The sequence below is a fragment of the Nicotiana tabacum genome, chromosome 6, assembly GCF_000715075.1.
Source record: "Nicotiana tabacum cultivar K326 chromosome 6, ASM71507v2, whole genome shotgun sequence".
Lineage (NCBI taxonomy): Eukaryota > Viridiplantae > Streptophyta > Magnoliopsida > Solanales > Solanaceae > Nicotiana > Nicotiana tabacum.
Genome location: NC_134085.1, coordinates 129,457,913 through 129,530,001, shown reverse-complemented (window position 1 = coordinate 129,530,001; position 72,089 = coordinate 129,457,913). Strand labels below are relative to the sequence as shown.

Sequence of the window (72,089 nt, the reverse complement as noted above, 5' to 3'; positions counted from 1 at the left end):
AGCCAACCAGACTAAGGTGGCCTCACGCCATTCATTTAATAGTTCCAAGATCGTGATCATGGCGCCATTCGACTTTTCAATCGCATATTGGAACCGGAGGCTCGATTTTCCCACTTCTACTAGTATTAGGGCTTCGGCACCATAGACCAATGAAAATGGAGTGGCCCCCATACTAGACTTCGAGGTCGTATGGTATGTCCACAGGAATTCGAGCAAGATTTTCTTCCATTTTCCTTTGGCATTGGTCAACCTATTTTTCAGATTTTGGAGTATGGTCTTGTTCGTAGATTCTGCATGTCCATTTCCACTCGGGTGGTAATGTGTTGATAGTATCTTCCTAATCTTGTGTTCTTCGAAGAACATATTTACCTTGCTATCGATGAATTGTTTACATTATTGTTTAACCAAAAATATATCTTTCGGTCAAAAACTAATTTTAGAAGAAAACAGACTTCTGATAACCAAGTTTTGCTTCACTTTCTCAACGGTATCAAAGGGAAATAACAAAAATAAATAAGGAAGTAATAGATTGCAGAATCAAAGCAGAGAATTTAGAGAAAGCAGAAAAGTAAAGTGCATATTTTAATATTATCTCAGATGTGTCTTTACAAATAAAATTATGTGCTCTTATGTAGGAATGTACAATAGTAACAGTTTTTCCCCATAATTTGTGCTAATTATGGACATTAATAATTGATTTCCCTCTATTTTCGATTCTCATAACCGATGCATTAATAATATTTATTCATAAATGTCTTACATCTGTCATGATTCCCCTTCCTTATTTCTTTCTAGTCCATGTATCTTTCCTTCTTTATATTATTTATTCATTCTTTGCCAGCTATTATGCCCGGTACTGTCTCGTGGGTGTTTCTTTTCGTGCCTTTTCTTACTCTATCAAATAAGACCGCCACGGTTGCTATATTATTGCTCTTACGTGTTATGCCATGTCACCAGTCTAACATTCCACGTGTAGCTCTTTTTCACCACCAATGCAGATAGTCCTCCCACCTTGAATATTCTCTACTGAATATTCGGGGAAGTGGAAAGTTTTTATGGCAGAAATTCTCTGCCAACATTTTCGAATACAATCATATCCTTTTCTGAACCGATGTGACGTTCATCACTTTTAATGATCATGCCACGTGACTTTTACCAACTAGTCCTTCAGTTCTTCAGTGTCTTTTAAGGTTTTCCTGCAACCACATCAGTCATAAAGTGACGGTTCCATTATGATGCTTCATAATAACCTCAATAGTCGTGTCTTCCTATAAATATTTCACCTTTTTTCCGATTTTCTAAAGCCTTTCCTTCCTCGTCTTCTTGTCTTGCTTCTTTTGCATCTTTTTCTTGTGTTTCTCTTAGTTAATCATGGCCTCCCCTGATCCTCGCAAAGTTATCATTGTTGATGAGTTTGGTTCTTCCAATGTACCTACTAAAAGTAGAAGAGGTGGTACATTGCGTAGCCTTGATTCTATTATAACCGTGGTTCCCCCTCTCAAAGTAGTGCTGCTAATCCATCTTCTTCTAGACCTAGGGATTGTGTAACCCTAAGATCTTCTTCTAAAGACAAGAATTCAACTGAAGCTCTACGTGAACCCACTGTTGATGAAATTGTTCCTCAAGAGCTATCCCTTGTGACCGATAATGAATCCATGAAGAGTCAAGTCTCTTCCATGGCTGCTTCCCTTGATCGTGTTGATCGTTACCTAACTTTGATTACCACTGGTCTTCTTGTTCTGGTTCGAAGAGAATGTAATTGGAAACCCGACTTCCCAATTTTAGTCCTTGGTTCTAACCAAAGAATAACTTCACATCAAACTGGCTATTCCTTCATTTATACATATCCTTTACCCTAAGTTTTAAACCTCATATGACCCGGTAATCATTGAGTTCTATCGTTACTTCAATGCGTATGTAGGACAGACCGGTCCTATTGTTTGGAGAGTTGTTGCATGCCTCCGTTATTTGTCAAACTTGGCTTCTATGCCTTTTACTTTTTGTCACCTACTCCATCTTTACTCTCCCAACTATTTCGTGAAGGAGTTTTTTCTCTTGTGGCTAAAGGTAAGAGAGTATTGGTTAGCCCTGAGGATGATAGAGATCAAGGCTAGTATGCTCGCTTCGTTGCTGCTCACACTAGTAGTTTGCTGGGTGACAAAACATGTCTTTTCCAGAAAAGTGGAATTTTGCACGTAAGTATTTGTATCTCACCTTTTTCCTTTCTCAAAAATTGATTCTCATGTATTCTCACCCCTGGTTTTTCAGCAACTGTGGAAGTTTTTGAGGAAATCCCCAACTTCCATGCTTGGGTAGGAAAGTTGCTATTTGTTGCCCCTATGGAGAGAAGATCTTGGAAGTATCTTTCCCAGAGATTTGGGGGGAAAGTTAAAACACACAGTACTTTTTCCCATTTAATCTTCTTCTTTTTCTCTTTTGCTAAGTTAAGAGTTTCTCACCGTGACTTTTTTTTTCTTTTGTTAGGATTTGCTATTCGTGGTGTTAGTCCCGCTTCTATTTCATCTGTGAGACTTATGGTGAGTCTTGATCAAGAAAGGATTCTGAGCTCTTCAACAAAAAGAAAAGTAGACAGAGCCTGTAACTCTAAAGGTGAAGAAGAACAATAAGAGGGCTCCTTAGTGCGCAGGTCTCGGGCAAGGAGGCGCGTTATTTCAAATGAAAACGACACCCCTCCTCCAAGTTCAGTTCATGTGACTGAGCCTGAAGATGCTACTTTAGTGAGTTTTGATGAAGAGATGAATGCTCCTCCTCGTGACTGTACTGATTAGCTATTTTCCCATGGTTTTGGTAGTGAAGATTTTGGTCCCGTTTCTAAAGAATTACCCCTTGCTCCTCTTCCAACGTTAGTCCCCATTCGTTCTCAATCTACCATTCCTGTTGCTGCTGTTACTGCTCCTCCCGTGGCTGCTTTCACTTCCTTAATTGTCCCTATTGTTACTACTTCTCATGCTGAAGTTGGTACTTCTAGTAGCAATAGGGTGATGAAAAAGGTTACTATAGAAATTCCTGAAGATGGTAATCTGTTGAAAAAATCTGGTCAAGCCGATGTATGGTTGAAACCTCTACTCGACCCAATTTAGAAGTCAAAGTTGGAAAGCCACAGCTCCTTGACATGGATGAATGATATTGTTCATTCATCTTTGAAGGTTCAAGCCTTAGCTTTTTCTTTTCTTTTCCTCGTGGTTATTTACTTTTGTTTGACAATCGCTTCTTTCTTTTATTTTGTAGATCAACTTGATAGGCACGAAGCTCATGAAGAGAATTGTTCACACTGAGCAACTAGTCAATGATTATCATACTGAAGCGGATAACTGGAAGGAACAATACGAGGGTCTTCAATTGGAGAAAGAAGTTTTAGCTGAAGAGAAGTGTGCTTTGGAACAGTAAGCAAGGATGATGGCGGCGAAATTGGCAGTTGAAAAAGCCTCTTCAAGTCAAGTTGGCAAAGACAAAGACATTCTTGAGTCTTCATTTGCAGAGAAAATTTCTAAAGCTACCGAGGAGATAAGGGGTTTGAAAGAACTCCTTAATCAGAAGGAGACTTATATCGGGGAGCTAGTTCAAACACTCACTGAGGTTCAAGAAGACCTCTGTGTCTCTTCTGATAAGATCCATTTCTTGGAGTGTTCCCTCGCCCCTTTGAAGGTTTTTTATGATTCTTCTTTGGTTGAGAATAAGAGTTGAAGGTTGAAATTGACCAGTGGCAGAAAGATTACGAAGCCCTTGAAGATAAATCGACGCTTGATATAAGTTGGGCTTTTTTGAATACCCGCCTCGAGACTTTGATGGAGGCTAGCCAGGAAGGTTTTGATCTCAATGTTGAGATTGTTAAAGCTAAAGAGGCAATCGACAAAACTCAGCAAAGTCAAGATTTTCATTCACCTGAGGTCGGTGTTCTCGAAGGTGATGGGCTTACTCCTGGTGAAGTTGTTTTTCAAGTTTCTTCTACTCAAGTTGAATCATCTCCCACTGCTGATGATGCCATATTGGATTCTTCCTCTCCTGCTACTAATAATGCCACAATGGATTATGCCTCTTCTTTTCAGAACTTAGTGTGTGTTTTGAATTTTTGATAGGAAGTTTACTTTTTGGAATGGTTGGTTAGTTTTTACCCCTGGTTCGTTTTGGGGTTTGTTTATCAAACAAACGTTTTGGTTTTAACTAAGTATATACTTAGTTTTAGCCAAGTTTAATATGTGAACTTTCGTTTAATTTGAGTTTTTGTTTAAACTCTTTAACTTGCATTTAAAAATGCTTTAATAATTTGTGATTTTGGCATAGACACGAATTTTATAAAAGAGGAACCTTTTATAAACGACACTAATGAAGAAGACGTCTCAACTTCATATTGGTGTAAGTATATGAGAAAAGTAGGAAAATACACATTTTGAAGAAGTTTCATGAATAATTTGAGGAAGTTTCATGTCTTGAACTTTCAAATTACATACTCCCTCTGTTCCAGTTTATGTGAACCTATTTCCTTTTTAGTCCATTCCAAAAAGAATGACCCCTTTCTAAATTTGGTAACAATTTAGCTTAAACTTACAATTCTATCCTTAATGAGAAGCTTTTATAACTACACAAATACTCAGGGGCCCTTTTGACTTGTTTAGGACCACAAATTCCAAAAGTCTTCATTTTTTCTTAAACTTCGTGCCCAGTCAAACAGGTTCACATAAATTGGAACGGAGGGAATAGCACTTTACAAGTATCCAATTAACTTTTTGTACGATATCTACAACTCTTTCATAACTATTTTTCTTTATAATAGAGTTCGTAAAATTTTAGGGTATATCTTGCAACCCATGACTAATCATTTCCCTTAACCTAAGTACTCGCAGGATCTTGTAATTTATGTCTGTGATTTTACACTTTATCAAAGCTTATTACAAAGGTTTTTGAATCATACTTGTTTTTTGGCTCTTGATTGGCTCTTGACTTTTGATTTTTGGGTTGATCCAGGCTTGAATTCTGACTTTTAGTCTTCTTTAGTCTTCTATGACTTTCAGTCTTCTTTGCCTTCTATATATAGTCCCCCAAGTATTAGAGCTTTGAAGTATGAAATCTCGAGCACTTAATTATTCCTTCTATTTGGTCCATTTCCTGAAAAGGAAGATACATACAGGACTCGGAGGTATATTTTTAGATGATGACTACTAAACCCATTTTATTTCCATCAAAAAGGTTGTAACCCAAATCGGGAATAATTTTGTATCCCGTGTGTCTTTCAGGTCTAATATCATTATTTGGTATAGGCTAGCTTTGTGTCTATCATCTAAAATGGATAGTATAATTAAAAAGGAATAAAATTAAACCATACACGAATGATACCTGAACGAGGGTTCTTCCTTTGCTTAGAAGTAATGCTTCTTTAAATGAACAGCATTCCAATTGGATGGGAGTACTTTGTCTTCCATTGTTTCTAACTCATATGCACCCTTTCCAACAATGCCACGAATCCTGTAGGGTCTTTCCCAATTTGGACTTCAACTTTCCTGCATTGGCCTCTTTTGTCGATTGAATTTTTTTTTTGAGGACGAAGTCCCCAACCTTAAAGTATCTAAGATGAGATTTCCTATTGTAAGATCGCTCAACAATTTGTTTCTGCGTTGCCATCCTTATTAGCGTCACTTCTCTCCTTCTTCAAGCAAATCTAGATTTATTCACATCTCTTCCTCATTTGATTCTTCAGTCACTTGGGTATATCTTGTACTTGGTTCACCTATTTCAACTAGAATTAAGGCTTCAGCACCATACACAAGTGACAATGGAGTCTCTCTCGTACCTGTTTTTGATGTCGTTTGATAAGCCCATAGAACTCCTAGTAACACTTCTGGTCACTTACATTTTGACTCCTCTAATCTTTTCGTCAAGGTATTAATAATAAATTTGTTTGTTGATTCAGCTTGTCCATTAGCCACATGATGGTAAGGTGTTGAAGTTATCCTTTTAATCTGCCAACTATGAAAGAATTCTGTAATTTTCGCACCTATGAATTGCGGGCCATTATCACATACGATTTCTTTTGAAACTCTGAACCGGCATATGATGTTTCGCCAAATAAAGTCCCTGACTTCTTTCTCCCGCACCTTTTTGAAGGCACCTGCTTCTACCCACTTGGGAAAGTATTTTGTTAATACTAATAAAAACCATACCTTTCCTTTGGCTTGTGGTAGTGGACCTACGATATCCATCCCCCATTTCATAAAATTTCATGGTGAAATAACCGGATGTAATAGCTCTGTTGGGTGACGCATGTTGTTGCCATATCATTGGCAGTTGTCACACTTGGCCACAAAACTTTCTGCATTTTCTTCCATTTTTGGCTAATAATACCCTACTCTAATTAGAGTTTTTACCCAGGATCTACCTCCTGCATGATTTCCATAGTGTCCCTCATGTACTTATCTCATCATATAATATGTTTTAGAAGGTCCGAGACATCTTGCTAAAGGCCCTTTGAACATCTTTCGATACAGGTTGCCACAAACCAAACAATAACGGGCAGCTTTTCGTCGAAGTTACTGAGCCTTTTTCTTATCTTCAGGTAAAATCATGTGCTACAAGAAATTAACGGACTCGTTTCTCCAATCCCAAGTTAAATTATTGAAATTTACCTCATTTTTATCCTGATCGACTGTCGAATGAAATAAATGTATTACGGTAGCATTTTCTTCATTTGTTACTTCTACAATGGATGCGAGATTAGCCAACGTGCCTGCTTCCACATTTTCCTCCCTAGGTATTTGCACAATCTTCTAAGATTGGAATTGTCTGATTAATTCTCGTGCCTTTTCCAAATATTGTTGCATCCTCGCCTCTCTAGCTATATAAGTCCCCTGCATTTGATTAACTACAAGTTGCGAGTCACTTTTGATTATAATCTATTCTATTCCGAGTTCTCATGCCAATTTCGGACCTACAATTACAGCTTCATATTTTGCTTCATTTTTAGTGATGGGATGACACTTTATTGCATGCCTTACGATTTCTCCTGAAGGTGGGATTACAACGATGCCTAAACCCGCACTTTTAGCATTCGAGGAGCCATCAGTAAATAGGGTCCAAGTACCTGAATTAGATCTGGTGAATACCTGTAATTCCTTTTTGGCTTTAGGAACTATCCCTGGACTGAAGTCTTCCAAAAAATTTGCTAAAACCTGTGATTTTATTTTATCGCATTTCTAGGTTGGTACATGATATCATATTCATTGAGTTATATAGCCCACTTGGCTAACCTGCCTGAAAGTTCTTGCTTATGCAATATATTTCTTAAGGAGTAAACGGTCACTACAGAGATAGGGTGACATTAAAAATAAGGCCTCAACTTTCTAGATGCCATAATTAGTGCTAAAGCAAGTTTTTCTAAATGGGGATATCGAGTTTCAGCATCCAATAAAGATTTGCTAACGTAATAGATTGGAGATTGATTACCTTTGTCTTCACGTACTAACACTGCACTTATCGCCATTTCTGATACAGCGAGATAGATGAGTAGCCTTTCTCCATCCTTCGGTTTAGCCAGCAACGGTGGGTTTGACAAATATGCTTTTAGATTTTTGAGTGCTTGTTGACATTCATCAGTCCACTCAAATTGGCTTTGCTTTTTCAACACTAAAAAGAACTTAAAACATTTCTCCGAAGATTTTGAAGTAAATCTTCTCAAAGCTGCAATCCTACCTGTCAGCCTCTCCACCTCTTTTTTGCTGAGCATTTCTGGTATTTCTTCAATATGTTTGATCTGTGTAGGGTTTATTTCTATACCTCGGTTAGAAACAAGAAAACCCAAAAACTTACCTAAAGACACGCCAAAGGCACATTTTTTGGGATTCAACTTCATATTGAATTTGCGGAGAATCTGCAAAGTATCTGACAAATGTTGTATATGATCCCCCGTCTGTGCTGACTTGACTAGCATGTCATCAATGTAGACTTCTATAATTTTTCTCAGGTGTTCTTGAAACATTTTGGTTACCAATTTTTTGTACGTGACTCCAGCATTCTTTAGTCCGAAAGGCATGACTTTATAATAGTAAGTCCCCCTGCCTGTGATAAAGGAAGTTTTTCCTCATCTAAAGGATCCATCTTTATCTGATTATATCCTGAATAGGCATCTAAAAAGCTCAACAACTCATGTCCTGCAGTAGAATCAATTAGTTGATCTATATGTGGTAAAGGAAATGAGTCTTTGGGACAAGCTTTATTCAAGTAGGTATAATCTACACAAACTCGCCATTTCCCATTCTTTTTTTATACTACTACAGTAGTAGCTAGCCAGTTATGATATTTTACCTCTTGTATGGACCCAATTTTTAAAAGTTTTTGTACCTAATCCTGGATCACCTGATTTTTGAAGGATCTTTGATTCATTTTCTTCTGTTTGACATGTGGATAAGATGGATATTCATTTAGTTTATGGGTCATCACCTCTGGTGGTATACCTATCATATCTTAATGCGACCAAGCAAAGCAATTTGCGTTAGCTTGTAAATATTTGACAAGTTTACCTTTCATTTATGGACTTAACTTCAGTCCAACATAAACTTTTCTATCATGCCACTGATTGGAAAGTGTGATGGCCTCGAGTTCTTCTATTGTTGTTTTGATGTTTTCGTTTTCTTCTAACTCTTGGATGATATCAGACCTTGAATCTACATTTGTTTGTCCACCTTCAGTTAAGGTTTGTGCTGTTGTGTCCTCAACTAAATTCTGTAATTTCTATTTTTTATCTACATCATTGCTCGTTATGCTCGAATCCGCCACTGAATTGATTCTTCTAGAATCCTGCTGATCTCCATGGATTTGTCTAATCCCCCATTGTGAAGGGAATTTCATAACATGACGCAAAGTAGATGGAACAACATCCATATCATGAATCCAAGGCCTACCCAGAATCATATTATATGTCATGTCTGTATCTATCACTTGCAATTTCGTATCTTTGAATACTCCTTCTGCAAATATGGTAAGCACTATTTCCTCTTTTGTAACAACGCTTGAATTGTCGAATCTAGATAAGGTCCGTTTTTTGGGCACCATTTTGTCATCAGCTTGCATCTCGTTTACTACTCTTAAAAGAATGATATTTACGGAGCTACCTAGATCAATCAAAACTCATTTCACATTAGTATCATGTATAAGTAAAGATATTACCAGTGCATCGTTATGTGGGAATAATATGCCATCCGCGTCTGCATCATCAAATGTTATATTGTCTTCTTCCAAAACTTGACGAACTCACTTTCCGTGGGTAACCGTGAGTTTTGATGTCTTTTTTGCAGCCGTATATGTCACATTGTTGACCTCCTCTCCTCCGCTTATCACATTAATTGTTTTTTTTTGTGATGGAGGTTTTGGTGGCCCTTGTCTATTCTTCATATACGTTTGCTTACCTTCTCACTAAACAAATCAGTTAAATAACCTTGTTTTAAAAAATGCTCTATTTCACCTTGTAGCAATCTGCAGTCTGTTGTTTTATGACTGAGGTCATTATGAACTCGCACCAGAAATCTGGATTTCTTCTGCTAGGGTTCGGTCTTATTTTTTTTGGCCACCGCACCTTATCTCCCATACTTCTTGAAACAGCTACCAACTCAGAAGTGCAAACATTGAAACTATAATCACCAATCTTTGACTTTGTATTAACAATGATATCCCGCATATCTCGCTTTTTCCCAAACTTGGATGATGAACCCGTGTCTCTGTCTCTTGATCTAGAATCGTATGTTGGATTTTTTTGTTTAGAGCGTGAATCTTATACTGTTTATCCCATGTAAGGTTCGTACCTATTCTTACCGGACCTTTTTTCCATTTCTTGTCGCCTCGAACTTGTTCTGTCATCACCCCGTGATCGAGTGATAGTGTCTTCCTCTAGCCCCAACTTCATACTATACCTGTTGTAAACATCATTCCAAGTTGTAGTAGGGAATTCTCGTAAGCTTTCCTTGAGCCTCCTTGTGGATTCTGAGCTTTTTTCATTTAAGTTACTTGCAAATGTCATGCCAGCTAAATTATCAGGTACCCGCGGTAACATCATTCTTTCACGCTGAAACCTATTCACAAATTCCCTTAGTAGCTCTGTATCTCCTTGTTTTATTTTGAAGATGTCTTCCATCCTCTTCTTAACTTTTTGAGCTCCCGAGTATGCTTTTATAAATGAATCTGCAAGCTCAGCAAAAGAATCGATAGAATTTTCTAGTAAAAGAAATACCGTGTTAGTGCTCCTTTCATGAGAGTTTTGCAAATATTTTTGACCAGAACCGAGTCAATTTCTTTCTTAGTTAAGTCATTGTCTTTCACGCTAGTTGAAATCGTAGTTACATGATCTTGCATGTCGGTTGTTCCATCATACTTCGGAATATCGAGCATTTTAAACTTTTTTGGAATCGGCAAGAGAGCAGCACTTGGCTTCCTGGGCTGTTGTGAATATTTGTCAATATCTACTCTTTTAATCAGAGGAGGCACACCGGGTATTTGTTCTATGCGATCATTCTACTCCTTGAGCTACTTCTTCAAAGTTAGTACTAAACTTTGTAAATCAGAATTATTTGGGGTACCTGACCTTCCATCGCGAGATTCGCTGGGAGTTCCTCCGCTACCCGAATTAGCAAGTTCCGAGCGTGGGCTTTCTATGGTTGCAGTGTTGTTTGGAGGTGGAGTGGGTGGCACAGTTGGAAATCTACTGACGAAAGCTTGAAGGCATTGTTGACGTGTTCTGCAATTAGTTGTTTTAATGCGTCCTCGGAAGTTTGTCTGTCCCCTTGTTGATTATTCGTATGTGATGTTGATCTTTGAGGTGACTCTTCAATCGCATATTGGAATCGGAGGCTCGATTTTCCCACTTCTACTGGTATTAGGGCTTCGGCACCATAGACCAATAAAAACGGGGTGGCCCCGGTACTAGACTTCGAGGTCGTACAGTATGTCCACAGAAATTCGAGCAAGATTTTCTTCCATTTTCCTTTGGCATCGGTCAACCTCTTTTTCAGGTTTTGGAGTATGGCCTTGTTCGTAGATTCTGCATGTCCATTTCCACTCGGGTGGTAATGTGTTGATAGTATCTTCTGAATCTTGTGTTCTTCGAAGAACTCATTTACCTTGCTGTCGATGAATTGTTTCCATTATTGTTTAACCAAAAATATATCTTTCGGTCAAAGACTAATTTTGGAAAAAAACAGGCTTCTGATAACTAAGTTTTGCTTCACTTTCTCAACGGTATCAAAGGAAAATAATAAAAATAAATAAGGAAGTAATAGATTGCATAATAAAAGCAGAGAATTTTGAGAAAGAAGAAAAGTAAAGTGTATATTTCAATATTATCTCATATGTGTCTTTACAATTAAAATTTTGTGCTCTTATATATGAATGTACAATAATAATGGTTTTTCCCCATAATTTGTGCTAATTATGGGCATCAATGATATTGATTGCCCTCTATTTTGGATTCTCATAACCAATGCATTTATTACTATGAATGTCTTATATCTGTTATGATTCCCCTTCCTTATTTCTTTCCGGTCCATGCATCTTTCCTTCTTTTGTATTATTTATTCATTCTTTGTCAGTTGTTAGGCCCGGTACTGTCTCGTGGGTGTTTCTTCCCGTGCCTTTTCTTACTCTATCAAATAAGACTGCCATGTGCTGCTATGTTATTGCTTTTACGTATTATGCCATGTCGGCAGTCTAACATTCCACGTGTAGCTCTTTTTCACCACCAATATACTTATCGCAAATAATTTCGGACGGTGTGCCAAATCGGCATATTATATGGTCATAGATGAAGTCAATGACTTCTTTTTCCTAGATTTCTCGAACGCTTGAGCTTCGACCTATTTGAAAAAATAATCGGTCATGAATAGTATGAATTGAGTCTTACTGGGTGCCCACGACAGAGGACCGACGATATCCATTTTTCATTTCATAAATGGCCATAGGGACAAGACTGTCTAGAGTAGCTCTCTCGATTGATGGATCATCGGTGCATGTCTCAGGCAATCGTCGTACTTTCGTACAAATTCCTTCGAGTCCTTCTCTATTTCGGTCCAGTAATAGTTGATCCTGATTAATTTCTAAACCAAAGATTCTTCCCCCAAATGGTTCCTGCAAGTGCCTTCGTGAACTTCTCTCAAGGCATATTCAGTATTTCCCAGCCCCAAGCATATGGCTAGCGGGCCGTCAAATGTTCTTCTGAACTAAGTCCCTTCGGCCAAGCCAAATCTGGCAGACTTCGTACATAGAGCTCTCGATTCTTTGGGGTCCGAGGATAATTTTCCAGTCTTCAAGTAATCTATGTAATTGTTCCTCCAATCTCATAAACTTGTTGAGTTTACTTCGGCGCGGCCTTCTTCTTCGAACCCGAGTTTTAACTCTTGTACATCAATTACTGATACGCTACCGATATCGGGCCAGATCCGCGCCATGATATCCGGTTGGTGCGGATATCACGGTCCTCTGTTAGTCGTATGCAACGTTTGTAGTGCTTTCCGAGGTCTTGGAGCTCGTATCGGGTTTGGGGTGTTGTCTTGTCGGGCCCGGTGGCGAGCACTCCATTCGGGCCTTAGTACGAGAAGTTCCTAGCTTTGATTTCGATCTCATGTAGTTATGTCCTTGCTTCGTTTGACCCACCCAAAAATCGGGGTGCTCATTAGCCCCAGTTTTACCCCTGTATAATTACAAAATTACCTATTAAATAATCTGTGATTAAATCTACATATTGGTGACAACTGAAATTTGGTCATGAAATGATTATGGAAAGATCATCACGCTTATAATGGTACTACGGGTATATTGCGAAAGACTGAATAAATTTATCTCGTATTTGGTTCGTGTAGAAGTTAAATAATTTCCTTATCACATTGAGTGTTTACCTTTCTTTACGATACGAGAATATAATACAACGAGGTTTACAGTATATTAGTATCTCATTAAGGATGCAAACAAATAGTAAACGGATCAGTAGGAACTACCCAACTCATCTCTCCTTGTTTTGCACCAAATCATGAAGAACCTTTTGTATAAAAATCTATTTAGGTTGGCTAATACATAATTAAATTAAGAAGGGTTATTTAACCCGTTCATTATATTTATAATCTTACCGATGTCGGTCTCTATTGTTTTATTATTAGCACTGGAACTAGTTCTGGTGAAGTCCATTTAAACTATAAAAAAAATTGACCCTGGCTTAATTATTTGTTCTTTTAACTAAAAATAAAAAGGAAATGTTATTTTCAGCTTTCTCTTTCTCGACGAGTAGTTTTCTTTATGTATCCCCAACATTTATTACTCACTAATCTGTGTTTTCAAGGGAATAAGATACAAGTTTAGGTAAATAAAAAACAAAAAATTTCTGACCAATGAGATTTAATTTTCTGCATGTGGTATGTATAAAAAGATTATGAACTAATACCAATAAAATTCAGCCACTTCTATATGATTTTGAGAAGAAAGGGATTTACAACATATGGATTTGATATGCATTTCAGGTTTGATTATTTTCCAGGGCTGAATAACAAACTTGGTTGACATGAAAGCGATTGGTTTTTAATATTATATAAGCCTTTTTTAGGTTTTATATTTTTTCAACAGGGGTTAGTATTGAAATATGGACTTTAGTATCTTAATATTTGTAATAATGAAAGCCCTTTGATATTTTTCAATATTTCAACCATTTATATGCATTATTAATCAGAACCTGCCAAGGCCTTTAATATTTGTCATAGTTTGGAATAGATTAATCTGGTTTTTTTCTCTGTTGTTTTCTAGAACATAGAGGTATTGACAAACTTTTGTCGTTTGTTCACCTCAACAAGTAATGCATTAACTCTAGTATTATAAATGATTTCAATTTTTCTCCAATAAGGATATTGGCTAGGATATTTTAGGTCAGCAAGAGCAACAAAAATATTTCTTTTTTCATTAGTTAGACTTTTCTAGTTGAGGAGGAACTTCATTGGATTATCAAAATAATTTAGAAAAGATTAGGTTTTAATGCACTGGTTGAGATTTTCTCAACGTTGTGAACCAATTAAGAAGAAAAAATAGAATAGAAGGAAGTACGTAGTTGGAAGGATTTCCACACCAAGAATTCCTAAAAAAATTGCTCTACTAACTATTTGAGGTAAACCTATAAACAAGATCTAAAAAATTTTCATCGACAACACTAAGATTGTCCCATAATAATTATTGGATGGATCCTAAATTTTGTTCTTATCATCTATGCAATTGAACTTCTTCAAAATATGTTGAACTTTAACATATAAACGATTGAAGCACAGTCTAATTCATGCAAATTATGAAATATATTAAGCTCCTTAATTTTGTGATTAGAAGGTTGTAAAACATGCTTGTCTTACTCTGATGCAGGCTGCTCTACTTGACAGTGACAGGGAGGAAACATTAATGTTACTTGAGGATTCTTAGTGGGCGTCTCGACATAAAAATTGTGAAATTCTGGAAAAAAAGTGAATCTTTTTAAATGAAAATAGTATTTGGAAATTAGAGTTGTTTTTGGACATGAATATAATTTGGAGCTGTTTTTGAATTTTTATAAGTGGTTTGAAGTGAAAATTTTGAAAAACAACTTTTTGGTGTTTTTCAAATTTTCGAAAAATTCCAAAATTGATCTTCAAGTGAAATTTGAAATTTTCATGGCCAAACACTAATTCCGAAAAACATTATTTAAAAAATAATAATAATAATAATAATAATAATAATAATAATAATAATAATAAAAAAAATTTTTTTTTTTGAAAAAAAGAAAAGAAAAATTATGGCCAAACGGGCCCTTAATTGATTTCATTGAAAAGTTATCTCAACAAGTAATGAAAGGAAGAAGTTAATGAAGTAAATTAAAGCAACCTAGTGATCATTAAGGACAATACCCCTTTTGTCTTTCTAAAAATCTTTTTCCACCACCTCAAATTTTTCGGGGATAAATAGTCTAATGCAAATTATAACATGATGAGGGTGATTCAACAATGAGAGTAATAGTTTCAAAGAATCTAAGTGAAGACAATATACAAATATTTGATTCTTGAAAAGGCTATAGAAACAGTTAGTGGTGTCTGTCAATTAGTAGGTTTAAGCATGATAAATGACACAAGATATGTATAGTACTATAGGTGCAAGACTCATTTGTCTCTAGTGGTTCTTGTTAGTACAAAAATTCTTTGAGATGGACAACAATTCAATTGATTTTATATCTCTACGAGCCAATTAGATGATACTTTATTTCCTGTTTCACTTTCACTTTCCTATATTTGAGGAATTATCTCATGATATGGGAGGACAAATAGCTCCTTTTTCACTTATTCGTTAAGTATATTAATTTTTTTATTAATTGTTTTGGTGTCAACTAATCCTCCCATTAAATACCAGGTCGGCTAACCTCAACATCAAGTCTTCCACTGTCTCCTCTTTCTCTTAGAGACAACACAAAAAAATCATTTATCTTTTGCTTTCACTACATATTTGTAATACAAAAATGGGGTGCAAATTAGTAGACAAGACAAAGCAAAAGCACAAGAAGGGATTATGGTCGCCTGATGAAGATGACAAGCTCAAAAACTATATCATTAAGCATGGTCATGGCTGCTGGAGCTCTGTCCCCATTAATGCCGGTTAGTTAAATTCACAATATTCTTCATCTTCAAATAATTTTCAGAACATGCAACACATTAATTTGTTGCTAATTAACTGCGGCCAATAGTATATATATTGTTTCCTTCATATCTCTTCTTCAAGTGTAATTTTATACTTGGACCGTTCGACGCTACTCTCTAGTATAGAAATTTTCCGACGTAGATTTCTGGTGTCCTTAATTTAAGGTGCATGAAAATGTAAAAGAATGAAAAAGGATTGTTGTATCACATCCTTGTCAATGACAGCAATATCATGTTTTTTGAGGTTTGGAGATATGAGCATCACCATGATTGTTAACTCCTCTTCTTTTTTCTTTTTCTGGCAAAGTACAAAAAGATCGGTCGGTCGAAGTTAATTGCATTTGCTAATTAAAAAGTATATAAAATATGTATATTATATGTATATAATAAATATTTATACAAAAAATATACATTTTGTCGTCTATTATTTAAGAGAGGCTAAAAATATGCATTTCTCTTCTTCTTTTTGGTGTCTATTTTTAATATTTCACGAATGACTTCATTCCAGCTGTGATCAAATTAGCCAAGACCATGTCTAGTTGACGAGTGTATTCGAAAAAACAATAGAAAAGTTTTTTTTGTTGATGAGTAAAAGTTTGAAAGTATATAGTTTTTTTTTTTTGGGGGGGGGGGGGGGCAAAAATAGGATTATAATACGATAAACAAAAGTAAAATAGTACGATGGCTTATGTACGTAGAAATAGGCGTCAGCCGAGTTCGTTATCTTTGGCGCACTACTTGGGAATAGTTTTAAGTGTAACAACTTATAAGATGGCAGCAAGAAGTCAACAAACAATAGAATAGTTTTTGAGAAATTCAACACAAGGGAGAGAGAGAAAGAGAGAGGTTTATTAAGACCACGTCTAACATGTATTATCGTTGACATCAGTGGTATTCCTGTTAATATAATTAATCATTTTACAGGCTTGCAAAGGAATGGAAAAAGTTGCAGATTGAGGTGGATTAATTACTTAAGGCCTGGCCTAAAGCGAGGGGCATTTAGCTTAGACGAGGAAGAGACAATCCTTACCCTTCATGCCATGTTTGGCAACAAGTAAGATAATTTGTGTTATCAATTTGTTTAAATTTAATTTGACAACTTACTTAATTATATCTTTGATAATATCTCAAACAATTACTCTTATTCTTGTTTTATAGACCATAATGTAATGTCCAATTACACTTCTGGAATTCGAAGAGGTAGTCAGCTTTTTGACTGTCTCTACCATTTTAAATTAGAAAAACACAAGTATGTTGTAAATAATTCTTGTAAGTTGACTTCAAAACAATATCCTCTGAGGATTCACCTACTTTGCTGCCAGTTAATTATATTAACAAATATTTGCTATGATGGTCGACGGACTTTTTCTAAACACGGTTACGTGAATTTCTCAAGAGCGATAGAGAAAATAGGTTATTTTATTTATGAATTTAATTTATATAAACTAACAGTATTCATGATTTTCATATATTATCAGTTTCTAAAATAATTTATCACATTATTTTCAGGTTACTAATTTAGGCTTGCTTTATACAGTTACATGTCGTTTAGGTTTAAAACAAAACTAATATATTAGATCATTGCATAGACTATAAAGCCTTTGTTTCTTCTAAAATTTCTCAATTCTTGCAGTTAATTAGACATCAAACTATCTAGAGATTATGTTGCTCAGATTCTCCGAAATTGTTGTCGGATGCATGTCGGATCCTTCCAAAGTAGTGTATTTTTGAAGGATCTGACACGAGTACAACAACATTTTAGAGAGTCCGCACTACATAGTCTAGAGATCCTTTTTTTAAATCACTCTAAAAAAGGCTAAGGCGAATCACATGAGTTAGTTATATACATATAGGGTATCAAGGTTTTTATTTAGCAATAAAATATTTGGAATGAGTTTTACCACTCTTGAGAATCTGAAGAATGAAAGTGAATTCATTAGTTATAAGTATGTAATTAAGGTTATGTACAGGTGGTCTCAGATTGCACAGCAGTTGCCTGGAAGAACAGATAATGAAATAAAGAACCACTGGCACTCTTATCTAAAGAAGAGAGTGTCCAAAATGGCACAACAAACTACATCTGGAAACCGAGAATCGTCACCTTCTTCCAAGAAATTGATTACCCAAAATTCTAGTTTGGACTCATTTGAACACATAGAAGGATCATTGGCTGATTCAAATCAATCTGCTGACATTTCAAGAGAGCCTCAAAAGAGTAATTTACCCAAAGTATTATTCGCGGAATGGCTTTCGTTACATCAATTTAATGGGCAAAACTTCCAGAACTTTGATCCTTCCAATAATAACTTTGGCTATAATAATTCAGAGTTGCAAGACATATTCATGCACAGTTTGCCGATGAATGGCGGCAGCTATGTGAATGGCATAAATCAAGAAGTTAACAATGGGATAGTAGATGATATTTTTGAACCCCAACTCAAGTTTGAGGAATCCATCTCTGCAAATGGATTTGAGGAATTTATGTCGGGGGAATTCAGCATAAACGATGATGTGATGTACATATAAGTTGATCTTTTACAATCAATTTCAGATTTACACAATAGTGGTATTTAGTTTGGAGGTAATAAAAGAGAAACCACCAGTGTTAGGTCCTGTTTCTTCATTAAGTAATAGGGAAGCTTTCAGCAAAAGGTCTAGTTAGTGCTCATTTTTACAATAGATGTTTTCTCCTTTATTGTATTCCATGTTGTACAAATTAAACTCAAATTCATTCTATCTGAAATAAAAGGCTCTGAGAGTTTTAACTTGGTGGTCTTGTTAAACCAAAAAATGGGATTTCGGTCAAAGCTTTAATTTAGAAGAACTTGGGTTACTGATAATTAAAAGAATATATGAAAGAAAGTAATTTAGCTAGCAATAAGATAATCAGAAGAAAAGCAAGTAAATCGGTATATTCAGATAGTATTTTGTATCCCTACAATTGATCTGTTCTCTCCCTTTTATAGCTATTTTGAAGATATGCGTTTTGCTTTTGTCATAATAAAGTCATTATGGACAATTAAAGAAATTAAATGTTACGTTACATAATCATTGTATTTAATATAGATTCTCTAACATTTTTAGTATTTAAGGCTCATTAAATATTGTATCTGTACTCCCATGTAGTATTAGATTCATTTCCCTTGATTCTTGGACTTAAATAAGTATGAGCGCTGAGTCTTTTGGATAACCGATAGTGCCTCTTCCTTTGCCTTTGCTCGTATCTGTTGCAACTCGTGCCTCTTTGTCAGTTGTAACTCTTTGACCAGTCTATGTGTCATGACACGTCATCTTTCAATCACTTTAATATGTAAACTCAATTTTTTCCAATACAGATAGTGCCCCCACTTGCCATTTATTCATCAATTGAATATTTGGGAAGTGGAATTCATTAAAACGGGAATTTTTGTTACCATTAATGCTATAGCAAAATCAACACTTCATTTGTTACTTCCATTTAATGCTCTTCACGTGTGACACCCTTTTACTGGATCTACAACTTTGCAGCACTTTTTAGGGCTTTTTCACAGCTTCACTAATCACGAAGCATCAGTTCTCATTATGACTTTTCCATCAGTGCATCTTTTCCTTTGACGGTTGCTTCGTAGTATGAATATAATTTTCTTCTTTGTCTTTACCACATAAAGTTTTCTGATCATCTAATTTCTCAAATCTTTGTTTGTGCCTTCCTCGTACTATCATATCTTTATCAAACCCTAACCCTAGAAGGGTCCCCATTGTTGATAACCTAATACCCCCAGTAGGAGCAGAAGAGGAGGTAGGCTCCGTAATTTAGGATCTTCATCTATAGATGGTTCTTCTGTTCCTTCACCTAGTTCTGGCCACTCTTCTAGAACTAGGGGTTCTCTTTCACAAAGATCTTCTTCTAGGGGTAAAGAACCTTCTGAACCTCTTCGTGAACCTTTAGTAGAGGAGATAGTTCCTGCAAAATTATCTTTTTATAATGACAGAGAGTCTCTTAGAAACCAAGTATCTTCTTTAGATCGTGTTGATATCTATCCCACTCAAATTACTGAAGGTTTGATTTCTATAGTTCGTAGAGACTGCCATTGGAGTCATAATTTTCCTATTATCATTCCCAATCCGAATCAAAGAATTACTTCCTACTTAACCGGATTTTTCTTTGTCTATACGTACCCTTTTACTTTAGGATTCAGACCTGCGATTGATCCTGTTATTCTCGAGTTCTGTCATTTCTTTGATGTTTGCTTAGGTCAAATTGGCCCAATAATATGGAGGGTTGTTGCCTGTTTGAGGCATTTGACCAACACAGCCAGTGTGCCTTTTACTTTCCCACATCTGATCCACCTTTACTCCCCAAGACTCTTTCGCAATGGTGTTTTTACACTAGTAGCCAGAAGCAAAAGAGTTTTGGTGAGTGCTGAAGATGACAAAGACCGTGGCTGGTATGCCATGTTTGTTGCTGCCTCCACTGTTGGTTTAGTGGGTGATGACAACGTTCCCTTCCTTGAGAAGGAATTTTGCACGTGAGTCTTCTAACTTTCTCGTACCTTTTTCTTCAATTTTGTTGATTTTTATAATTTTGCTTTTCTTTTTCAGCAACCATGGGAATTGTGGAAGATGTTCCCAATTTCCGTGATTGGGTAGGAAAGCTGTTGAAGATTGCACCAATGGATGGTAGATCTTGGAAGACCCTTTCCCAACGATTTGGTTGGAAAGTAAAAACTCATGGTAAGAGCTTTTATTTTATTTTATCTTACATATATTTTTTATTTCTCTGAACTAATTTCAATCCTTCTTTCTAGCAGGATTTTCTATTCGAGGAGTTAGTGCCGAGGCGGTCACGGCTTCTCGTATCTCTTTGGAAAGGGCCAAAGAAATAATCTTGGGTTCTTCATCGAAAAGAAAAGTCGTTGATGACCAAGGCTCTAAAGAAGAGGAAGACAGGGGCTCTTTGGTAACAAGGCCACGGGCTCGAAGACGCATCATTTCTGATGATGAAGCAAAAGCATCCCCCACAATTCTATTCCTCTTACCGAGTCTGTTGAGGCCCCGGTTGTGATTCCTGATGATGATGATGATGTTGCTCCCGCTGCTGCTCATGACTCTGTTGAGCAGCTTTTTATCAGCGGGTTGGTAGTGAAAGTTTAGGACCAGTTTTTGATGAAGCACTGTGAGCACATGATTTTTGCCTCACACAAATTACTCCAAAAGAATTCCCAAAATTAGGTCTTTTCTTTAATTATTTATTATTTTTAGGAATTATTGCGTGATTTTTCTGATTGTTTGCATATATTTGTGGGCATGTTTAATTTTATTAATGCATTAAAAATACAAAAATATAGCATTGGCATTTAAGATTTGATTTTACATTTTTTGGAATTAATTAATAATTAGGAGTTTTACAAAAATAAAAATTCAGAAAAAATAATAATAACATATTTTTGTAATTTTAGTCAAATTGTGTGATTTTCTTTTAATTTGGCATTTAATTATTTGTGATAATTATTAGTTAGAATTAATTAGTATTTTTAAGTTAATTTGGTGTTTTATAATTAATTAGGATTTTAGTTTTAATTGTTGAAAAGAAAAAGGAAAAGAAAATTGAAAAGGAAAAGAGAATAAGAAGAGGAAAATCTGGTTGGGCCAATTTAGTCAGGCCCAAAACCAAAACTCAGTCAAACGCATTGAGAATAAGAAGAGGAAAATCTGGTTGAGCCAATTTAGCCAAGCCTAAAACCAAAACTCAGTCAAACCCATTAAGAATAAGAAGAGGAAAATCTGGTTGGGCCAATTTACTAATTGAGAAGCTAATAGTGGTAGGGTAGTATTTGCATTATCAAATTAACTAAAAGCACTAATTGAGTGGACAATTAAGTGGATGATTAAAGAAATAAAAAGTTGAATTGGTAGTGGAAAATGCACTAATTGAATGCCCATTTAAGGGAGCTGAAAATCATATTAGAGAAGAAAAAAAGATGGGGGCGGAGAGAGCGGTATACACTCGATATACACTCTGGATACACTGGATATACAGGGCAGAGAGCTAAGAAAACTTGGAAGAGATTCTGAGAGAGGGAGAACAATAAAAGAGGGTAGAAGGCTAGGAAATTCGGAGAGGTAGAAACAAAGAGGGGGGCGAAGAGAGCGGTATACACTCGATATACACTCTGGATACACTGAATATACAGGGGCAGAGAGCTAAGAAAACTTGGAAGAGATTCTGAGAGAGGGAGACAAGAAAACATTCTGAAAATACTGGAAAGAAAACTGGAATTTACTGTTTCATTGATTTCTATTTTCTGGTTTTCAATTTCGAATTGGCTGAAACCATCTTCCATATACTGTTTCATTGAACTATCTGGGGTTAATAGCTGGATTAAAACTGGGACTGTTTTGTTGGTGCTGGTGATTGCTGTTGTTTTTACTTCTGATCTCACCCCCTTTTGACTTTCATTTCCAGGTATTCCTTCATACCCTTTGCTAACAAATGAAGTGTCACAAGTTGGAACCAGATTGAATTTGTATACAGATTTGGATGTTCGAATTGGAATTTGAATAAGAGTCTTGTTTGAATGTTAAATTCTATTAGCTTCTGCTGTTTATACTTTTGTTTTCTTGTTATGATTCATGTGTTAAGTTGTCCAACTGTGCTCAAGGTATAGATTGTATACAACAATAGCTTCTGCTGAAATTTTGGCTATGTATGTATAGATTGTCTGGTCTTAACTGTAACCAATTGATGTTTCCATATAGTTTATGCCTTAGTTTAAAAGGGGATTATTGTTGATTGGTATATATAAAGTTCTTATTCATGCCCCGACTCGTTTTTCTCCCCTCCTCAACGGTTAAAAAGATTATGAGAGATCACTGGTAGGTATGGCTTCAGGGATTCGATCCTGAAGTCCTTGCTTGCAGCCGGCGTTGCCAAAATATTCAGGCCCTTCCGCTAATAAAATGGTTTAATAAAGCCTTGTTGTTTGGAAGGGACTTCTCAAGTACTTTAGTGTTAAATAATTAGGGTCTTAAAAATGGAAATTTGAGGCAAGCCATAGTTAGACACTTAGTAACAAATGGCTCTTGTATTAATTTCATAATGTAGAGGTAAAAAAATAAATATTCCTATAGAAACCTTTAGTGCCGTTTAAAATATTATCGTGATTGTGGACATGTTCGCATGACATTATTACGAATTTTCAAAAATAAATTAAGGTTCGCGTCCGCGTGACTTAGACTAAGTTTTTTTTTCTTAAATAAATTAAGTGTTGTGAATTGTGTACACGTACGCGTGACATGACTCTTGACACGCCAAACCACACAAGTATACGTATGCGTAACTCGATAATTCTTTAAGTACGAGTAAATCACGTAATTAAAAGCGGTAAAGGTAAAAATGCATGTAGTTTCTAAGCACATAATTAAATAATTTAAGCCAAGTATAAATGGTTAAGCGAGCGTGCTAGAACCACGGAATTCGGGAGTGCCTAGCACCTTCTCCCGGGTTAACAGAATTCCTTGCTCGGATTTCTGGTTCGCAGGCTACAATACAGAGTCAATCTTTTCCTCGATTTGGGATTCGAACTGGTGACTTGGGACACCATAAATTATCCCAAGTGGCGACTCTGAATCTTTAAATAAATGAATCTCATTTCGGATAATGTCACTTTAATTGGAAAAACTCCTTTATATACCTTCGGGTGTAGGAAAAAGGAGGTGTGACAACTCTGGCGACTCTGCTGGGGATCGAACCCAGAATCTCTGGTTCAGGGTTCAAGAATTCGAGCTTAGAATAATTGTTATAGTTGGCTTTATCCATTATTTGATTTTGTTACATGATCTGGGCCAAATGTGCTAATTGATTGCTTTTACCGCTTTGATATTCCGTGAACTGTATATAAATTGTTGTGAAATCCCTCCTCTCTCTGAGTCTCCTAAATCATGAAGAAGTGTGCACTTCGTGTGACTTCTTTTCTGTTAGAGTCATATTCCAAATTTAGAACGAGGTTCGGACAAGTTGCAAAGCTGGTGAAGCTTCTGTATTCCCGGTACGCTGCCCCCTCTCGGCTCGAGCTGTCCGCTCGGGTAAGCCAGGTCTAGAACAATAAACCCAGATTTTGAACCTAGAATAACTCAGCCTCATGTCGGATCCCTAGTAGGCACGTTTGTTTACATCATGTGCATTTGACTTTGGGACTCAACACAGGGGTTGGGTCCGTCTAGGACAGGTGTACCCAAAATAACAGACCATCTTGATGCACCCTATATGCTACATGTTGCATTTCTTTAAGGGTAAAAGGGTCATTTGGCGGACCAATGATAATTGAGAGCAAATGAAATGAAAAAAAAAGAGGCTGAAGTGTGAAGATAAATCGAGCTTGAAAATTCAAAAAAAATTGCACTTTTTCATTATTTGTCGAAAATCAGAAAATCAAAAAAAAAAAAAAAAAAAAATCCAAAAAGTTTTTGTATGTTTCGTCATTTTTCAAGAAAAAGCAAAAAATATGTGATTTCTATAAATTAGTGGTTTTTTTTATTATTCTCGCCCGTATCTAATCTGCCCGAACTACGCAAACCTGATTCTCGTCTTTCAGTGCGTGATACGTAGGCAACCCACATAGGGTCTGGTCTTCCTAGTAAATCTTAGGTTCTTGGCTTCGCGGGGTCATAGCCAAATTTTGCACTAGCCACCTTTTGGCCAAATAAGTCATTTTGCAAAAGTAGCCTCAATCATGTCAACCATGTGTCTAGTAAAGAATGCTTTTATCTCACATAGAGTTGGTTTAAGTTTTCTTATACATATGTGGATTTATTTACCGGAGTCTAAGCATGACAAACACCCGTTGACCATCCAGTCAGGATCGCTCAGTCGGGAGTTACTTAAGGAGATTTATTTTATTTTTATGTCCTGAGGTTGTTCTTCATTTTATGTCGTCTTTTACTTTCTACTTTTGTACAGTAATGTCAAGTCCTTTGTTATTGTTATTTTCTACTTTATATTTTCCTTTATTTAGAATACTAATTTTAGAAATGGAAAAAATTCGAGGTTGTTTTTCCTTTAGGCAATTAATATCTAGGACTTAAAATGGATATTTTTTATGTTCCCTTTAGTATATTAAGACCAAAATTCAAAAAAAAAAGAATTTTCTTTAGTACCCTTTAAAAGTTTTCTTTTAAGATATTAAATCCAAAAATCCAAAAAGATTTTCTGTTGAGGTTTTTCTTTGGGAAATTCATGAAAAATGACTTGAAAAAAAAAATTCTTTTATTTTATGACATTGTACATATAAGAAAAAGAAAACAACAATACTTTTTCTTTGGTTTATTTTCAGAGTTTCTTCCTTAGGTAATCAAAAATTCAAATTCAAAAACAATTTTTTTATCTTTTTCATTTCTTGTTTCGAAGTCTTTTCTTCAAGATATCAAGTGAAAATTCAAAATATTTTTCTTTGGTCTAGCCTTTAGATTTCCTTCTTAAAAAAGAAAAAAAAAATCAAAAAAATATTTTTTCTCTTGTAGGGATTTTCCTTAAAAAATTTCCATAGAGTATTTGTTTCAAAGAAAAAAAGGGGGGAAATATGTGCTCATTAAGCTTGAGTTTAGAATAGGTTATAGAGCGTTCAGTCTAGAAAATTCAAAAAAAAAGATTTGCTTCTTTTATTTCTCTTTTCTCATCGGATTAGTCACTAAGGTAAAAAGGGAAAAAAGAAGAAGAGAATGAAAAAGGAAATGTTGGTTTGTTACTTCGTTCCCGTTCTTCCAGAACTACGCAAAGATCTAATTCATGCGGCGTCATGATACGTAGGCAACCTACATAGGGTTCGATCGACTCATTCTTTTATTATTATTAAGAAATGAAATAAAAAAGAAAAAACAAACAAAAGAGAAGAAGAAAAAAAGATGAAATCAGGGGATGAGAGGGAGGAAAAAAGCGATAATCAGAAAGAGAAAAAGAGGAAAATGAGCGAGCTAAGAAGTGCAAGAAAAGAAAAGGAAAGGAAAGGTTCAAATGGACAAATTGGGATTATGCCAAGTGACTTTATGACCCTCGAAGTCATTCTAGAATCATTAATTGTTGCTAGGTGCATTGCACGCAATGTGATATTTTTGTTATTAAATGCCCTAACGCTAACGTGATAGCTTCATTTTGTTATATTCACAAAAGAAGGGTGGTTGGTTTGTGGTTCTTAAGGTAACTCATCCATTCAACACAAGTCCAAAGGGCAAGGTAGCCATGACTAGCAAAAACTTGGGCACAAGAGTTGTTGACCCGTCAAGGGAGTTTGTCGAGTCGGAGTCTGAATTGAAAGAGGAGTTCCAAAGGGTGAAACAACAGATGGCAGAAATGTATCAGTCTTGGATCAGGGGGCATCCTCCACCTTCATTCCCCACTAACTACACTGAAAACCCTGCAACTATCCTATCACTATCACAAGTCCAGGCTCCCACTGCTGTTGATATCTCCCCACAACCTTTTCACACTCCACCCCTCAAAAGCACATCATATCTCGCCCATTTGACCACTCATGCTCTTGTAGTTCCTCCCCCGGCTACTTTTCCTCAATCCTCTAACGAGGTTGTGTTCAAAGTCCCTGATGCCCAACACTATGCACCAGAACCAACTTTCAAAGTCTCAGATTCATACTCTCTCGCTCCTCCTTTTGAGCCTCCCGGTGAAACTGAAAAACTTGCTAAAACAGTGGAGCAAGATGAGATATCCAGGAAGGTGAAAATCTTAGAGCAGTCTTTAAGAAACATGCAAAGGATAGGGAGCCAGATGAGCGTGACTTACAAAGACTTGTGCTTGTTTCCTGACGTCCAACTGCCTGATGGGTTTAAGCTGCCAAAGTTCGATTTATATGACGGGTATGGAGATCCCATGGCCCATTTGAGAGACTACTGCAGTAAGATGAGAGGCGTTGGTGGGAAAGACAAATTATTGATGGCGTACTTCAGTCAAAGTCTGGGTGGGGCAGCTTTGGAGTGGTACACCCGCCAAGATGTTGGCAGGTGGTACACGTGGGATGATATGGCTTAGGCCTTTGCCAGGCACTTTTAGTATAATATAGAAATTGTCCCAGATCGCATGTCCCTCGCCAAGATACAAAAGAAGCCTAATGAAAGCTTTAGGGAATACGGCTTCAAATGGAGATAGCAAGCTACCAGAGTCCATCCTCTCATGGAAGAAAAAGAGATGGTCGAGTACTTTCTTCAAGCTCAAGAACCAACTTACTTTGGGCATTTGATCACGGCTGTGGGTAGGTCTTTTAATGATGTGGTAAAAATGAGAGAAATGGTAGAAGATGGGCTGAAGTCTAGCAAGATCATGAGTTATTCTGCTTTAAAAGCCACAACACAAGCAGTTCAGAACGACACAGGAAGCTCGCTGGGTCAGAAGGAACACGATGATGTTGCCATGTTCATTTCAGAGTCACAACATGGACCAAAGGGTACACCTCACCAATATACCCAGCCTCAACTCCAACCCCAAACCTATCCCCGAGCTCCACATAATCCACCTCAGTATTATCCTCCGAACAATGTCTGGTCATCTGCCCAACCACTAGGTCACCGCATAATGCATTCTTGCCTTCACAACATTTTCGAGCACCAAACAACCCAAGAAAATAGGGGCAGGGAAGGGAACAAAGGCAAAGAAATAGTTTCACACCAATTGGGGAGTCCTACACAAGCTTATTTGAAAAGTTAAAGCATTCTAGCCTGATTGAGCCGCTCCTTGGCTATACTCCAGACCCATATGCAAAAGGCTTTGATCCTACTGTACGATGCATGTACCACTCTAATGTCCAAGGGCATAGCATTGAAGATTGTCGTTCCTTGAAAAGGGAAATAGAAAGAATGATTCAAGAAGGGGTAATTGTGATCAATGACAGTGACAGGGAGCACGCGAACCCTCTTGGGAACTTGTTGACTGAAGTTGATGATATTGAAGTTGGTAATGGTCTTGGTAATATTGATGAGGAACTCAGTGGCTAAGATGTCGTACTTGGTAATTGAAAAGACGCTCCATTTCTTGGTCAGCCGGAGAGGAGTTTTGGTGATTTATTTTGTTGTCATTTCTGTTGTCCGGGTTATTTTCAGGGTTGTAATCCGGATATGGTCTTGTGACTCAAACCCTTCTATCCTTTTATTTTTGCCTGGTTTGTTTAGCCGTAGTAACTCCTTTAGTGTTGTCTAGGTTGTTCCAAGTTTGTAACCCCAGTTTAGTGTTTGTTTTGCTGTTCAAAAGCCTTCACCATCTATCTAATGCAAGTTTCCATTTTCTGTTCTTTATGGTCATTTTGTTTAGTTCTCTTTTCTTTTTACAGTTCTTTCCCTGTTGACTCTAATGACATGACATGCATGCGTAATTCTCAGCCTAGTCTTAAAAAGAGAGTCAGTTTAGTCATGAAGCAATAAAACAATTTTATAGATGATAGGGACATTTGAGGGAAATAAGTAAAGGCATTTTGAGATCATTTCAAGCCCGAATTGCGTGAAACTGGGGCAGATAGAACATAGAGAAACCCTATTGAAATGCATCCTTCCGCATCAGGTTGAAGCCAACAGCAAGTTTGCCCCAAATTGACAGGGGTCGTTCATGGTAATGAGAGTGAGGGTGTTGTCTAATGGTGCTTTGTAATTAACAGATATAGAAAGCGAATGCGTGGATATGGTTATCAAGTTTGGTACAATCAAAAGATGATACAAATGTTTTCCTTGGTTTGTTTAATTGTGTAGTTTGCACTTGACATGTTTTGGAGATTGGAATGACGAAGGAATTTTGTTCTTCTATCTAAACACTTTATCCTTCGTTACCCCTTTGAGCCTTATTTATTTTCTTTCATACTCCTCTTTCGGAATCAGTAGCAAAGATAAGAAACGCAAGCGTGAAAGATAGGTAAAGAAAAAAGAGAAAAGAAAAGAGATAAAAGAAAAGAAAAAAGACAACAAAACAACAAAAAGTGAAAAAAAGAGAAAGAGGAAGAAAAAGGAAAGAAAAAAAATACAACAACAAAGGAATTTCTATGTCATGAACTACGTTCGACCTGATTCCTTTTAAGGATACGTAGGCAGCCTCACGATTCAGTCTCATAAAAAGAAAATCCAAAAGTACCCAAGCAAGAAACTGGGGCAGAAGTTGTGGTAGTTGTAAGAAATCCGATTCCGAAAGTTGTAATTTTGAACCCAATTGAGTTATTTTGAGCCTTTTGATACCCTTTCTTCCTAACTCCATACAAAAGCCCACATTACGGTCCAAAGAAAGACCTTTCGACCAGTCTTCGAGACATGCCAAGTCGAGAAAGCAGAGGTGATTCATATAAAGGGCAACACTCTGGTTCAAGCAAAAAAAAGGAGAGAATCTTATTGGTGAAAACCCCCACGGGTACCGTAAAGGCGATGAAAGCTGAGAGAAATAAAAAGTGAGAGAGTCTTATTGGTGAAAACCTTCACGGTCATCTTGAGGCGACTGTAATATGAGAGAAAAGAACAAAACGAGAGAGGCTTGATGGTGAAAACTCTCCGGGCACTACAAGCCGAATAAGGATTTGCTTCACAGAATATGCCACAAGTGCATGTCATGGCCATTAGAGTTGGTATCCGCGTCTGATAGGTTTCTACTTTATAGTTTTCTTGTTAGGAATAATCTCTTCCTTTTGTCCTATACTCTATGCCTTTTGTCTAGGTTACTCCCTCTCTTTGAGTCTGTTTGGTCAAAACAAGTGAGAAATGACTTCAAAATTTGCCACCAGCTTTCCAATTGCACAAAATGGGGTCTGGCTAACACATCAAAGTGTCACAAGTCAGGAAAATCAACAAGAGCACTGAGATGGTAATAATCAACATACTTTGGGATCCTTGTGAAACACAAAGGTTTTGTACATATCAAGTCATGGACAATGCAACAGGTGGATGGTATTAGATGAAAAAATCAAAGGTATCTTCTGTGGTAAGATTGACAAAAATGGTTACCCAGTGACAAGCGAGGTTTTCCAAGTAGAAATCAAAACTAACATGGCAAGTGAAGGAGCAATAGACCTCAAGGCCAAGGCCAGTGGTTTAATTCAATAAAGAACAACATACGCACTGAGTGGGTGGCAATTGTCGTACTTTGAGATTCATGTGAAAACACAAGGGTTTGGTAAATGTCGGTTTATAAGCAATGCAACAGATAGAGGGTATTGGGTCTGAACGGAGAAGAGGTATTTTCTGTGATATGGGTGACAGAGAAATTGGTTAGTCAATAAGCAAGCAACGTCTTTCAAGGTGAAATCAAAGTTATAATGGCAAGTGAAGGAGCAATCGTCGCAAAGTCAAGGCCACAGACCAACCACCATATTTAAACTCACAAGTTTTCTTTGTCTGAAATAGGGACAGAAGATGTGTTCATATCAAAGCTAGGAAGCTTGAAATTTTCAGGTGTAATGCCCCAATTCTGCTTACGCAAAGGCTATTGAGAAGATCACACATAACCCGTAGGAGATGCACTTCCTAGTATGGGTTTTCAAGTTATATTTTGTTGTAGGAGACGCACTTCCTAAACTGAGATTTTACCCTTTAGGAGATGCATTTCCTAGTTTGGATCATATGAGTTTGAGTCATTGATGGTTTTACCCCTAGGAGACGCACTTCCTAGTCTAAGTATTCCAAATTACATTTTGTTTTAGGAGACGCACTTCCTAAATTGATAGTTCATCCGTAGGAGACGCACTTTCTAGTTTGAGTCATTGATGTTTCACCCATAGGAGATGCACTTCTTTGTCTGGGTAGTTTAGGTTATATTTTTGTTTTAGGAGACGCACCTCCTAAATTGAAATTTCACCCCTAGGAGACGCACTTCCTAGTCTGGGTAGTTCAGGTTATATTTTTGTTTTAGGAGATACACTTCCTAAATTGAGATTTCACCCTTAGGAGACGCACTTCCTAGTCTGGATAGTTCAAGTTATATTTTTTTTTAGGAGACACACTTCGTAAATTGAGATTTCACCCCCTAGGAGACACACTTCCTAGTCTGGGTAGTTCAGGTTGTATTGTTGTTTTAGGAGACACACTTCCTAAATTGAGATTTTCTCCTAAGAGACGCACTTTCTAGTCTGGTTCATTTAAGTTCATTCGTGGGAGACACACTTCCTAGTTTGAGTCATTGAAGTTTTACCCCTAAGAGACGCACTTCCTAGTTTGGGTTTTTCAGGTTATATTTTTGTTTTAGGAGACGCACTTCCTACATTGAGCTTTCCCTAGGAGACGCAATTCCTGGTTCCACGCACTAAAGTTATACCCTTAGGAGACGCACTTCCTAGTCTGGGTTTTCTTTAGGATACACTTTTAGGAGACACACTTCCTAGTTTGGATCGTATGAGTTTTAGTCACTGAAGTTCTCACCCCTAGGAGACGCACTTCCTAGTCTCGGTCATTTAAATCTATTCCTAGGAGACACACTTCCTAGTTTAAGTCATTAATGTTCCACCCCTAGGAGACGCATTTCCTAGTCTTGGTATTTCAAGTTATATTTTGATTTACAATATTGCTGACAACTCACAAATCTTCCTAGTGCAAACTGGGGGAAGAAAATTTTCTTTGTTTTGTCTATTTTGTTGTAATCAGGCACCCACCTGGAGAACAAGGGGAGACAACTCAAGTTTCTAGGGAAAGCAGTTTCGAAGGAAGGCAGTTCAAGTTTCAGGGGAAATGGTTCAAGGTGCAAGGGAAAATAGTGTCAAGTAACAAGAGAAGACGGTTCGAGTTCAATAGTCAGGCGTCCACCTGAAGAAAAGGAAAAGCATCTCAAGAATACCATTCAAGTCAGCCACAAAGGAACTTATGAGGAAGATACAAGTCAACAAGGCAACAACAGTCACAAGATCAAGTTTGGAAATAAATCTTTGTAAAGCATAGCTTAGTCTAGCTTCTTCATTTTTGTCATGGTGTAATAAGGGGGTCACTAGGCAGTATCAGCAGCAGCAACAACAGTAACAGCAAAACCGCAGCTTCATGGTAGTCCCAGCCGCCAAAACTTCCCGAACTACATTGATCTGATTCCTTTATAGCCAAGGATATGTAGGAAACCTTTGAAGCAGAGGTTCGGTCAAATCTTTCAAAAAATGCTTCTCACAGAGTGTTCAAACAGGCAAAAATCGCTCGTGTCCGCTCACTTTATCTTTGCACGAAAACTCTTCGTGTTTCCGGACAAAGAGGGGCAGCTGTGAGCACGTGATTTTTGCCTCACACAAATTACTCCAAAAGAATTTCCAAAATTAGGTCTTTTCTTTAATTATTTGTTATTTTTAGGAATTATTGCGTGATTTTTCTGATTGTTTGCATACATTTGTGGGCATGTTTAATTTTATTAATGCATTAAAAATACAAAAATATAGCATTGGCATTTAAGATTTGATTTTATATTTGTTGGAATTAATTAATAATTAGGAGTTTTACAAAAATGAAAATTCAAAAAAAAAATTAATAACATATTTTTGTAATTTTAGTCAAATTATGTGATTTTCTTTTAATTTGGAATTTAATTATTTGTGATAATTATTAGTTAGAATTAATTAGTATTTTAAAGTTAATTTGGTGTTTTATAATTAATTAGGATTTTAGTTTTAATTGTTGAAAAGAAAAAGGAAAAGAGAATAAGAAAAGGAAAATCTGGTTGGGCCAATTTAGCCAGGCCCAAAACCAAAACTCAGTCAAACCCATTGAGAATAAGAAGAGAAAAATCTGGTTGGGCCAATTTAGCCAGGCCCAAAACCAAAACTCAGCCAAACCCATTGAGAATAAGATGAGGAAAATCTGGTTGGGCCAATTTACTAATTGAGAAGCTTCTAATAGTGGTAGGGTAGTATTTGCATTATCAAATTAACTAAAAGCACTAATTGAGTGGACAATTAAGTGGATGATTAAAGAAATAAAAAGTTGAATTGGTAGTGGAAAATGTACTTATTGAATGCCCATTTAAGGGAGCTGAAAATCAGATTAGAGAAGAAAAAAATAGGGGGGCAGAGAGAGCGGTATACACTCGATATACACTCTAGATACACTGGATATACAGGGGCAGAGATCTAAGAAAACTTGGAAGAGATTCTGAGAGATGGAGAATATTAAAAGAGGGTAGAAGGTTAGGAAATTCGGAGAGGAAGAAAAAAAGAGGGGGCGGAGAGAGCGGTATACACTAGATATACACTATGGATATACTGGATATACAGGGGCAGAGAGCTAAGAAAACTTGGAAGAGATTCTGAGAGAGGGAGACAAGAAAACATTCTGAAAATACTGGAAAAAAAACTGGAATTTACTGTATCATTGATTTCTATTTTTTGGTTTTCAATTTCGAATTGGTTGAAACCATCTTTCATATACTGTTTCATTGAACTATTTGGGGTTAATAGCTGGATTAAAACTGGGACTGTTTTGTTGCTGCTGGTGATTGTTGTTGTTTTTACTTCTGATCTCACCTCCTTTTGACTTTCATTTCTAGGTATTCCTTCATACCCTTTGCTAACAAATGAAGTGCCACAAGTTGGAACCAGATTGAATTTGTATACAGATTTGGATGTTCGAATTGGAATTTGAATAAGAGTCTTGTTTGAATGTTAAATTCTATTAGCTTCTGTTGTTTATACTTTTGTTTTCTTGTTATGATTCATGTGTTAAGTTGTCCAACTGTGCTCAAGGTATAGATTGTATACAACAATAGCTTCTGCTGAAATTTTGGCTATGTATGTATAGATTGTCTGGTCTTAACTGTAACCAATTGATGTTTCCATATAGTTTATGCCTTAGTTTTAAAGGGGATTATTGTTGATTGATATATATAAAGTTCTTATTCATGCCCCGACTCGTTTTTCTCCCCTCCTCAATGGTTAAAAAGATTATGAGAGATCACTGGTAGGTATGGCTTCAGGGATTCAATCCTGAAGTCCTTGCTTGCAACTGGCGTTGCCAAAATATTCAGGCCCTTCCGCTAATAAAATGGTTTAATAAAGCCTTGTTGTTTGGAAGGGACTTCTCAAGTACTTTAGTGTTAAATAATTAGGGTCTTAAAAATGGAAATTTGAGGCAAGCCATAGTTAGACACTTAGTAACAAATGGCTCTTGTGTTAATTTCATAATATAGAGGTAAAATAATAAATATTCCTAGAGAAACCTTTAGGGCCGTTTAAAATATTATCGTGATTGTGGACATGTTCGCGTGATATAATTACGAATTTTCAAAAATAAATTAAGGTTCGCGTCCGCGCGACTTTGACTAAGTTTTTTTTTTCTTAAATAAATTAAGCGTTGTGAATTGTGTACACGTACATGTGACATGACTCTTGACACGCCAAACCACACGAGTATACGTATGCGTAACTCGATAATTCTTTAAGTACGAGTAAATCACGTAATTAAAAGCGGTAAAGGTAAAAATGCATGTAGTTTCTAAACACATAATTAAATAATTTAAGCCAAGTATAAATGGTTAAGCGACCATGCTAGAACCACAGAATTTGGGAGTGCCTAACACCTTCTCCCGGGTTAACAGAATTCCTTGCCCGGATTTCTGGTTCGCAGGCTACAATACAGAGTCAATCTTTTCCTCGATTTGGGATTCGAACTGGTGACTTGGGACACCATAAATTATCCTAAGTGGCGACTCTGAATCTTTAAATAAACGAATCTCATTTCGAATAATGTCATTTTAATTGGAAAAACTCCCTTATATACCTTCGGGTGTAGGAAAAAGGAGGTGTGACAAGCACCTCTGGCTTCTTTTTCTACTCCCGTATCTGTGACTTCTTTTTTGCCGATCTTGGCTGTTTCCATTCCTCCCCATGCTGTTTTTACTACTTCTACTGTTCCACCTTCGACAACTCCTCCTCCACTTACTCACTGTGCTGAGGTTGGCTCCTCAAGTAGGAGTAGTGATGTGAGGCAAGTGATTATTGAAGTCCCCGCTGAGGGCAATCTTTTGAGGAAATCGGGTCAAGCAAATATGTGGCTAAAGTCCTTAATTGGTCCTATTGAGAGAGCCAAGCTAGAGAGCCATAGTTCCTTGACCTTGGTGGATGATATTGTGCATGCTTCTTTAAAGGTATTCCCCTTTTTTTAACTTTTACTTTGTCATTTTCCTATCTTTGGGATTCTCATTCCCTTTCCTTTTCCTTTTTTCAGGCCAATCTCATCGACACGAAGATGATGAAAAGGATTACCCTCTCAGAGCAATTAGTGTGTGACTATCAATTAGAGGCGTACAATTGGAAGGAACAGTATGAAAGTCTTCAGATTGATGTGGAATACTTAGAAGTAAGTAAGAGTACCTTGGAGCAGCAAGTACGGGCCTTAATTTCGGAGTTGGCAGTTGAAAAGGCTTCCTCAAGTCAAGCAGATAAAGAAAAGGCTCATCTTGAAACTTCTTTCTCCGAGCAACTGTCCAAGGCTAGTGAAGAGATTAGAGAGTTGAAGACTCTCTTGGGTGAGAAAGATGCTTATGCTGGTGAGCTCGTGCATAATTTAACTCAAGCCCAAGAAGACCTCCGAGTTTCTTCTGACAAGGTTTATTCCTTAGAGAATTCGCATGCCTCTCTTCAAGCTTCTTATGAATCTGCCTTGGCTGAGAATGAAAAATTAAAAAATGAAATTACTGACTGGGAAAGAGATTATGAGATCCTTGAGGATAAATCTGCCATCAAAGTGAGTTGGGTGTTTTTGAATTCTCGCTGTGATACCCTTGTTGAAGCTAGCCAAGAGAATTTTAACTTAGAATCTGAGTTAGCTAAAATCAATGAAACTATTGAGAAGGCTCAGCAAAACCAAGATTTTCCTTCTCCCGTGGCTGAAGCTTCCACAAATGTTGAAGTTGATACGGGTATCCCCACTCCTTCAAGCCAAGTTGAGCCCGCTGCTGTTGATGCACCTGTTGTAGTTCCTCCATCTTCTTAGTGACAAATTTTTAAGATGTTTGAATTTCTTTGTGTTGTTTTTTTTTTTTTGGAAAATTATGGTTAGCACCCTTGGTCTCATTTAAGGGTTTGTTTTGGAAACTCAAGTCCCCGGACCTTTTATGGGGCAACATGTATAAACAATTTTATGACTAAGTTCTTACTTAATCTAAGCTTTTTAATATTAAGAAGTTTCTCGTTATTATTTTGAACTTCCATTTTGTTTATTCTTGCCTTTATTTCTAAGGACTTATAGAATAATTTGCATTTTTATTCTTCAAAAATGCTTCTGTTAACTTCATGAGTATTCAAATTAATTATGAATTTTATAAAAGAGGGCCCTTTTATATTCGACATTTAATGAAGAAGACGTCTCAACTTCATAATGGTATTAACATACGATAAAAAGAAATAGGAATACACGTGTTTCTTTGAAATAACTTTGACAAGTTTTTATTTGAACTTTGCCTAGTTTTGAATAATACTTTACACGTATTTGAATTACATCTATAACTTTCTCGTAACTATTTTTTTTGTAATAGATTTAAAAAAGAAAAATAAACACAAGGTTTTTATTTATAACCCGTTTCAGTACATTGCCTTTACCCTAATTATGGTAAGGTTTTTCTTTGGCCTTAGCTCGTGACTTTGCTCTGCACTTGACTCATTCAATGAGTGAACTTTGCAGACTTGATCTTTGATTATTTTCCAATCTTCTTTGCCTTCTTTATACACATGCCCGTGTATATTATATAGTCCCCCAAGTGTTTGAGTGTTGAAGTATAAAGCCTCGAGCACTTGATTGTTCCTCTCATTTGGTCCTTTCCCTGAAAAGGAAAAAAATACGGGACTCGGAGGTACGATTATAGATGTAGGCTACTTAACCCGTTCAAATTTCTATCAGAATAATTGTAACCCTAGGCCAGGAAGTTTAATTTATTCCACGTGCCTTGCAGGTCGTGACTCATCATTTAGTACGGGTTAGCTTTTTGCCTATCATCTAAAATCGTTAGTAAAATTTTAACAATTCAAAAATTAAATTCAAAAATATGGATACCTGACTGTGGGTATTCCTTAGAAATAGTATCTTTTCAGATGAACAACATTCCAATGTAAAGGTAGTATCTTGCCATCCATTGTTTCCAGCTCGTATGCTCCTTTTCCTACAATATCATGAATTCTATAGGGTCCTTCCCAGGTTGGACTTAATTTTCCCGCATTAGCTGCCTTTGTAGATTGAAAAACCTTTTTGAGCACGAAGTCCCCAATTTTGAAGAATCTGAGGCGTTCTTTTCGGTTATAGTATCGTTCTATGACCTGCTTCTGTGCTGCCATTTTTATTAGTGCAGCTTCTCTTCTTCCTTCAAGTAAATCAAGATTTACACGCATTTCCTCGTCATTAGATTCTTTTGACGCATGTGTGAACCTTGTACTCGGCTCTCCTATCTCAACTGGAATTAAAGTTTCAGCTCCATAAACCAATAAAAATGGTGTTTCTCCTGTACTTGTTTTTGTTGTTGTGCGGTATGCCCATAAAATACCTGGTAACACTTCTGGCCAATTACCTTTGGATTCCTCTAAATGATTCTTTAAATTGTTGATAATGACTTTGCTTGTTGACTCAGCTTGCCCATTACCCACCGGATGATAAGGTGTGGATGTAATCCTTTTGATTTGCCAACTTTGAAAGAACTCTGTGATTTGAGTGCCTATAAACTGAGGGCCATTATCACACACGATTTCCTTTGGCACACCGAATCGGCATATGATATTCTGCCAAATGAAATCTTTAACTTCCTTTTCTCGCACTTGTTTGAATGCTCCTGCCTCCACCCATTTAGTAAAATAATCAGTGAGTACGAGCAAAAATTTTACCTGACCTTTTGCTTGTGGTAGTGGACCCATGATATCCATCCCCCACTTCATAAATGGCCACGGTGCACTGATCGGATGTAGTAACTCCGCAGGTCTATGAATATTATTACCGTACCTTTGGCATTTATCACATTTAGCCACGAAGTTTTCCACTTCTTCTTCCATTTTAGGCCAGTAATAACCTACCCTAATTAGGGTTCTTACCAATGACCTTCCACCTGCGTGATTCCCACAATGCCCCTCGTGTATTTCTCTCATTACGTATTCTATCTGAGAAGGTCCGAGGCATCTTACGAAGGGACCACCAAATATTTTTCGGTAAAGATTTCCTTGCTGTAAACAATACCGAGCAGCCTTTTTTCGAAGCGCATGAGCTTTTTTCTTATCTTCAGGGATGATACCATATTGCAAAAAAGCAACAATCTCGTTCCTCCAATCTCAAGTTAAGTTATTAAAATTTACCTCATTTTTATTGGGGTCGAGAACTGAAGGAAATAAATGAATAACTAAAGTATTTTCATTGCTTGCCACGTCTGCCGCAAATGCAAGATTAGCTAGGGCGTCGGCTTCGACATTTTCATCCCTTGGTATTTGTGTCACTTTCCAGTTTTGAAATTGCTTTATCAAATCCCGTACCTTTTCTAAGTACTGCTGCATCCTTGCTTCCCTGGACATATAAGTCCCCAGCATTTGATTAACTATGAGCTGTGAATCATTTTTTATTATAATCTGATTTATGCCAAGTTCTCGTGCCAATTCTAAACCTGCAATCACAGCCTCATATTCTGCCTCATTATTAGTTATAGAATGACATTTAATAGCTTGTCGAATGGTTTCACCCATAGGTGGTACCAAAACAATCCCTAAGCCAACACCCTTTATGCTAGATGAACCATCAGTAAATAAGGTCCAAGTTCCTGGGTTAGCTCCGTTGAACACCTGCAACTCTTTTTCTGCTTCTAATTGTATCCTTTGGCTAAAATCAGCCACGAAATCAGCTAATACTTGAGATTTTATAGCAGTTCTAGGTTGGTAGGTGATATCATATTCACTTAATTCTATATCCCATTTAGCTAACCTACCAGACAACTCATGCTTATATAGTATATTGCATAATGGGTAAGCAGTTATTACAGCAATAGGATGACATTGAAAATAAGGCCTTAATTTTCTATAGGCCATGATTAATGCAAAGTGCAAGCTTTTCTAATTGAGGATATCGCATCTCCGCATCTAATAAAGATTTGCTAACATAACACATCGGATATTGTTTACCTTGGTCCTCACGGACTAAAACAGCACTTACTGCTACTTCTGAAATAGCAAGGTAGATGAGCAGTCTTTCCCCAGCCTTTGGTTTTGAGAGCAATGGTGGATTTGATAAGTATGTCTTCAAATTTTTGAGTGTCTGCTGACATTCCTCGTTCCATTCAAAGTGATCTTGCTTTTTAAGAATTGAAAAGAATTTAAAGCACTTTTCTCATGATTTAGAAATGAATCTTCCCAAGGCTGCAATTCTTCCTGTCAACTTCTGCACTTCTTTTTTGCTTGAAAGCATATCAGGAATTTCTTCAATGGCCTTAATCTGTGCGGGATTCACTTCAATACCATGGTTACAAACAAGAAAACCCAAAAACTTACCTGACGCGACACCAAATGCACATTTCTCCAGATTTAATTTCATATTAAATTTGCGCAAAATCTGAAATGTATCAGACAAGTGTGATATATAATCTCTCAAATGCTGAGTTTTAACGAGCATATAGTCTATATAATCCTCTATGGTTTTCCCAGATGTTCTTGAAACATTTTAGTAACCAGCCTTTGATATGTTGCACCAGCATTTTTGAGACCAAAAGGCATTACTTTATAATAGTAAGTCCCCCTATCTGGTATGAATGAAGTTTTTTCCTCATCTACCGGATCCATTTTGATCTAATTGTATCCTGAATATGCATCTAAAAAACTTAATAGTTCATGCCCTGCAGTAGCATCAATTAGCTGATCTATATGTGGTAGTGGAAAAGAATCTTTAGGACAAGCTTTATTAAGGTTTGTGTAATCCACACAAACTCACCACTTACCATTCTTCTTTGGAACTACAACAGTATTGGCTAACCAATTAGGATACTTTACCTCGTGGATGGATCCAATCTTTAGCAATTTTTGAACCTTTTCTTGAATCACCTGATTCTTGAAAGTTCCTTGCTTTCTTTTCTTTTGTTTGACAGGAGGGTACGTTGGGTCTTCATTCAATTTGTGAGTCATTACCTCCGGTGGTATTCCTGTCATGTCAGAGTGGGACCAAGCAAAACAGTCCACGTTAGTTTTCAAAAATTCAAATAACTTACCTCTCATGCCTTGGCTTAGATTGGCCCCTATATAGACATTCTTATCAGGCCATTGTGCGAATAACACTACAGCCTCCAGTTCTTCAATTGTTGTTTTGATATTTTCGTTATCCTCTGGTTCTTGAATGGTATCAGGCCTTGAGTCCACATCTGTCCGCCCTTGTTCAGTTGAGGTTTTTGTTGTGATGCCCTCAACTGGCTTCTGTGATTGCTATTTTTCTTCGTTTTTTGAATCTGCTACAGAATTGATGTTCCTGGATGTAAGTTGATCCCCACGGATTTGTCATATTCCCCATGGTGATGGAAATTTAATAACTTGATGCAAGGTTGAAGGAACGACATCCATTTCGTGTATCCATGGTCTCCCAAGGATCATATTATAAGCCATCTCCATATCTACTACCTGAAACTTTGTATCTTTAACAACTTCTTCTACGAATGTAGTGAGTATTACCTCTCTTTTTGTCACAACAATGGAATTGTTAAATCCGGATAAAGTATGTGCCTTTGGTATTAATTTATCTTCAGCTTGCATCTCTCGTAATACTCTTAGCAAAATAATGTTCACGGAACTATCTGGATCAATCAAAACTCATTTTACATTAGTATCATGTACAAGTAAAGATATTACCAGTGCATCATTATGAGGGATCATCACGCCATCTGCGCTTGCATCATCAAACGTTATGATGTCGTCTTCCAAAACTTGGCGAACTCGCTTTCCCTTGGTTAGTTGTGACTTTGGAAATTTTATTAGCTGCAGTGTACGTCACACCATTGATATCTTCACCCCCGTTGATAACATTGACAGTCCTTTTGGGAGAAGGTGGTTTGGGGGGCTCCTGCCTATTCTTCATGTATGCTTGCATACCTTTCTCACTAAATAACTCGGTGAGATACCCCTGTTTTAATAAATGATCAACTTTACTTTGTAAAAACCTACAGTCAGCCGTTTTATGCCCGTGATCATTATGAAATTCACACCAATGATCAGGGTTGCGCCTGTTTGGATTCGATCTCATCTCTTTTGGCCATCGTACCTTGTCACCCATGCTTCTCAAAACAGCTACGAGTTCAGAAGTGCTCACATTGAAATTATAACCGCCAAATTGCCTTCAAATTTCTATCATCATCTCGTGACTCATGGGTGTTTCAATCATTCCTAAATCTTGATGACGAGCCTGACTCTCTATTCCTTGATCTGTGATCATACCTTTGATTGTCCTATTTTGACCGTGAGTCTTTTCCCGCCGGTCCCATGTATGGTTCGTACCTGTTTTTACCAGACTTTTTTTTGGTTTCTGCCCATCTCGAACTTATCTTTTCTTCTTTTTGATACCGTGAAATAATATCTTCATTAATCCTCAGCTTCGTGTTATACCTATTGTAAACGTCATTCCATGTTGTGGCTGGGAATTCACGAAGACTTTCCTTGAGTCGCCTCGTAGCCTCAGATCTTTTTCATTCAAATTACTTGTGAAGGCTATAGTTTCCCAATTGTCAGGTACACGCGGTAATGTCATTCTTTCACGTTGGAATCTGTCCACGAACTTTCTAAGCAATTCTGAGTCTCCTTGCTTGATTTTGAAAGTGTCTTCCATTCTTTTTTCGACTTTTTGAGCTCCCGAGTGTGTTTTGATGAAAGAATCTGCAAGCTCAGCAAAAGAATTTATAGAATTTTCGAGTAAAAGAGAATACCATGTTAATGCACCCTTAGTGAGTGTTTCACCGAATTTCTAGACCAATACTGATCCGATCTCTTGTTTGGTCAAGTCGTTGCCTTTTACGCCCTATTGTGAATGCAGTCACGTGGTCTCATGGATCAGTTGTTCCATCGTATTTTAGAATATCGGGCATTTTGAATTTCTTTGGAATTGGGAGGGGAGCAACACTTGTCTTCTAGGGTTGTTGCGAATATTTATCCATATCTATCCCTTTGATTACGGGCGGCACCCCGGGTATTTGTTCTATGCGGTCACTCTGCTCCTTGAGCTATTTCTGCAATGTTAGTACTAATTTTTGTAAATCAGAATTGACTAAGTTACCTGGTACTCCCTCTTGTGATTCGTTGGGGGTTCCACCACTACCTGAATTAACAAGCCAGAGCGAGGGTTCTCAAAAGTGTTGTTATTTGGAGTGGGTGTGGGTGGCGCAACTGGTAACTGTCTAGCAAAAGCCTCAAGGGCTTTATTGATCTGTTCAGCAATTAGTTTTTGCAAAGCTTCATCGATAGCTTCAACATTTTCAAATTGAGCGTTTCCATTTGCATGAGATCCATCAGGAGTACCTTCTCGAGACCGCCGAGGAGAGCTTTGTGGAGAAGGGACCGGGGTGTGATTATCCTGTAAATTTCCCTAAAGTTGTTGATTTTCTTGGTTTCCTTGAATGTTGTCATTATTGTTCGACATGGTTGATGCAACAAGGAAAGTTAAACTAAAAAAGAATAGATTATCAGATTTCCGGTAACGGAACCAATTTGTTTAACCAAAAAGTGGGATTTCGGTCAAAGCTTTAATTTAGAAGAACTCGGGGTTACTGATAATCAAAAGAATATATGAAAGAAAGTAATTTGGCTAGCAATAAGATAATCAGAAGAAAAGCAAGTAAATCGGTATATTCAGATAGCAATTCGTGTCCCTACAATCGATCCATTCTCTCCCTTTTATAGCTATTTTGGAGATATGTGTTTTGCCTTTGTCATAATAAAGTCATTATGGACAATTAAAGAAATTAAATGCTATGTTACATAATCATTGTATTTAATATAGATTCTCTAACATATTTAGTATTTAAGGCTCATTAAATATTGTATCTGTACTCCCATGTAGTATCAGATTCATTCCCCTTGATTCTTGGACTTAAATAAGTACGAGCGCTGAGTCTTTTGGATAACCGCTCATGCCTCTTCCTTTGCCTCTGCTCGTATCTGTTGCAACTCGTGCCTCTTTGCCAGTTGTAACTCTTTGACCAGTCATATGTGTCATGACACGTCATCTTTCAATTACTTTAATATGTAAACTCAATTTTTCCCAATACAGGTCTTTCCATATTTAGCATGCACTTAACAGAAAGAAACAGGATAACATAATGGCAATCGCAATGTCTGTGCCCATTTACAGGACACATAATCAGATGAATGAGGCATCGAAGCCAATAACAATATACACAATGTGTGTGCACAGAGGCACCTTTAGCTGCTTATGTCCTAGTTCTTTCAATTGGTTTAACTTTCTTATTTCATCATTTGCACCATTGAAGCATTTTTCTTTTATGTCCAGAGTACATTGGAGGTCGGAGGAAGTCCTTCAACTGACCATTATCTGAAATCATCTTGGAGGATTAAGCCGGTCCATAGAAGAACAGCAGCAACAACGAGAAGGATTGTAATTGGTGTCCGTTTCAGCGCGATGATCTGGATTTGAACCATTGAAATTAGACCCTCTTGTTTTATTGTCAGATAAAACAAGATTTGGCACTGATCATACCTCAAGCCTTTTAGACTCCCAGATTGGAGAACTACTTCTATGAGCAACCATCATTCTCTCGATCATTCCTGGTTGCATTTTGTAATAATCCAGTGAATAGTTTTAAGTATACCATAAGATATAGTAAGTCAATATAAACAAAGCAGAATTGCAGTAGCCATGAGACAAGCTTACCCACTCTTCGCCTTCGTTCTGTTATTAGTGATAATTCATCTGTCCCAATATCTAAATCCTTTTGACGATCAGCATTTAGTTTAGACAAATTTGTCTGTGTTCTTGTATCCACATATTGCTTCCTAATGTTGCCAATGATAGTATCTGTGAGCCAGAGCCAACCATGCAAAAAGGAACAGAAGATGCAATTAAACCTACACCTTATTGCCTGAACGTCAGTCTTGAAACAGAGGATTTCTCTGTAGCTAAAATAACTAATGCAACTATAAATTAAGTAAATTATAGTAGTAATAAACATTTTGAAGATTACCAAGTTTGATGAAGGTATATGACTTTGTAATTCTGTCTGTGAGGCTCCTATCTAATTTCTCAAACTCCTGCTGCAAATCTTGTAGATAATGGAATGCTAGCTTTCTTGGATAGGATAACTCGCATAACGTCAGAAAGCAAATCCCATTCTCAACTATGTAGCTGAAAGCGAAAAAAGACAACGTGTAAAGAGTTTATTGTGGAATGTAAAGCTACAATATAGAATAGCTAAAAGTAACGGCAAAAGTAGACAACTAAAATGACGGACGAAAAGGAATAGAGAAATCATACCATCTTTTTTCTTTTAAATCTCAAATACTATATGTCTTGCTGGAAATCATGTTAATAAATCAATTTACTGAACTAATGGGCAAAAGGGGTCGAAATATTCTCATAAGCCTATGTGAGTGATATTAAATATCAAAATAATGGAAATCCGCTATCTTTTTATTTTTGGCAAATTTTCGGAGAAACGCGCAACGCTACCCTTCGGGTGCGCACTAAATAACCTGCTTATTGTTTAATAGCTCATAAATCACACGGAAGAGATAAACAACACTAGGCACACCCGGTGCGACAATGATGAGGCTGCTAGTAAGGGACTATATGGGAAACCACTCACCCAACCAACTCAGTCAACCCTTGCAGGCTGAAATCCGCAATATTCATGATAGACCATAAAAGAAGCAATATTTATCTTGTTAGGCTTGTTGGAAAATGCATTGGGATCAACTAGCCAAAAGATAATCTTATCATTGTGTAATCTTTAATTTAATCAAGCTTGCACAGTTTTTTTCCAAAAGACCTTCCCAAATTTCAGCTATTAATGTAGAACTTTATTCGCACGCCCAACAAAATACATACAAAATCAAAAGTAAAAGTAGATGAAAAGAAAAGAATACTTGAAGCAGTGGTGATCTACAAGAATGGTCATCCTGGAAAAGGGCAAGGCTCGTAAAGAAATTTCCTTGAGAATGAACTCAGCTTGTTGCTTGTAAGTTAAGAGGACATCATTCTCTTGTTGCACAAATCTTGGACATTGGGCAAGGGGCATTCCATCACTCACCCTCCCAATAATTGTCAGCTTCACCATCCCTCAAATTAACAAATACTGTAAGAATAAGCAGTACGTAGCTGATAGTTCTGATCTCCTTTTTATATTTTCCTGTTAATCTTTTAGGGGAGACTAACTATACCTTTTATAGCAAATAAATGGGTGAAAGAGGAAGGAAATAAATCAAATAATGAAGGAAACAACTTGGGTATGAAGTTATTCTTTGTGTGATCAAAAGTTCTCTAGACGCGGTTCAGGAAAAAGCCTAAACAAGTCCCTAGCTAGGGTGGCCATTTAAAAGGAAGAAAACGAAATGGAACAGTTATTTTAAGTTGAAAAGTAGTCAACTTTTTTTCTTTTTCACATTGGAAGACTTAAGGAAGGAAAATTGACTACCCTTTCATGTTTAATTACCTTTTTCCGCTATGACTAATTAATTACCTGTTTGACTAAGGTAAAAGCATGAAAGCTCATTAGTTAAATGCTCTTTAATTTCTTTGTATTAATTAATTACGTTATTGATGGACCCTTTCCCGTTTATAAAGCATTTATTCATTTTTTACGTGGTCATTTACCCGCTCATCCTGGGTTTAATTTACCCAGGATGTTTCTGCAACAACAAGGACTCATGGGATTATGTTCTATATGATTAATTTTAGTATTTTTGAGATAATACATTTCTGATTCATTGGTAAATCTTAATTCGAGTCAGTTATGGAGTAACTGAAAACACACATTTTTTGGAATTTGGGGCCAGAAGTAACAACGATAACAAAAGATGAACATGAAAATTTACTTTTCCTCGTTATTCCGGCTATTTCTAACTTCTAAACCTTTATAATACATAAAACACATATATAGAATAAATTCAATAAACTATCTAGGAAATTTTACTATATTTTTGGGAAAAATCCTTTTGGCCACACCGATTTTGGCCAAATTGACCCAAATGGGGTTATTTAGGTAATTTTACGCCCTAATTAGGGTTTCATCCGAATTTTTATACCCAAAATGCCCTTTCAGTAATCTTTTGAATATTTCTCTCCCACCGTTAAATATTTGTCTTCCCAATAAATGGAAGATCTCAAGGGTTCAAACCCTATTTTCCATAAAGCTTTTCTTTTCTTTTTTAACTTATTTCCATCCTTTTTTTTTTATAGTATACACCCATATAATTCGAAATAATTCATCTATATACATGTATTTAATTGTGTATTTCGTATATGTTTAGTATTTGAGTGTGTATTTCGTATATTTTTTAGTAGGTCTTCAAAGCCCTACTATTTAAACACATGATACCTTACTTAAACAAACACTAGATGGCGGAAACTCATACTTAAACAAACCTTCATTTAAACTCTTATGTTCTTCTAAGTTTTAGATGGCCGAAACTCATACTTAAACAAACCTTCATTTAAACTCCTATGTTCTTCTAAGTTTTAGTTAATAGATTAAGGATGCATTCGAAGAAGAATAGTACTTCCAAAGTATATGTTATATTTTCTTATAAAAGGCCTAGAATATACTACTCATGGAGTGAATGTTCTCCTATGGTTATCGGGGTTAAGCGTAGCATCTTCCAGTCTTTCAAGTCTCACGATGCGGCCATATTGGCGTTCGATGAATTTGAAAAATCTGCTGAAGGTAAACAAAAACTCAAATATATGGTGTTTGTTATTTTTGTGGTAAGAAGCCGGGAATATACAAAAGTTGGTATGAATGTGTTAAAATACTTGTTGGAGTCGAGGATAGCAACTTTCATGCTTTCCAATATTATGATGAAGCCTTCAACAAATTTATAAAAAAAATAAATTTTTTACAGGAAGAGTCATCTTCAAACTCGGCCGTTGAAAAAAGTGAAGAAGTGGTAACAAATGAAAGTGCAGCAAGTGCTATTTCATCTGTTATGTTAGCGGACATATTTATTGGGTTGAAGCTGTCTGAAAATATTGGAAAGTAATTATGTCAATTTTAGTTCATATGTTATCTTGTGTTTGAAAAGTGTTTGTTATTTCTATTTGGTGTCCAAGAGTTGATGACTTTATTTTTACTTTTGAATATCAAGTGTCGTAATGAAGTTGGGCATGATTATTTTATGTTTAATTTCTTCATTATTTCATTATCTATGAAGTTCCAATTTTGTGACTTCTTTAGCATTTCGATCATGTTTAATCTTTGGTGTTCGAATACTATTCAATTACATGCAAGGGTCTTATTTGCTTGATTGGATTTTTGGGGATTACAAGTTCGCAGGTTAACTGCAGTTGCATGTATGATGAATTTGTCAAATCTAATATAGTACTTGTTTGAGGAGAGGGTATTTAGTCCAACTTTTCTCCATGTTCTTGCACATCTTTTAATTTGTAACAATCTTGTGACAACCTCAATTAGCAAGAATAATTAGGTGTTGTTTCTTCCTTTCCCCATCAATTCTATAGTGTTTCCTGGCCCTTGTGTTATTTATGAACCCTGCTGGTATTGGTTTTGCAACTTGGTCTTTTTTCATCATTGTGATGCCTTAGTAAATTAGTTTTCTAAATTTGGGATGTCAAGGGGAGGGATTGTTGAGTGATACTTTATAGTATTTGGGGACCCTTTGTGAAGCAGGAGTGAGAGCTGCAAGAAGAAACTTTCAATAGTACACATTTTATATTTTGGTATTGTGAATATATATGTTACTTTACAGAAGAAGTGATTTAAATCGATAAGGGATTGAAGGAGTATTTGTATATTTTCTTTTGGTTCCATAATAACATTAACCAGGGATTAAAGGAAGCAAAAATATTTTAAAACATGTAGCAATAAAATAAGAATCAAAAGTATATGAAACAGAATAAATACTAAATAAGCATTTTCATTGATTAATTGATAATTTTCAACATATTCCAAATAATATTTGGAAAATACTTTTAGCTTCAGTATCACTACTTATAACAATCATCACAAAACAACAACAAAAAACACAAACTATTACTCTTTACTCATTTGGTTAACAGACTTTGAAACCTTGGAAGCGGCTTCAGTATCACTACTTATAACAATCACAGGAGTATTGGGATCTTCATCTTGCTAGGCTAGAAGTTCCTCAAGCATGTCGTAGCAGGAAGTGAGCAGGTAAGAATCAAGGAGAAGACGTTTAACATAGTCTGCTCAGATTTCCCTTGTCAGACGTAGTATTAACAGGTTTGTCTCTGTCTTCAAGTTCTTCCACTTGCTCCTAACATCCTGGTATAGGATGTTATGGTTAACGGGTGAACCATCTAAAGGTTCATCGACAATTTTCTTAGTATGAGTTCTTTCCATTGTTATTTTCAGAGAAATTTGAATTAGAAAAGATAATTTGAATGAATGAAATTAATAATGTATAGAGTTGTATTTATAGTATAATGTTTGAATATTTCTAGGATTAGGGTTAGGGTTTGTATCTTAAAATTTGAATCATAATCTTCAATGAACTCTTTACACTCTTCAAAAAAGACTTTACATTCTTCAATGCATCCATTTAGTTTACCCAAAATTCTTTTCATGAGCTCTTCATCCAACCGTGAGAATATCCGATCGGATAATATTTTCTAGTACCTTTTTTTCCTGTAAATTTTTTTACTAAATTTCTATTAGAATATTTTTTTCCAGTAAATATTTCTCTATCGAACTTAGTTGCATTCGAAATTTTCTTTAAGATCCAACTAATATTTAATGAGGACTTATATAAAGGTGGATCAGTTCTTAAGAATAATAACTTAAACGCACAATATTTGAAGTATGGCGCATTAAGGTACTACAATCAATAAAGAAAAATAAAATATTAGATAGGAAGATTTAGATTTGTAGAAATAAAAAATTGTCAAATGATTTGTTTTTCATTTGCTAAGTTTTTGTAAATAAAATTATCCTATATTATATTAGGTGTGACATCCTAATATATATGTTTTTTGAATCCTTTTTTATGAATCCCTGGTTCTTTCACTTTTAATTTTTTCGTTTTATATGACAATGTTTGCTTATCTGATACAAAAACTAAGAAAATATTTAATTTATAAATTTACTTGTAAAATATCCTAATGAAAAATTTCAGTAAAATCACAAAAAAAATTCTCTTCTCCATTCCAAAAAAATCCGATTGGTAGGTTACCATTGAGCTTCTCATGCCTACTATTTAGCTTCTCAATGCAGCATTTAATAGTGTCCAATATTTAGCTTCTCAATGAAGCATTTATTATTCTCAACCGTTTTAGTAGTGTGTAGGTAGAATTAGGTTGAATTTTAAGTATACAATTTTATTCTCAACCGGTTGGAAATATGTTGTTACAAAAATAAAAATAAAAATAGTCTTTGAAATTGATTTCAAATGTAAGAAATGAAAACTGTTATAGCAAAGCAAAAGCACAAGTAGCATAACTAAATCAACAATAAAAGGTTAAAGATAATAAAGGAATAGAAAAACACAAAACACATCCTAAAAACTAATCATTTTCAACCGTATTACGATCATGAGTTCCTTCTCCCTTCACTTCAACATTGAAGTCAACATACAGTGATGAAACATCCACCAACGTAAATTTGACGATGAAACCTCGCTTGACATAATTATCCAAAACAAAAAGTCTCCAGCCTTCTTTGAACCTTCTTCGATCACCAACGCTCATAGATACAAACCACTCTTTACCACGATAATGAAGAAGCGCGGTTTCAACTGTTGTAGGAAGATGCTTGTAGATTTTTCTTGGGATATACTGGGAAAAAAATAATTTTAGTAAGTTTTCGGGAAATATAAAACTTAAACACAAAAAAATATATACAACACTGATGCATAACCAGATCGTCGTAGTTGATGTATGAATCAGTCATAACCACTTCAAAAGTTGGAGGATTCTCTTCTTCATCATCACTAGTAGAAGAGTAAGTTAGGGATCGTTTGGTAGAGTGAGAGGTGTCCATAGTTAGTGTTTGTAGGAGAATGTGTTTTTAGGTCTTTAGTGTTTGAGTATATGAGAGCATGAGACTATACATTAATAACACACCAACCCATTTAATTTTTTCATGGTGCATTTAATCATAAATAATTAAATAATTTTAATTATTCTAGTAATTTAATTTTTTGAATGATAAATAATTCAAAAAAAATTCTAGTAATATAAAGATTGAAATTTTATAACATAACATTTCAACAGAAAAAAGTACAACAACTATAACTAGAGGTTTGAATTTAACACAAACGCATCCTAGTATCAAGTAAAAAATGGATTAGTACAAACAGGATATCCGTCTCCCTTCACATCCATATTGAAGATAGCACGCAGTGGTAAAACATCAACCAACGTAAATTTGATGACGAAACCTCGCCTGATAAAATTCTCCAACACAAGGATCTACCTGAATGTCACGACCCAAACCGAAGGGCCGCGACGGGCACCCGGTGCTTTACTCAACCGAGTACCAACGTAACATATCTTTCTTATCATGTTATCATGAGTAAATGATCCAGAAAACCCGTCATGAGATAACAAGAATAAAACATAAGGGAATACTCAACATATGAAGACGCAACATGATATACAAACTAATATATGTGACATACGGGCTTATAAGGCCGACATGACCATTAGTAAACTCGAAACAAAGGCCGACAAGGCCATACAAGTATCCATACACCTGACATCTGTCTACAAGCCTCTAAGAGTACATAAAATCATAAAGGTCGGGACAGGGCCCCGCCATACCAATCAATACATATCCAAAGCATACTGACCAAATAGGCAACTCTGGAGCAAGTGGAGTGCACCAACACCTTCGCTAAGCTGATAACCTACTAGGAGGACTGTCAACCTATCAATCGAGACCTGCGGGCATGAAATGCAGCATCCCCAGGCAAAAGGGACGTCAGTACTAATAAAGTACCGAGTATGTTAGGCAGGAAAGCATAAACAAGAACAGTAATGTAAAGAGAGAGATAGAGGAGATACAACCTATAACATCAGAGTGCCTCTGGGGGTTACTGATATGAAATGCATAATACATATATATACATAAACTTTTTAAAACATTTGCCTCTGTGGGCATCATCATCATCATATCGTACCCGGCCTCAAAGAGGACTCGGTAAAAGCGTACCCGACCATCATAAGGTTCGGTAGAATCGTACCCGGCCACGTGGAGCTCGGTAAAACCCAACTGATCAGTGGTTGCACAATATGTGTCGTACCCGGCCGACTATAGTGCGGCTCGGTAGAGTAAAATAGATACATATACATAATGTATGCTCGACTCATGGAATCACATTTTAAACCTTTTGGAGTGACTTAAGAACATTATGGACATCCCTACCATCAATATGAACCTTAGTAGGATTTAAGGATTGTCACACCTCCTTTTTTCATCACCTACACCCCCGCAAGGGCGTAAAGGAGTTTTTCCATTTAAAGAACAACCGGAACAGGATTTAATTATTGATTATTCAGAGTCGCCACTTGGGATATTAATGGTGTCCCAAGTCACCGGTTGAATCCCGAACCGAGGAAATTTATGACTCTGTTAACAGTCCGCGAACCAGAAATCCGAGTAAGGAATTCTGTTAACCCGGGAGAAGATGTTAGGCATTCCCGGGCTCCGTAGTTCTAGCACGGTCGCTTAACTGTTGTATCTGATTTTATCTGATTTTAATACATGCTAGCTCATGTGCCTTTATTAATTTTACACCGCTTTTATTATAATTATTTTTTAAGAATTGCGATGTCATGAAAACGTGTTTCGAACCACGTTGCAATCAATGCACCTGTAGTTAGCAACACAATTCGACTTCGTCGAGATTTGGATTTGAGTCGCATCAATGCGCACCCGAATTTTAAGAAGGTGATTTAATTAAATCGTGGCTAAAGATACTAACGTAGTGTTATTTTGGAGAAAAGCCATGAAATTTGCTAAACGGCCATCCCAAATTCTAATTATTTCGATAATTATTTACTAAGGGCCCCACATTTATTTATTTTTGTTCGGTGAGGCTCGTCTCATTTGTGAACCTCTTTTCTATCGTTATTTATTTCATAAGAATTACGACGTTGTGAAAATGCGTTTCGAACCACGTCGCAACCAATACGCCCGTAATTGCCAACATATTTTGACTTTGTCAAGATTTGGATTTGGGTCACATAAATGCACACCCGAGTTTAGGAAAGTAATTTTTAAGTAAGTCGGGCTTAAAGATTCTAACGTATTGTTATTTTGGGGAAGGTGGTGAAATTCACTAAAACAACCTTTCCAAATTTAAATGGTGAGATAATTATGTTATTAATCACTTAAGGGTCCTAATTGGTTAAGCCTACAATTTGCTGAATTCGAACTTGAACATCTGGGCAGAAAAACTGAGAAAAATGGGCTCCCAGCCCATAAAGTCCAATTCACGCCATTGCACATACTGTAGGCGCAGGCTTCTGGGGTTTTTCGCATGGGGCCAAATGCAGGCCTGACTTCTAACGTATTGACAAAAACCGTTACAGCCCAGGGGTCGAGCCCCTTGAGGCGCTCTTTTATTTATCTAATTCTTACACCTTGATGCACCTAGGCCTTAAATCAATTATCACCTGGCCAAAGTTTGGGCCAAGTGTTAATATTCCAGGCCCAAAACTGGCCCAATATGAGGCTGTTAAATATGCAATTCATACTAGACCAAACTTAAAATCAACCATGCGTATAGAACTCCAAATCAACTACAACTTTGCAGATTTGACCTCAGCATACTATGGAACTTAAACAAATTGAAAATGACAATTGCATAAACATGAAATGCACAATTTAAACAGCCCACACCCTGGACTATATACATGAATCTAAATACCCAAATATCCACTTACTAATTAAAATGATCAAACTCATGCTTGACAGTTCACCAGTCTCAATTATACAAATCAGTTATTGGCTCGAATCAACACCAACTAAATCAATTAGTAACAGTCAGACAATTTAAACAAACTAAACTATGAAAAGGCAATCAACAGACAATGTTTCCAAAGGCAACAGAATTTCAGTAGCATTCTCATTTTTCTCCACTTCAACTTGGAGTTACATAGATGCGAGTCAAGGAAATGTACCTGGGAATTGTAATGAAAATAGAGAAAAGTAGAGGAATCAGCTATTTTCAACAGCAACAGCAACAAACCCAGCAATGTTACACCACAGAAACACAGGAAGATTGCTTTGAAAACCAGAAATATAAGCAAATTCCCACAGATCAGTTTAACATACTTCCAGCATACCCCTGACCCTCACAGCTGAAACCAAACACACCTGCGATACTGCTAAACCCCAATACCCAGATGAAGTCCAAAAACTAGTAATGAAACTGTGAAGTTGTTTCAAATTTCTCCATATTTTTGATGTTTTTGTTTTCTGAATAGTTTTGGAAATAAAATGCTGATTGAAATCAAAAGCAATAATGAAGGCTCAAATTGAAACTTAGAGCTCAAGGCAGAAAGATGGAGAGCAGCCCCCCTTCCCAAGGCATTTCATGCCTTTTTATAAGCAACCCCAAAGAGAATAGATTAGGTTCTGATTTGCCAATCAATCCCTCCCTATTTTCAATTTAGTCCCTCTAGTTTTATCTTGCTAAACAAGTAACTGCACTACAATTATTAAAATTCACACTTGAATCCCATTCTAGAAGGCCCTAAGGTATTCCTCTACCCATACAATACCTATACTGCCCTTCCCTATACCTTGATATTACTATTCCTATCAGAACTACCCTTTTCCATACCCAGATTACCCCTGAAAGCCTTTCAAAATCACTAAACCTACCCTCATCCTTAACAGATATACCCAATACCCTAGCCCAATCTGAAACTAACTGAAATTAATTAACTAGCATTCAGAAATTAACTAATTAGACTAAACAAAACCAATTTTGTTCAATTAAACCAACTCAAACAGGCTAAACGAAATTAAACTGAGCTTAAGCTACCATGATTAATATTAAGCGAACTTTAAACTAATTCTTAAACTATGAACTTACAATCATTCAACCAAATATCAAACTCAGAATCAACGGTAATTAACAGAACTTAAGCTAATACACTTAAACCATAAAATTAACAGAACAATTAACGAAACAAAACCGTAAAGAATACTTCAAACATGCGAGTAAAAAGAAGCAGTAAAAAAAACTCACAGAGGCAATAGGGACTCCGGCCAGTCAGAAATATCTGAATCCGTTCAGATTTTTGACGCGTAACATCCCTAACCATGTGTTCTTACAAGAGAACACATGGTTAAGGATACTACGGTTCGAAATCAAAAGGATTTGGTTTTAGGGTTTGGCCAGAAATTCTTAGATCTAAGATTTGGGCCGTTTCATGGTGATTTGAAAGAAAACAACCACGGATTAGTGTTGCGGAAGGGTTGGGGGTTGTGGGGTGTGATTTTGGGCCGATTTGGACGAACTTGTCACTTGGCCGGAAAACTTCAAATTAAGATTCGAGGAGTTCCGGCCTTGTTCGAGGTGAACCAATGGGTGCAATGGAAAGAGGAGGGTGAGGGGGATCTGTGGTGTTAACCTTGGGGTGAACGGTGTAAGTTGTGTTCACCGCCGGCGAGGGATTTAGGGGCGGCGCGGATTAGGGTTTGAGGAGAAGGGGTGGGGTGAAGAAGACGATGCAAATGGGGGTAGGGGAAAGGTTCGGACACTTAAATACTAAGAACCTCGTTAGTTCCGGACCGTTGGATTGATGAGATCCAACGGTCCTGATCCAGGGACCCCTAAACGACGCCGTTTCGTCTAGAATGGGGGGGCAGACCGGGTAGGGACTTGGGCTGGACTGAACTGAGATGTTGAGGCGTTTGGGCCTAAAATGTTTTAATGCATTTGGCCCAAATTTTGGGTCTTTATATAAGACCACTTTTATACTCTTATTTTCTTTCTTTATTTTCTTTTCTTGCTTTCACAATTTTTAATAATTTTTATAATTTTTATAAAGATGTAAAACTTAACATGAAATCCTGATTGTTTTAAAACAAAGACTAATTAATTCCTAAAATTGTTACTATTTTGTGACAAATTCACAATAAACTCATTAAAATGCAAAAGTGAACTATTTTTGTGATTTTTTATGTTTTGTCCTAAACAAATTAATCCTTAATTGATACTAAAAATATAAAACTAAAACCTAAATGCAAAAAATGCATATTTTTTGTATTTTATAAAAATTAACATGCACCAACAATTATCAGAAAATGACACCAAAATGCACAAAAATTGTAAAAATAAAGAAAAATTATTTTGTTTGGGATTTTGGGAATTATTCATACATAGGGCAAAAATCACGTGCTCGCAGCTGCCCCTCTTTGCTCGGAAACGCGAAAAGTTTTCGGGCAAAGACAAGTGAGCAAATACGAGCGATTTTTGCCCGTTTTGAAAATTCCGTGCGAAGCATTTTGAAAAGTTTGACCGCATCCTGCTTCGGAGGTTGCCTACATATCCTGGGCTAAACAGGAATCAGGTCAGTGTAGTTCGAGAGTGTCTGGTAGCTGGGACTACCAGGAACTGTGATTGCACTGCGCTTTCTGCTGTTTACTGTTGTTGTTGCTGCTTGCTGACCTCCCCTATTACATCATGTCAAAGGTAAAAGAAACTAAACCAACTATGCTCTATGAATTGCCAAAAATCCTATCTAAATTCTTCAAACTTTCTCTTGTACTTCCTTGTTGCTTAGTTGTCTTGTGTTTCCTTGTTGCCTCATTGTCTCGTGCTTTCTTGATAACAATCCCTGTTGCTATTTGTAAGCACGTGATTTTTGACCCTCCCCGAGAATTTTCACATTTTTAGCGTGAATATGTGAAATTGGGTCTAGTATAGTTATTTTAACTATTTTTACTTTATTTCGTTGCAAAAGAAAAATTTAAAAAAAAATATATATAAATTTTAGTTTATGTATCTCTCATAAACTTGAAAAATACAAAAAAATTGTACTTTATTTTGGTACTTTATATAAATTCGAAAATTACAAAAAATATATATAGTTCTATTAATGTTTGCAGTCGTTATAATTTTGAAAAATACAAAAAATATTACTTCATATTTTATCTTAATATTTAAAAAACGAAAATTACAAATAGTTTTATTAATATTTTGTAGCTATTTTAAACCTTGAAAAATATTTAAAAAGATATAGTTTTGTTTAAATACTAGTATTATTTTGGTAGTTATTTTGCTTACATAGGACTAGTTAAGCAACGTGTTCCTATTTCTCGGGTCCGGGCAAAAGAATAATATTCGGGTTCAAACTACCCGGTTTTAGGCCTAATTTTCGGACCTAGCCCATAATAAACCGTGTCCAGGACACATGGGGAACCGTGTCCCGGTTTTAGGCCTAAGTTAAGGTGGTTGGTTTGTGGTAAGCCGGACAATGACACTCAGAGTCCTTCACTTGCATCTCATGATACACACTCTGCGGGGATTGGGCCTGATAGCAGAAGCACTCAAATCCTATCGGGAACTTATTGACGGAGGTTGATGATATTGAAGCTGGCAATGGTCTTGACAATACTAATGCAAAGCTCAGTGGCTAAGATGCCAAGTTTGATAAAGTGGGAGGACGCTCCGTTCCTTGGTTAGCAAGAGAGAGGCTTGTGGTGGCTTGTTTTGTTGTCATTTCTGTTGTCCGGATTATTAAGGTTGTAATTTGGATTTTGTCCTGTGTCAAACCTTCTTATCTTTCCATTTTGTCATAGCAGTTTGTTTAAATTTTGTCCAGTTTGTGTTAGGATTTTATTCTGGTTGTTTTGTTTTTTTTGTTATTCAAACCATTTCACCGGTCTAAGGTAAAATCCGGTCTTTTGTTAGTTCCAGTCGTCTTTTGTTTAGTCCTTTTATCATTTCGTTCAATGTCGATTCTAGGGACATGACATGCGCACCCAGTTTGGGCCTAATCTCTAAAGTTGATCATAAAACCCTGGAAAGGCGATCAGACCATTTAAAGAAAATAAGGACGGTTTGAGATTATTCAGAGCCCGAGTCATGTGGAACTGGGGCAAGTTAAACACAAAGAAACCCGTTAAAGAAAGATTCGCCTAAATTGGCATGAGGGTCGTTCATAATAATGAGAATGAGAGTGTCGCCCAACGGTGTTTTAGAAGTGACAAATGAACAAACAGATGTTGAAGAGACTATAAATCTATTGTTTAATTGTGTTGTTTGCACTTGGCATGTTTTGAGGACTGGAATGACGAAGGCATTTTGTTCTGCTACCCAAACACTTTTATCCTTCGTTACCCCTTTGAGCCTTATTTATTTTCTTTCATACCCCTCGTTCGGAATTAGTAGCAACGAATAAAATACGCGAGCATGGCGGGTAAGAGAAAAGAAATAAAAGAAAACAACAAAATGGAAAAAGAAGAATAAAAGAAAAAGAGAGAAAGAAAAAAAAACGACAAAAGAAAATGAGAAAAGAAAAAGAGAAAAGAAAAATGATAACAAAAAGCAAAAAAAGGAAAGTCAAATGAAAAAGAGGAATTGGGAACTACGTTTGACCTGATTCCTCAAAGAGGATACGTAGGCGCTTCACGGCTCGGTCATAGTTTTGAAAAATGAAAAAAAAAAAACAATTAAGATATCCCCAAGCAAGAAACTGGGGCAAAAGTTGCGTTTGTTGTAAATAAATCTAATTCCGAAGGTTGTAATTAATAACCCAAAATTAATGCATTTTTGAGCCTTTTATACCCTTTCTTTCTAGCCCTATCCAAAACCCACATTACGGTCCAAAGAAAGACCTTCCGATCAGTCTTCAAAAGATGCCAAGTCAGACAAATGAAGAGTCTTACCGGCGAACATAACATTCTGTTCCACAGCAGAAAGGACTCTAATCTCCAGCAGGAAGAGTCATACCGGCGACACTCCAAATCCCCAGCTGGAAAGTGATGCAAATGAGAGAGTCTTATCGGTGAAAACCTTCACAGGCACCATAAGGCGATGAAAGCTGAGAGAAGAACCAAAAATGAGAGAGACTTGCTAGTGAAAACCCTTCGGGCACTACAAGTCGAATAAGAGTGAGAATCAGTTGTGGAATCGCCAATTGAAGATCTTGAAAGAGGATTGACGGTAAAGGATAGGCCCCATATGCATGTCATGGCCATTAGAGTCGGCATCTGCATTTGATAGGGTTTTTTATTTATAGTTTCTTTTGTTAAAGAGTCATGTTTTTTTTCCTTTGTCTTTTTATTCTGTTCCCTTTTATCTTTTTCCTTTCATAGAAAAATCCCCAATAGAGTCTGTCTGGTCAGAACAAGTATGAAATGACTTCAAATAGGCCATCAGCTTTCCAAAATGAGATCTGACTAGTACATCCAAGTGGTAGTCAGCGAGGAACAAGCGCGAGGCCAGTGTCAAAAAAATATCCCCAGCAAAGGGAATTGACAAAAGGATTGACAAGCGTCAAGAGAGATATCCTTGCCAAAACAAAAGTTATAAACCTCAAGGCCAAGGCCCATGAACAAAGCAAGGAAAGCGGTGAGCGTGATTTAGCGAGATCCATACTAGACTAAAAGGTCGGGGAAATGCCAGTTTCCAAGCTATGCCACAAAAGAAGAGGGATATCCCCCAGCAGGAAGGGATTATCCCCAGCACATAAGATCATCCCCAACAAGTTGTTGAACGCAGAGCAAGGAAGGAGAAAGGGAAAAGCCATCCTAGTAGGAGTATCACAACCAACCACCATGTTTTAAACTAACAATTTTGTTTGATTTGAAACAGGTAAAGGAAGGGCATTGATGCCAGAACTGCGTGCCACAAGGGATATTATCAAACTGGGGCAGAAAATTTTCCTTCCATTTAGAAAATTTTCTGGAAGTCAGGTACCCCCAGCTGATAACATTTTACCCACAACAGGTAAGTAAATCAAGGGAGATAGTCTTTGAAGGAAGAAGCTATGCAAAAACAGAACAAAAAAAAAAGGAATAAAAAAAAGAATAATAATAAAATTTGGGGAAGGTAGAAAAGGAAAATTCATCCCAATCCCCAGCAAGTATTCGAGGTAAGACATTTTCAAGTCTTAAGGATATTTTTGGGTTCATCCGCCCTCAAACAGGATATGTCGGGTTCGTCCGCCCTCAAATAGGATATGTTGGGTTCATCCGCCCTCAAATAGGATATGTTGGATTTATCCGCCCTCAAATAGGATATGTTGGTTTCAGTCTTTACATTTCTTGACAGGCGCCCACCTGAATAACGAGAGGAATACATTTTCTGTCTTTTCATTTCTGTTCAAGGTCACCCACCAGTATAATGCGGGCATATCATTTTTCATGTCTTTACCAGGCGCCCACCTGTATAACGAGAGGAATACTTTTATGTCTTAGTTTAAACAGGCGCCCACCTGAATAACGGGAGGAATACTTTTGTCTGTGCATTTCATATTCTAGGCACCCACCTGTATAACAAGGGAATACATTTTGTGTCTTTACCATTAGGCGCCCACCTGTATAATAAGGGAATACATTCCACGTCTTTACCCATAGGAGATGCATTTCCTCCTAGGTTTGTTTAGTTTTACCCATAGGAGATGCATTTCCTCCTAGGTTTGTTTAGTTTTACCCATAGGAGATGCATTTCCTCCTGGGTTTGTTTCAGTTTCACCCATAGGAGATGCATTTCCTCCTAAATTCAGTTCTACCAATAGGAGACGTACTTCCTAAGTTTATTGCACCTAATAGGAGACGCACTTCCTAAGTAATGCTTTTACCAGTAGGAGACGCACTTCCTAAGAATAGTTCACCAATAGGAGACGCACTTCCTAAAGTTTAGTTTCACCCAGTAGGAGACGCACTTCCTAAAAAAAAACAGTTATCCCCAATAGGAGACGCACTTCCTAAGTTTATTGTACCCACAGGAAACGCACTTCCTCAAAGTTAAGTTTTACCCATAGGAGATGCATTTCCTCTTAAGTTGTTTTTGAAGAAAAAAAAACAAGACCTAGTCTGATAAACCTTCTCCTAGGATCCAAATCTTAGTCTGACGAATTTTTCTCCTAAGATAGAGACCTAGTCTGACGAACCTTCTCCTAGGATCAAAATCTTAGTCTGATGAATCTTTCTCCTAAGATAACCAAAAAACAAAAAGTGACCTAGTCTGATGAACCTTCTCCTAGGATCCAAATCTTAGTCTGACGAATTTTTCTCCTAAGATAGAGACCTAGTCTGATGAACCTTCTCCTAGGATCAAAATCTTAGTCTGATGAATCTTTCTCCTAAGATGCCAAAAAATGAATGACCTAGTCTGATGAACCTTCTCCTAGGATCAAAATCTTAGTCTGATGAATCTTTCTCCTAAGATCATCAAAAAATGACCTAGTCTGACGAACTTTCTCCTAGGATCAAAATCTTAGTCTGATGAATTTTTCTCCTAAGATAGAGACCTAGTCTGACGAACCTTCTCCTAGGATCCAAATCTTAGTCTGATGAATCTTTCTCCTAAGATAACAAAAAAAATGACCTAGTCTGATGAACCTTCTCCTAGGATCAAAATCTTAGTCTGACGAATTTTTCTCCTAAGATAGAGACCTAGTCTGACGAACTTTCTCCTAGGATCCAAATCTTAGTCTGATGAATCTTTCTCCTAAGATAACCAAAAAAACAAGACCTAGTCTGATGACCTTCTCCTAGGATCAAAATCTTAGTCCGATGAATTTTTCTCCTAAGATAGAGACCTAGTCTGACGAACCTTTTCCTAGGATCAAAATCTTAGTCTGATGAATCTTTCTCCTAAGATACCGAAAAAAAAACATTTTGAAAAAGAGTCATTTTCCTAAAACCAGGCACCCACCTGCATAACAAGGGAATACATCCTAATCTAGTGTTTAGTTCACTCTCAGCACTGCACCAGTAGTATCAGTGGGCTACGATTTTGCTAACGACTCACCAACCTTCCCAGTGCAAATTGGGTTAGGAAATTTTGTTTGTTTTGTTTGTTTTGATTGTCAGGGGCCTGCCTGTAGAGCAGAAGATTGTTATATGTCAAAGATTGAAGAGGTTAGGGGTCCGCCTGTAGAACAGCGGGATCGTTCTAAGTCAAGCCGTAACCCATTGGAAGGCAGAAGGCTACAACAAAAATCCCCAGCACTCAATCCAAGATAGAAGCAACAAGAAGCTCGCCCCAAGAATGCGAGTCAACAGTCTGAGAGGGTCAACAAAAGCTAGTCACAAAAACAAAAAAAAAACAAAAAAAACAAAAAAAAAATTGAAGAAAAAAGAAGAAAAATGAATGAATCCAAAGCACGGAAGTGGAGAACAGATGTGATCTGCTCAAGAACTAGCGCCTACAACTAGAAAGTATCAAGGTTCAAATCCAAAGTCTGTATGAAGCACCATTCAAGACTCAAGACCAAGTTTCAGAAGACTTAAGAGATAGGGATCCTTGTAACTAGTAGCTGATAGGCTTAGTTAGTCTTTTTCAGTTTTCATTTTTGATGACAGGACCGCGGACCGGAACCTCAACGGAACGGCACCTCGATCGGCTCTCCACCTCGGTACCCTCTACCATCTCTCTCATTCCCGAACTACACGTGGCCTGATTCCTGTATAACCAAGGATATGTAGGCAGCTCAGATACCAGGGCTCGGTCACATTCCCTCCCTTTCCTTAAGTGTAGTCCGTCCAAGTAATGGTCGGGTCAAAAACACGTCCGGTCGTTCTTTGTCGGAAAACTCTTCGTGTTTCCAGTCAAAGAGGGGCAGCTGTAAGCACGTGATTTTTGACCCTCCCCGAGAATTTTCACATTTTTAGCGTGAATATGTGAAATTGGGTCTAGTATAGTTATTTTAACTATTTTTACTTTATTTCGTTGCAAAAGAAAAATTTCAAAAAATATATATATAAATTTTAGTTTATGTATCTCTCATAAACTTGAAAAATACAAAATAATTGTACTTTATTTTGGTACTTTATATAAATTCGAAAATTACAAAAAATATATATAGTTCTATTAATGTTTGCAGTCGTTATAATTTTGAAAAATACAAAAAATATTACTTCATATTTTATCTTAATATTTAAAAAACGAAAATTACAAATAGTTTTATTAATATTTTGTAGCTATTTTAAACCTTGAAAAATATTTAAAAAGATATAGTTTTGTTTAAATACTAGTATTATTTTGGTAGTTATTTTGCTTACATAGGACTAGTTAAGCAACGTGTTCCTATTTCTCGGGTCCGGGCAAAAGAATAATATTCGGGTTCAAACTACCCGGTTTTAGGCCTAATTTTCGGACCTAGCCCATAATAAACCGTGTCCAGGACACATGGGGAACCCCACCACGCGTGGGGGACATATGCCTCGAACCCCACCACGCGTGGGCTCATTTTTCTGGGCAAAACCCAGTGCAAAACACGGACAAAAGCATAAAAGGACAGGGGGGACCAACGAAAGAAAAAATTTGAAAAAGAGGGGACTTTGGAAATCTTAAAGAAAGAGAAGAACGGGATTTTAGAATTTTTGAAGAACAGATACTACTGTTCCTCTGTCTTCTTTAAAGAAGAAAGAAAGGAAACCTGCAAGGGGGAGAAACGAACAGGAGGACTTTGGGGAATTTTTGAAAAATAGTACTGTTCACTCGTCTTCTTCCTAAAAGAGGAAGAATACCGAAAACCCTAAAGACCTCCATTCCCTACTCCAACATCAACACCCCGAAACCACCACCAGACCCCCCCTTTCACCGTGAAACCACTCCGTCCCGACCAGCTCCCCCATCACCGTCGACCGAACACCATCAACAAACCACTGTTCCTCCGTCTTCTTTGAAAAAAACAAAAAAAAAACTACTGGAAAAGCCCTCGTCGACCACCGGCGTGCACTACCAAGCACCAGACGAGCCCGTCTCCTCCCAAACTCCGTCGCAGCCCAACTCCCTCCAGCTTCTCCGTCGACCCACTGTCGTCCAAACCCTCCGCCTCACTCACTGTCACCCCAGCACCACGACCAACGACGACAACCCAACGCCGCAGCCCAACTCCTCATCGCCTTTCCACCGTCCGAACCCCAGCAGCACCCATCGACCACCCGTCAAGCAGCAGCCATCGCTGCTGCGTCGTCCAACCACCCCCCGTCGTCAACTGTCCAACGACCCCTTTGTTGCAGCTTCACGCAAAAGTTGCTGCGTCGAAAAATACAGCAGCTGTTGCTGCGTCGTTGCGTTGCTGAGTAGCTCAGCCGTTGCTTCAGTCCGGTGAGGTTGTTTTGTTCGTCGAGGTCCGGCGCGTCGAGTTTGTTCGTTGAAGTCGCTGTAGGGGTTCGGTCCATGGCTCTATGTGTTTCTGTTTATGCAGGTTAGTAAGCCTCGATGTATTGGTTTAAAGAAATTTTACGTTCAATGTTTGAAGTTGCAATATATCAATTGATATGATAATTTTCTGCTTATGTTTTACCGTATGCATTTTAGTTCATTTTTGTGTTGTGTTATTATTGTTTACTTGATGTCATTTGATTTAGTTGTATTAGTAGTCCTAAGACACAGTTTGACGTTGATTCGCTCGTCCCTTCATTGTCTCAGTTTATTTGGACAAGATTAGTATTTGTACCTGTTGTTACTACGCCCGAAATACTCATTCGCTCAACTCCTTTTATTAAAGCTTGACAAGTTATGAGATTGTATTTGAAAAGAGGCTGTAAGGTTTAGTATGGTTAAAGGCGTAAAAATGGCATCCCTTTAAAAATAAAAATAAAAAAATATAATAATAATAAAAATAAAAATAATAATAATAATAATAAAAATAAAATGAGACGAGCCTCGCCAAATAAAAGGGACAAATTGCGGGGCCCTCACAAAAATATATGTCTTAAATACTTAGATTCCTGGACGGGCCGTTTAGCAAATTTCACGGCCCTACCCCAAAATAATAATGCGCTAGTTGTTTTAGGCGCGCCTTTAATAATGTTATCTCCTTAAACTCGGGTGCACATTTATGTGACCCAAATCCAAATCTCAACGGAGTCGAAATATGTCTCTAGTCACGGGCGCATTGATTGTGGCGTGGCCCGAGATGCATTTCCATGACGTTGCAAATTCCTTTAAAAAAATAAGGATGAGATGAGCCTCGCCGAATAAAAATACAAATTGCGGGGCCCTCAGTAAATACTTGTTTAAAATTACTTAGAATTCAGGAGGGTCGTTTAGCGAATTTCACGGCCTCCGCAAAATAATAACGCGATAGTCTCTTTAGGCGCGTGTTTAATAATTTACTTTCTTAAGTTCGGGTGTGCATTTCATGCGACCCAAAGCCAAATCTCAAAACATCAAATAAAATGCGTTCCGGATTGTGGGTGCATTTCATGTGACGCAGTCCAAAGACGTGTCCAAAGACGTCGATGTTCACATTCTTGTAAAAACAATAATAATAAAGCGGTTAAAAGTTAAAATTTACACATAAGTTCATATCGTATTAAAAATCAGATAAATAAGCCAAATATAACAGTTGAGCGACCGTGCTAGAACCACGGAACTCGGGAATGCCTAACACCTTCTCCCGGGTTAACAGAATTCCTTATCCGGATTTCTGGTACGCAGACCGTAATATAGAGTCATTCTTTTCCTCGATTCGGGATTATAATTGGTGACTTGGGACACCCTAAATCTCCCAAGTGGCGACTCTGAAATAAATAAACCAATCCCGTTTCGATTGTCCTTTAATTGGAAAAAACTCCCTTGCACCCCCGCGGGTGCGTAAAAAGGAGGTGCGACACTATTCCCCTGGTGAATTGAGATGTTATTCTCTCTCTCCAAACTGCTGAACTTGAGTAAATTCGAACTTAAATGTACTCCTCTGTTATCCAGGCGGGCTCCTGATTCCGACTCCTTAAAATATTTAACACCTCCATTTTCCAGGCGGGCTCCTGATTGCTGAACTTAAAATTGAAACTGCTCCTCTATTATCCAGGCGGGCTCCTGATTGCTGAACTTAAATTGTATGTCTCTATTCTCCAGGTGGACTCCTGATTGCTAAAAATTGAATTGTATGTCTCTATTCTCCAGGCGGACTCCTGATTGCTAAAAATTGAATTGTATGTCTCTATTCTCCAGGCGGACTCCTGATTGCTAAAACTTGAAATGTATTCCTCTTTTCTCCAGGCAGGCTCCTGACTTCAAAATAGACAAAGAAGTTAACTGAAAACTAAAACTTGGATTGTAATACCTTTGTTCTTCAGGCGGGCTCCTGATTTCTCCAAACAATTATGAACCTAAGGTGTTACCTCTCACTGTACCAAGGTATCTTACCCGGGTATATGAACTACGTCCAATTATCCAGGAAGGTCCTGACAACTTGCACTTATTCTAATCATGCCAACTTTGCAATCAAATTCCATTCCCCTCATGCATTTCAAGATTATCTTGTATTTAACCAAACCGCACTTTGCGATCAAACCGGATTACTGCTTGTTTTTCTTTCTTGGAGAATACGTTCTCAACGGCTAACTTTCTGCCCCTGCTACAATCAAAGAAAATTTTGTCCGTTTAAAATGGTGGTTAGTTGATGGCCTTCTAGCTGAAAAATCCTTCCACGACCTTGCTTTGTGTTGACTGCCTTCCACGCAATGTCCCTGAACCGTTTGACTTTCTGACCCACTTTTAAATTTCCCAACATCCGGCGACCTAAATGTTTTACACCCATGCTGATATTTCATTTTCTGACCTTTTGTTTAAGCTTTTGCCTTTCCCACGATATTCCCCAATCATTTCACCTATGAAACTTCCGTTAATTCCCTGTGTTCCACTTGACATCAAGTTGTTTTTAACATGCTCCGACCACGTTGTGCTTTACAATTCTAGAAACCAGTAGTGAGCTTTGAAGTCCTTTCTGCTTGCGTTGACCAAGACTAGTACTGCAACATCTCAACTAGATAAGACCCTCAAAAGAAAATGAAATGCGAATATTTTTGAGTCAAGGATAAGAAGAATCCAAAACCAGATGATTGTTTTAAGAAGATAAGGAAAAGAAACTTATCTGAGCGAGACAGCTGATACCAATGGTTATGACATGCATTTGAATTGATCGGCCCATCTGTCCAAATAACCGGCTTTCAATCGCCATACTTTGTTGCCCAGAACTTCCATCACTCGTTTGAATTACCCAGACCTTAACTTTGCTTTCCTGCGGTACCTCGAAACATTTTTCCACCCATAGACCTTTTGCCATTCAAACATTTTCCCACTCACTTTCGCCTCAAGGTGCCCGCGAGGGTTTTCACCAATAAGACTCTCTCATTTATTTTCTCTCAGCTCCCGTTGCCTTACAGTGCCCGTGAAGGTTTTCACCAATAAGACTCTCTCATTTTTACTTTCGTTCTTTATTGCTTGAACCAGAGTGTCCCCGCTGATACGAATTACCGCTACCTGCTCGACCTGGCATTTCTTAGAAATTTATCAAAAGGTCTTTCTTTGGACCGTAATGTAGGCTTTTTGGATTGGATTAGAAAGACAGGTATAAAAGGCTCAAAACAATTCGAATGGGTTTGAATTACAACTTTCAGAATCCAATTTTCACAAAAATCACAACTTCTGCCCCAATTTCTTGCTTGGGGATTTTTTGATTTTTATTTTGGTATGACTGAACCTCGGAGTAAGGCTACCTACGTACCCTATCGGGATCAAGTCAAACGTAGTTCACTGTATTTAACTTTTGTTGTTGTGTCTTTCTTTCTTCCCTTTTCTTTCTCTTTCTTTTCCTTTTCCTTTTCTGTCTTTTCCTTTTCCTTTGCTTTTCTCTATTTTCTTTTCTTTTCCTTTCCTTTCTTTTCCTTTTCTTCTTTTCTTTTTCTTTTCTTTCTTTTCTTTTCCTTTTGTTTTTCTCTTCTTTCTTTTACTTTTGTTTTTCTCTTCTTTCTTTTATGTTCGGCACCTGTGTTCCCTGATAGTGCCGTTGATTCCGAAAGAGGGGTATGAAAAATAAGTAAGGCTCAAAGGGGATAACAAGGGATAAGAGTGTTTGGATAGCAGGACAAAACGCCTTCATCATTTCAATCTTTAAGATATGCCAAATACAAACATATACATTCAGAAAATAAAGAAATCATACATAATATCTCTTGACCGCATCAGAATTGATGGCCATTTCTATACATTTTCCTTCCACATCTGTCAAATACAATGCTCTGTTAGACAACACTCTGGTTATTACAAATGGTCCCTGCCAGTTTGGGGAAAACTTTCCTTTTGCTTCAGCCCAATGAGGCAAAATTCGCCTTAGTACTAATTGCCCGACTTCGAATTTTCTTGGACGTACTTTCTTGTTGTATGCTCTTGTCATTCTTCGTTGGTACAGTTGGCCATGACACATTGATGCCAATCTTTTCTCGTCAATCAAACTCAACTGCTTAAGACGGCTTTTCACCCATTCATCATCATCGATCTCAGCCTCTGCAATGATTCGCAGAGATGGGATTTCCACTTCTGCGGGTATTACTGCCTCGGTACCGTATACCAATGGGTAAGGAGTCGACCCCACCGAGGTACAAACGGTGGTGCGATATCCTAACAATGCAAAAGGCAATTTCTCATGCCACTGTCTAGATCCTTCAACCATCTTCCGGAGTATTTTCTTTATATTCTTATTGGCTGCTTCAACCGCACCATTTGCCTTGGGACGGTACGGAGTAGAATGCCTATGAGTAATCTTAAACTGCTCACATGTCTCCTTCATCAAATGACTATTAAGATTAGCCCCATTATCTGTGATGATTACCTTTGGAATCCCAAACCGACAGATGATATTTGAATGCACGAAGTCGACTACCGCCTTCTTAGTCACAGATTTGAACGTCTTAGCTTCCACCCACTTGGTAAAATAATCTATAGCTACCAAAATAAATCGGTGCCCATTTGACGCTGCCGGATAAATTGCCCCAATAACATCCATGCCCCACGCAACAAAAGGCCATGGTGCGGACATCGTATGTAATTCTGTTGGTGGAGAATGAATCAAATCTCCATGTACTTGACATTGATGACACTTATGCACAAAATTGATACAATCCTGCTCCATCGTGAGCCAATAATAATCCGATCGGAGAATTTTTTTTGCTAGAACATACCCACTCATATGTGGCCCACAAACTCTGGAGTGTACCTCAGTCATAATAGTTGTGGCCTGCCTTGCATATATACATCTCAACAACCCGAGATCTGGAGTTTTTTTGTACATCACTCCTCCACTAAGGAAAAACCCGCTTGCCAATCGCCGAATTGTTCTTTTCTGATCACCGGTGGCCTGTGTTGGATATACTCCCGCTCTAATGTACTCTTTGATATCATGGAACCACAGCTCTCCATCAATTTCCTCTTCTATCACATTACAGTAAGCATGCTGATCACGGACTTGTATCTGCAATGGATCAACATAAGCCTTATCGGGATGGTGCAACATTGACGCCAAAGTCGCCAAAGCATCAGCAACCTCATTATGAATCCTTGGAATGTGCCTGAATTCTATGGCCTGAAAATGCTGGAAAAGCTCATACAGACACTGCCGATACGGTATAAGCTTCAAGTCCCGTGTTTCCCATTCTCCTTGAATCTGGTGTACCAGTAAGTCTGAGTCACCCATGACCAAGACTTCCCGTATACCCATATCCACAGCCAATCTCAATCCCAATATACACGCCTCATATTCTGCCATGTTGTTTGTACCGTAGAAACGAAGCCGAGCTGTAACAGGGTAATGCTGACCTATTTCCGAAATAAGTACTGCTCTTATTCCCACGCCTTTCATATTTGCAGCCCCATCAAAGAAAAGTTTCCATCCCAACTTCTCAGCTTGTTCCAATTCATCAATGTGCATCACCTCTTCATCAGGGAAATAAGTTTTTAAAGGCTCATAATCTTCGTCAACGGGGTTCTCAGCCAAATGATCGGCTAATGCCTGTGCTTTCATGGCAGTCCGTATCACATATATAATGTCGAATTCTGTAAGCAAGATCTGCCACTTTGCAAGCCTTCCTGTAGGCATGGGTTTCTGAAAAATATACTTCAACGGGTCCAAGCGAGATATAAGGTAAGTAGTATAAGATGACAAATAATGTTTCAACTTCTGTGCCACCCAAGTTAGGGCGCAACATGTCCTCTCCAGATGAGTATACTTAACCTCGTAAGATGTGAACTTCTTGCTGAGATAGTAAATAGCCTGCTCCTTTCTGCCTGTAACATCATGCTGCCCCAGTACACAGCCGAATGAACTATCCACAACTGTCAGATATAAAATCAAAGGCCTCCCTGGTTCTGGTGGAACCAACACAGGTGGGTTTGACAAATACCCCTTTATCTTATCAAAAGCCTTTTGACATTCATCTGTCCAATTGACCGCGGCATATTTCTTCAACAACTTGAAAATTGGTTCACATGTCGCCGTGAGCTGAGCAATGAACCTGCTGATATAGTTCAATCTTCCCAACAAACTCATCACCTCGGTTTTGTTTCTTGGAGGTGGCAACTCCTGAATAGCTTTGATCTTTGACGGGTCTAATTCAATACCCCGCCGGCTGACTATAAACCCCAACAACTTCCCGGATGGCACCCCGAAGGCACACTTTGCAGGATTGAGCTTAAGATTGTACCTGTGAAGCCTTTGAAAGAACTTTCTCAAATCTCTGACATGGTCGGATTGCTGTCTAGATTTCACGATCACATCATCCATGTATACCTCGATTTCCTTATGTATCATATCATGGAAGATGGTTGTCATGGCCCTCATATAAGTTGCCCCAACATTTTTCAAACCAAACGGCATGACCCGATAACAATATGTTCCCCACGGCGTGATAAATGTCGTCTTTTCTGCATCCTTCTTGTCCATTAGAATCTGATGATAACCCGCATAACAATCCACAAAAGAGCCAATGTCATGTTTGGCGCAGTTGTCGATCAGTATGTGGATGTTGGGCAGTGGGAAGTTATCTTTTGGACCTGCCTTGTTAAGGTCTCGATAATCGACGCACACCCGAGTCTTGCCATCTTTCTTTGGCACAGGCACGACATTAGCTAACCAAGTGGGGTACCGTGTAACCTGAATGACTTTTGCCTCAAACTGCTTGGTAATCTCTTCTTTGATCTTCACACTTATGTCCGTTTTGAACTTTCTCAACTTCTGCTTGATAGGAGGGAGTGCTGGATCAGTGGGTAATTTATGAACCACCAAATCAGTGCTTAGACCTGGCATGTCATCATATGACCATGCAAAAACATCTTTGTACTCATGCAATACTTTAATTATCTCCTCCTTGAGTTGTGGCTCCAGATGAACACTTATTTTAGTTTCCCGCACATTGTCCTGGTCCCCTAGATTAACCGCTTCTGTGTCATTTAGGTTAGGTTTGGGTTTTTCTTCAAAATGACTTAATTCTTTACTAATTTCCTCATAGGCTTCATCATTGTTACAATCCACCCCATCATCACACTCGATCTCTTGTATTACTACTTCTAAGCTAGATTGGCTTTTAAAACTAGGCCGAAGGTTCCTCATGCATGTCATATCATTGATATCAGCATAAAAAGAACTGTACAAAGAAAGAAAAAGAAAAGAAAATGGAAAGAGAATTAGGGACGAAGAAAATTGCATTTCATTAAATGTAAAGACAACAAGGTTTTAACTCATCCAAACGGACGGAACATAGCAACTGGATTACAAACCCTGGAATAATCCAGGTGACAAAAAAGGAAAACAAAACCCACTACCACGACTCCCTCCGAACTGGAAGAGGAGTAGCTTCCCAATTGTTGATGTTAGCATGTGGTCTGATGTACTGTATGTCTTCTCCGCTTGACCCTTCCCCGACCTCAACCATGTTTACTTCAGCAAATACTTTCTCAAACACCTTATCCAAATTCCCCTCTGCCCCAATTAACGAACCTGACATCTTTGCCAATATCTGTTTCTTGATACCCGGCCTGACGAAGGACCTGGACAAACGAGGAATTGGTTTAGGAAGTACCCAAGCTTTCTTCTTCAATTTACGGGCCTTTCTGACATCTGCCGCTGTTGGTTTGAACCCTAACCCGAAGGTGTCCAGATTTTTGGGCAAAGACACAGGTTGAGTAATGCCCTGAAGTTCAACCCCCAAACCTTTCCCGGGCACGAACCCGTTATTCAACATTTCTGACACTACCATGACGGTCGCAGCTGGCACCCTGGGACATGGCATACTTTTACCCTCGGGCACCCTGCTTACCGGAACCGTGTCAAAGACCTGATAAACCCATGGTCCCCTATCATCTTCAGTCTCTATAAAGGGTACAATGGCATCATTCATGGCGCATGTGGGATCCTCCCTATGTAACACAATTTCTTGTCTGTCCCACTTGAATTTGACCATTTGGTGCAGCGTGGAGGGCACGGCTTTGGCCGCATGAATCCACGGTCGACCCAGCAAAAGATTATAGGATACCACAGCATCCAACACCTGAAATTCCATTGTGAACTCGACTGGGCCAATAGTCAATTCGAGTACAATATCCCCTACTGTGTTTGTTCCCCCTCCGTCGAACCCTCGAACACAAATGCTATTTTTGCGGATTCTATCGTCATCGATCTTTAACTTGTTCAATGTGGATAACCTGCAAATATTAGCGCTCGACCCGTTGTCGATTAGTGCCCGAGTAACCATTGATCCTTCACATTTGACCGTCAAATAGAGAGCCTTGTTGTGTTCTGTGCCTTCCATAGGCAATTCATCATCAGAAAATGCTACCATGTTCACTTCAAAGATCTTGTTGGCAATTGTCTCTAGATGGTTCACTGAAATTTTGTCGGGTACATGAGCCTCATTCAATATTTTCATCAAAGCTCGGCAATGCTCATCAGAGTGAATCAGTAACGACAACAACGAGATTTGAGCCGGTGTTTTTCTCAGTTGTTCAACAATGGAATAATCTTGTACTTTCATCTTCTTCAGAAACTCTTCTGCCTCTTCTTCCGTCACAGCCTTTTTGACTGGCACTGGATTGTCTTTAGCGCCCTTAGCCTTTCTTAACTCTTTGGGAGCGAAACAACGTCCCGACCGGGTTAGTCCTTGTGCTTCACAACTCTCTTCCTCAATTTCCTTTCCTTTCTATGTCACCACTACCTTGTCATATCTCCACGGTACGACTTTGCTGTCAACCATGGGTAACTGGACTACCGATTTTATGATAATCGGTTCTACATAAGCTCCTTTCACCACCACCACGGGTGCAGATGATGACCCTGGTAACATTAACTTGACTGGCTCCGGTTTTTTTGCAGCCGCAAATGGTCCCTTTC

The 72,089-nt window shown here is 37.5% G+C and overlaps 2 protein-coding genes across 2 annotated transcripts; one reads left to right on the top strand and one right to left on the bottom strand.

The window, feature by feature from the left end:
• Positions 1–15,388: 15,388 nt before the first annotated feature.
• On the top strand, positions 15,389–18,448 carry LOC107767799 (transcription factor LAF1-like). Its single transcript, XM_016586892.2, has 3 exons — positions 15,389–15,638; positions 16,605–16,734; positions 17,651–18,448. The coding sequence occupies exons 1-3, from the start codon at positions 15,503–15,505 to the stop codon at positions 18,204–18,206; spliced, it is 822 nt and encodes a 273-aa protein (XP_016442378.1). The 5' UTR covers positions 15,389–15,502; the 3' UTR covers positions 18,207–18,448.
• Positions 18,449–42,392: 23,944 nt separating this feature from the next.
• Positions 42,393–45,080, bottom strand: LOC107811242 (25.3 kDa vesicle transport protein SEC22-1). Its single transcript, XM_016636133.2, has 5 exons — positions 44,678–45,080; positions 43,777–43,937; positions 43,467–43,610; positions 43,293–43,360; positions 42,393–43,219 (listed from the first exon to the last, which is right to left on the bottom strand). Exons 1-5 carry the CDS (start codon positions 44,866–44,868, stop codon positions 43,124–43,126), a joined length of 660 nt encoding a protein of 219 aa, XP_016491619.1. The 5' UTR covers positions 44,869–45,080; the 3' UTR covers positions 42,393–43,123.
• Positions 45,081–72,089: the final 27,009 nt, after the last annotated feature.

What these genes read in the sequence shown, in the direction of transcription:
- LOC107767799 (XM_016586892.2), top strand. Translation starts at nt 15,503, where the DNA reads ATGGGGTGCAAATTAGTAGACAAGACAAAGCAAAAGCACAAGAAGGGA. An exon ending in CTCTGTCCCCATTAATGCCG is followed by an intron (nt 15,639 to 16,604) that starts GTTAGTTAAATT and finishes ATCATTTTACAG; the next exon opens with GCTTGCAAAGGAATGGAAAA. An exon ending in CATGCCATGTTTGGCAACAA is followed by an intron (nt 16,735 to 17,650) that starts GTAAGATAATTT and finishes GGTTATGTACAG; the next exon opens with GTGGTCTCAGATTGCACAGC.
- LOC107811242 (XM_016636133.2), bottom strand. Translation starts at nt 44,868, where the DNA reads ATGGTGAAGCTGACAATTATTGGGAGGGTGAGTGATGGAATGCCCCTT. An exon ending in AGAACGAAGGCGAAGAGTGG is followed by an intron (nt 43,361 to 43,466) that starts GTAAGCTTGTCT and finishes AAATGCAACCAG; the next exon opens with GAATGATCGAGAGAATGATG. An exon ending in GGGAGTCTAAAAGGCTTGAG is followed by an intron (nt 43,220 to 43,292) that starts GTATGATCAGTG and finishes GTTCAAATCCAG; the next exon opens with ATCATCGCGCTGAAACGGAC.